The sequence below is a fragment of the Toxotes jaculatrix genome, chromosome 11 (assembly GCF_017976425.1).
Source record: "Toxotes jaculatrix isolate fToxJac2 chromosome 11, fToxJac2.pri, whole genome shotgun sequence".
NCBI classification, from domain to species: Eukaryota; Metazoa; Chordata; class Actinopteri; family Toxotidae; genus Toxotes; species Toxotes jaculatrix.
In genome coordinates, this window is record NC_054404.1 from 9,331,645 (window position 1) to 9,403,733 (window position 72,089).

The following is a 72,089-nucleotide window of genomic DNA, read 5'->3' on the forward strand; positions in this document are numbered from 1 at the left end:
ATGCACAGTGCTACAGATCTCAGCAGCTCATAGTCAGCCCTTATTAAAAACCATGGCCAGGCAAGTCTCTGCTGAATATCGTCACCCTTTATCTTTTAATATGCTGGCTGAGCATTATACAACATTTAGCTAGTCCAGCCAAAATGCAGTTATTTCGTGTCTAATTAAAGTTATTTTATTTATTTTTCCTTTATTCGAGGAACCCTTATCACCATGAAACACAGGACTGCTGAATCCTCACATTAGAAGCTATTTCATTCATTTCAAAAATACAGCTCATGAAGAGAATTGTAACAGGGTGAATAGCTAAACATTCATATTTAGATACCACCTGTGTTTTGAAATGATCTTCGCTTCTTCTGAGAGTGGAAGAGGAGTAGATTCTCTGCATAAACAGTCAGCCATTATAATTAATATCATTTCATATACCCACACAGGTGAACAAGATTAGGCAATTGTAAAGTTTAGAATATTTCACAATTTACAACAGGGATGTTGTAAACTGCAGGTATGCTAATGGCTTGTTGAAGCAATTATAACTCATCAACATCCCAGATGAAATGAGTTCCTTCATCAGTTCAATGACTTAATGTCTTTTATTGATGAGGCATCAGTGATGAACATCACTTACAAACGCAGCCTGTGGCTGTGTTCTGTTTAACTTACTCTTCCCCTTAAATCAAAACTGATATCAGCATAATATGAACTGTATGCCGTTGCAAACTCTTTATGATCTGGTTTAGACATTATCCTTCAAATGTGACATCATTTTTACTGTTATTACTATTCCAGATTCACATCTCATTTAATTTACTAGTCAAACCCACAGCAGGCTTCTTATTAACCAGTCAGGCATCACAGAGTGGAATTAACTGTCACCAACTTGATTCAAATGACATGAAAGCAGTGTTAAGTGTCTCATTGCTTTCAACCTAAAAAAAAACTACTTGAAAACCACTGGCTCGCCTGTGTCAGTGACATCTTTAAACTGCCATCAAAGCACTCAGTTCATTATAACTACCAGTTCCTCATGCCATTGTTGCAGAGGGATGATTTGGAGAGCTGCCACATATGACAAACACTTCACAAGCCTTTGGTGACTGCAGTGAATTAATAGATTGAAGCTAATGTGAAAGTCATTTGAATGTTATTGATATGGAGATTATGTTTATTCATATCAATTATGAATTACCAATATCTGGGCTAAACTTCCCCGATGTCCAAACTCACTGTCAACTTCTTTTTTCTTTTTTTTTCCTAATCAGACCATGATCCTTACTTGATCTTAACCATGTGCTGTGAGTGCTTACACATAACCATAACAAAATGTAATAATTCTGTAGTCACTACAAGTGGATATTGTAGCACCTGCCACTCAGACCAGCTCCCCATGAGTAACCTGTGGTGCAGAAACATAGCACTTCCTACAGCTGCTGCTTTTGCCTGCTATTTTGCCTTTTGTGGTGTCCACTATTCATATTTTTAGTTGACCGACCAAAGTGTCAAGGAAATAGCTAGTATACAATAAACACATTTTTTGATTATTTTCCAATGTGTGAGGATAAAAAGATTTGGAAGGCTAAACTAAATGTGCATTTGAGCAGCATTTCTACTGTTGAGCCCTGTCAGCTGAGCTGAGGTTGAAAGATGTTTATTTGAAGTCTCAATACCTGGCAGGACTTGCTAATGAAGAATAATCCCTTTACAACTTTCCCAATCCTCTGTAAATCAAAATACGGCGGGTATTTTTTTCCATCATCCAGGACATGCCCTTATAATAATAACTCAGTCACCCACTTGAGAATGAAGAATGTCATCAGAGTGCAGTACTGAAATGACAGGGAGCATCATGATCTGTTCTAATTTGGGTTTCTTAGACCTTCGGTCTCTGAGCATGGTTCTTGTCTGCATGTTTCCCTCCTCTTTCTCTCTGTTGGTAAAAGGTTTAATGTGAAAGCATCTTACAAAACAGCCAGCAAACCTAAAGCCCCCAGCTGTTTATGCAGCAGTCCTGTAAGTATTCTTCGGCTTTCTACTACATGGCCAAATCTCATACTGTACAATAATCACGCCCTGAATTCAGATGCTGACTTATGTGACCCAGTGTGTGAATAATGTTTACTGCTTTGTATAAAGTCGAACAAATCCTAAGTGTGTGTTTGTGTATGTGGGGTGGGGGTCACAACTGGCAGTTCCAGCACTGAGCCAGGCCATCTTCAATTGCGCCACTGCCTTTGTAGGGGGAGGTGCGTCTAACTGGGGCATTGTTGGTGCATTACTGTCCATTGATTCAAGATGATCCATGCTGGATGAGGACGATTGGGTCTGAATACAGATTGGAGGAAGGGTAGGCAACTGGCTGTTGATTTGTTTTTGTACCATGTCAATCGGTTGCTCTTTGAAATCAGCTTTGTATTTCCTTTTCTTTCTGCTGCAATACAAAGATGCACCCAGCGACCTTTTAGGAAAAAATCATCACTTGTTCTACTTGGAAAATACATACAGTAAATACAGTAGGAAACAGCAGCCGCTGGTGAAAATACTCAAATTATTAAAAAGGGGCGCAAAATGGCACATGAGCCAAGTATTGTAAAATGCACTTCACTGAAAAAGGAGTATCTCAGTGGAGCAAAACGTTCCATTTAAAAGCAGTGGAACAAATATAGTAGCACTGAGGCAAGAATCAATGACTTGTCTTCCTTTTAACTCTCTGGCTGCTCCCCTTTTCCCCTGCTCTTCATGATGAAGAATGGAAACAGAGGACGTGTAATGGTGTTCTCCACTATCACAGACAATCATTCATGGAGTATGAGAGTCCATTAACTGGAGGTTCGTGGTGCATTTCACACCCTCATTTTGTCTTATGGTTCACCTCACTATGTTCGCTGAACTCACACTAATAACAATGAAGTGTTATTTGATATTTTATAATAGATTTCCACCCCCTTTCCATTTCTCTGCTGGAGGTTTGGTTTAGTTTCTAATGTGTTAAACTTTGAGGTCTTTTAAAATTTGGTCTATATCAAACATTTATATTTTCTTGTCCTTGCATAGCATTCCTAAAACAAACAAACATTTCATACCTAGCATTTTGCAGAATGTCTTTTGTGCTTCTGCTCCAGAATAGCAATATGAAGCAATATATAGAGGTAAAAGTCAGTCCATTGTAATCCTGTTGTTCTCAGTGTTATTCAGGCTGCTTTTTTTTCACAGAACATGATCTCCTGCTGTTGGTTCACATTAGATCCTACTACAGAGAGAGGGTTGAAGACAGTGAGAGTGAGATAGAGCTTCCTGTATTCATGATTCCAGTTATCCTCAGTGTAGAAAATGCTACCCCATCAACAATACAATATATGTACCTTGTCCTTTGATACAGTATGATAAAATGCCCTCATGGCTTGATGTGTATTGGAAAAGCATCAAAATCCCAGAAACACAGAATTAGTGAGCATAAAAGCACTATCAGAAAAATATCCGGTTTGGTCCACTTTATTGATTTTAAGTAAGGTGCTGTATCTCTGCAATCAAGGTTTGTGGAATTGAAAATATGCACCTCTCTGAACAATATTACAATATACAATATTGTGAATGAGGAGATCTCTTTTCCAGTTATGTTGTGAGGCTGTTTAGATGTTTTCAGATTCCCATGACTGAATGATTGATGATTCTTAAAATACTACATAATGTATGTATACATAATGTCTATATTGTTTTATTTTATTATAATTATAATTATTTTTTTTTTGGATATCAACAGATTTGACATTAATTGTGATGTTGTAATCTTTGTAAGTTTATGAAGAACTGATGATCCATTCAGTGAAGACACCAAATCATTAGAATGATGTACTCATTTAATAAATGTCTTAATTGCAAGAGCAGTTGCTGTGAAATCTTTTTTTTCCCTTTGAAGAAATCCTGATGGAAAATTTACCACATATTTTTCAAATACAATTATTAGTAGAGATAATATTCTAAATAATTCATCTATGGTTTAATGTTAAGTCAGAATTATACCTTTATAGTCTGTACATAGAAGAGCGAGTGCATTCTGCACGTGTTGTTGACATTTGTGAGGCTCGTCTGCAAGCCTCTGGGACCAACGCTTACCCATAAGGCCTTTCTTTATAAAGGTCTGTGAAGACATGCATGTGTATTTTAGCATATTATCAAGAACATGATGGGACAATTATGCAAAACCACAGGTCACATTTGATGATGTTTGTCCATGTCCAGTGCTAACCTTTTCAAATTTTTTTGCTTTCTGCAATATCTTTGCATTTTAGAAATGATATGTTTACATTTAAAAACAAACAAACAAAAAACAAACCCCCAAAAAAGAAAAGTCAAATACCATGGGACAGCATACAGGCTTGGGTCTACAGCATGAAATCAGGGGTACATTGCTTCCTAGAGTGTTACTGCAAACTGGCATTGGCTGTAAGTCTTGAGGTACAGAATAATCCCATAGTAATATAATTCCAGTTGTCACTATTCTCAGTTTGATGTCAAAGGCCCAGTTTTCAGCCAAATAATGCCTTTCCTTGTCCTACCTCATTTTCATGCACCTCTCTTATTTTTCAGTCTTACTAATCTTTTGGGACTTAATAAAGTTGTCAAAATATTGTAGCGCTACTTTCTCAAGTCTTTTGACAGACACAGAAATCAAGTCCCTTCTATCCACAGAGGATTTGCTGGGAGACCCCACATACATATAGTGTAATATCAGTTTCTGAAGATATAACATTCCCACGAGATTCATAAAAATGTCCTCCCCCCAGGTGGGATGGGAACCAACAAAACATATCAGACCAACTCACTCCTCTAGCCTTTGAAAAAAGAATAGCTACTATGGGTTGCATGAATCAAATGACTTTGAAATGTCACAAAGATGACTGGAAATGCATAGGGAATAAATTTAAACACACAAGAAATACAAGAAAATGTCAAGTATCATTACACTACACACTACACATGTACGATTTACCTTGCAATCTGGACAATTGCCACTCTCTTTTGTTTTTTTTTTTTTAACCTATATTTTCTTACCTACTTTCTTTCTTTAGAGCGCTAGAGTTGTTAGAAATGCTAATGTAACATTTAGGGATTCCACATGAGTCCTGTCGCCATTCCTTTGATTTGAGCAGTAGCTGTGATTCGTGGGCAATGGTATCGGCTGAGCTTAAAAAGAAGTGGTTGCGGGTGGTGAGGCTGTGGAATTGATAGGAGTTAGCCCACTTAAGTGATGTGCCTGGGGTGCATAATGAACACATACAGTGCTGTGGGAAAGTCACACAAGCAGGAAAAATAGCCCTGACTGCTTCAATCAGTCATCATTTCAGTGGTGACCTCTGTTCAAGTTTAGCTTTGCACTGGTGTATCACTGTTGTATGGTTTCTTAGTTAACAATAGGCTAATATTGTTTAAATTTCAACATTATGTATGTGAGGTATATGTGTGCCTGGAAGAAATCTGACTTTGCAGTATCACATGCCCTTGTCATTTGCAGCTTCAAGAGAACTGAAAATGCACATGAATTAACATACAGCAAATGTCTCATGTTTTGATTCCTGTTTTTTTTTTTTGCTTGCCACCCTGGGTTGAGAAAGAGGAGCAGGATTGGCATTTGCAAATTGAGCCCTGCACATTGTGGTGTCCCACTGTGCAGGTAAAAGGGCCAGTGGTGTTCAGATGCAAAAATGTTATGCATAATGTGATTATGTGCAGCAGAGATGGAATTGGAAACGCATCTCTTGCCATTATTAGGCTCTAAACTCAAAACGCAAAGCCAGAATTGTTTGTTCACTGCATAGCAAAGTGTTTATTGTTTTCTTCTTCTCAGGATTTCCATGCTACTGAAGAGGTCTTGAGGGAGCTGCAGGTGCTTCTTGATCTGTTACTCCTGTTCCTCTCTGTGCTGCCTGTCAGATTGACACCTACCTCTGCTCCTTGTTCTCTCTACTGCAGTCTGTTTACCTGACGCTGACTTAATAAAGCCTCTCTACAATGTCTTCACACCTGCTCTGAAAGTCAGTGGTTGAGCCTGCTGTGCTTGAATTACCCCTCATGTGTTTCTCCCTCATAATAGATTTACAGTAGAGCAATTAAAATGGCCTAGGGAGAAATAAATCTAATTTATACACTCACAATTCAGGCAAATGAATCAGTGTCACAAAGTGCACAGTGGAGCATTGACTGAAACTTATACTTGCCAGCAGAAAAAAAAAGTATTGAAACATTCTAGTAAACAAGTGACCGTTTGCTAATCCCTTCCCTGAAGAGCAAGTGTCCAATAATAGCTCAGGAACAGGAGGCCTATCAAGTATTACAATTAGCATTTATTATTAAAGTACAAGAGCTATCCATTTATAAAGAGTTGGGAGGCTGGTGTCCTTGTTTTAACCTCTCTAAAACCAAGCAACTGTTAAGTGCATATTTATGACTCTTACAACATTGTAAGCTAACATTAGCCTAATTAGCTACAGCTAAAAAAGTCTGAATGCAATAGTGGTTGTTCTTGTAACCCTGCTAACCATAATGATTGAGCACCATAGGTAAGCTTTGATTAGTTAGCTGAGAAATGGACTGGTTTCTAGATTCATGGAGGTGAATGCTGTGCTGTGTTATAGTCAGAAAGGTGAAAAACAGACCCAGTGATGAACTTAAGTTGTATTACTTAGGATTAAAATTCCTTGTGGGGAAAAAAAAGTTTTATAACTTAGCAGCCAGGATCTCTAATAAAAGTAAATATATTAATTAATGCACTTGCTACCTTAACGAAGGTGGGACTTGCTTCCTTCTTCCTATGATATTTCATTGCTGTGTGATTGGACCTGTAGCAATAAAATAAACTTGACAGACATATAAGACAACCAAATAACTTCAAATAAACATTGTTTCGTGTGCCAGAAAGTGGCAAGAAAATAGAATTATAATTGAATATTAAATATAAATAAAGAAACTCTGTTTCTGCTGGATTACTTCATCCCTATAGGTGTAGTGCTAATGGAGCGCACCAGAACAACAATCCAGTTCACGTAATCCGGTTGAAATTCATATATATTTTTTAAGACCTTTAAGATCCAGTCATCACTTAAGTGTATGTCATGTAAGAGGGCCAAAAAACAACAACAAAAAAACCCCCAAAACAAATGGAGAGGTCAAAGTTGTCATGTTGAACTTTAAGGTGCATTGATTGATTCACAATATATAATTTTTGATTGTTAATAAGTGAAAATGAAAAGACAAAAAAACATTCATTCATCATTCACTTTTCTGACTGGTTGTTTGTGATGCTTTTGCAGAGAAACATTACAAAGCCAGCCTGTTAAACCTGGACAGCTTGTGCTGCATCATATAATGCCTGCTGGAAATGAAAGCTTGCTCAGCTAGGTTTTCATAGCCTGGCCTGTTAGATGAGCTTGACCTCTGTCTGAACTGCAACTCGGCAGAAGTAATGAAATCATTCAAAACACAAACTACTTGTATTCATTCACCTATTTGGCTAAATGCCACCTACTACATCCATGGTAACATCTAACACCACTTACTCAGATGTTTGGCTGACTTCCACCTAATATCCAGTGGAACAGTGGTTGTATAACTTAGCCTCAACTTAACCATGCAGGTGCAAGCATGTGCGCGAGTTAAAAGTTGAACTTAAACTTAAACTACTTAAATTAATAGCCCTTACACGTTATTTCACACCATATCATTTCTTTGCTGACTAACCCCTGACTCTAACCAAGGTGGCATTAAATGACACATGAAAAGCTAAAATACGTAGATGTGACACGCACTATTTAAACTTAACCGCACAATGACACAAATGACCATAATTTTCAAATGGTGGCTCTTATCACTGTAAACTGCATATGTGCAGCACTTGTAACTAAAGGGGGTGGGGCTAGGTAAAAGGTCAGTTGTTTCAGTGTCATTGTCAAACCTCCATCTCTGTGGATGTCAAACCTTCATGCATACTGACAGTGGCTATTTGGTGTGGGTATAGAACAAAACACGACAACACAAATCCAATTTGCTAGGATGTGTCATTGGCTAGCGTCAATATGCTTGTCATGGACTTTTTTTGCAACTCGACAATAGAGAAGCACTTCTACTTTGCAGACTTGGCAGTGGACCTGTTCATAGGTTATTTGTAGAAAATTAAACCTGACGACATCCCTCCGTTGATGGTCAGCTTTATTTAATTATTTTTGACTTGATTAAAGGAAACATGCAACATTTATCTGTGGGTTTTGTTCCTCTGACTGCACCTGACCGACCACATTCATTTCCGCTCAAAGGAGTCCAATCAATATTTCATTGCCTTTCTCTTTTGTGTAAGATGTTGTAAGTTCACCTCAAGTACAAGTTGTCTGGACATCAGTTCTCCTCACTCCAAAGCGAGCACCTAAAATATTTAGGTAGAATGGTGAGTTATTGTAATGCAAAACCCACACACAAGTGGACAATACTGTATTAAGCAAAACACAAAATAGAGTTAAAAAAAAAACAAAAAAAAGTTAAAATATTTGAAGCTTACAGCTTACAGTCTTGTCACGACTAATGTGCTTATTTCAAAGCTGCAAAGTTGTTTGTGAGGCTGCTGTGGTTGACCAAAGCAATGACATCTAACTACAACTGGCAATCCAAGTAACAGTCTTGTGATCAATAAAGCACATATTGTAGCTGAAGGGGAACAGGGGTAAAGTGAGGGTCAGGGAACCACTTTCACATCAATGGCCACATGTTTTGAAAAATGTATTGGCTTACAAGGAGAACAGAGAAAGGGATGTACGGTCGAATCTCTGCAGATTTCAGTGAATCTGAAAAAGAATCTTCTTCTCCCTCATCAGAGCACTCAAGCAGCATTATGTTGTTTTGTCTGAGAGCTCCCATGTCCATGGCTTTCAACTTTGTGACCTTCTGACCTCAAAGCTTGTTCACTTGACACTGTCTGACACAAACACTTGGCACTTGCCCTCTCGGATGTGCTTCCTAGTTTAGATACACTGTCACAGAAAGCTATTTGACACTGTTCGAAGATGACCTATTGAATTTCTTTTGCAGACAAAAAGCTGCCTGCAAATTACCTCTAACTGCACAAATGGCACATTAAAAGGACTGTGTACCTCCTCTCCCACAGGAAGTTTTTGTAGATTTCACTTTAATGTTAGGTGTTGCCTCAGGAATTTGTTAAATCTCATAAATGAAGAGGCCTTTATTTTCATGAGCTTATAAGTGACAGCTGCATCATGCAGCAGTAAAAAAGAGATTTTTTTTTTTCTCCTGGGAGACTGTAGGCTTGTCTGAGCTGTGGTAAAGCTGCAGTGGAAATCCCTGCTATGCTGATGAGGGTTTAAAAAGGAATTGCTCATATAATGGGGTGGTCCTGGGTGACTTATCCAAATCCCTCACTCATCTTCCTTTATTGCTGTTCACTTTGTCCCCTGTGGCCGCTCCACACATGGTGGGTGAGCAACGCTTGAGAAATCCTCAGTGTATTGCCTGTTAATTTGATCTGCTCAGGTTATGTCTCACTGGGATAGACAGCCTGTTATCAAGAACACATTTCTGAGTGATGATTTTGAGTTCAAGTTTATTAATAACCAAAAACTTGATGGAATCTCCAATTTGATATTTTATAGCCAGTGAAAAACATTGATTTGTTCATTCATTCTCAGTTAATCGCCTAGCCCCGTAAGCACCATTAAAAGGTATGACAGGAAATTATGTTACAACTAATTTACAGCCAATATGTCTGGAAGCACACGTTTTTTATACTGAAGAAACTTCAATCAGTGCATCTGGAAAGTCGCAAAATGTTGACACAGCTCAGCAAAATGTCCTCTGACAACAAGATTTTGTTATTCACTATAATATCTGCTCAACTTTGACTTAAAACACAAGACAAATGAAGCATGTAATCCCAACATATCTGGTTTGATTATGGTTGGGGGGGCGCTCACTCTCCTCTTGTTTCTTGTATGCCTCTAAGCTATCAGCTTTCCAATTAAGGCAAATGCCATCTTAAAAAGAAATTTCCTGCTTTTAATATGCCCATCATTGCTCTCCAAAGTGGTCCCTGTGAACATAATCCAGGTAGATGCAGTATGACTCTTTCCAGCAGAACATAACTGGGAAACCAAATTATTTTTTACAAATTGCAAAATGATTTTACAACTGACTTCATTTTTGGGATCCCAATTTAATATTTTTCAAGTCACATCTCCAAAGATTAAATATTCATTTCAGTGATAGCAAATAGTTTGAGATGACAGACACACAGACACAGTTAATGTTCTGAGCCTGATTGTTATGTTTGTGTAATTAGACTTTTACAGGCATTTATCAGCATGAGATGGTGTTTCTTTGTATCTCATTATATGCTGTAATTTCATGAATTAATCATTTTTGCAACACATCTGCCTGATCCAATTACATTGTTCTTTGCATGACCAGTATTGAATTTTTCATCGTGGCATGTCTCTTACTCAGCTTTTAAATTAGGCACACAATCTTTAATGACAATTCGGCAACTAAAAAGAGGATAATTGCAACACCTCCATAACATTAATCAAATTTGTCAGGGTTTCAAATTGCATGCAAACAGGTGCTTTTAATGTAAACACTTCATTTTTCAAAATTTAAAATGAAAAAGACAAAAGAGAAGATGGGGGACAGAGGAAGTGTTATATCTACAGGAAAAAAAACCCCATAACCTTTCCTCGTAGGTGCTATATGTAGCACATTCAAAGAGTAACTAAAATAAAAATATCAACAGACTGTGAAGAAATAGCAGGTCTATATATTATGTTGCAGAGGTATCTACTAAAGCTAGCATGCTAACCAGTTAGACCTGGCTCATCCTTACCTGTAATACCATTGTGTACCTCAAAAGGTGAGTCACTGCAGCATTCAGTCTGCTCTCAGGCCAGCATGAGGGGCTAGAGCAGGGGTCGTCAACCCGCGGCTCCAGAGCCGCATGTGGCTCTTCCATCCCTCTGCTGTGGCTCCCTGTGACTTTGGAAAATAAATTATAAGTATTTAATTTACATGTATTTTTATTTTAGCTCGTTCGTTTTTAAAATGTAATTCTAAATTTGAAGATTATTCCGATCTTGTAACATTAAAATAATACGTTTTTAATTTTTGGTCGCTCAAAATATGCGTCACAACCGCCGATGTGCGACACCCGGCGGCAACATTTTCAGGTTGACAGCTGACTGCACGCTCCGGTGCACGCGATAAAGTGATGGCGGAACACGGAAGCAGACGGCGTTTTTGGTTCGCTGCAGGTGGATAATTTAAGTTTGGATTTTTATTTCATAAATACAAGGAGGACTCAAATAGACATTGAGTATTTTATTTGAAAGTAAGCATTATCCAAGCGTTTTTTTTTTTTTGCGTTGCAACACACTGTAGTTTTTTATACATAGCATACAAGTTAACGATACAATGTTATCCTCATTTTAGATGTCAAAAGGGTTTTGTGGCTCCGGGTGTTTTCTGTGGGAGACGGTCCAAATGGCGCTTTGAGTATTTAAGGTTGCCGACCCCTGGGCTAGAGGAATGTAGCTTGCTGCAGAACTTCCAGTGTTTCTTTGAGACTGGTAAGTAAACAGCTCCTAATGCTAACATTGGCTATGTGGTGATAACAAATACTTACATATAGCAGTGTATACAGAGAAGTACAAATAGTCTAGGTTCCCATGAGACTGTGGAATGGAATTATTTTGTCTTCTTTCTAATATCAGTTTATTCATGTTTGAGTGTCTGTTGTATTTCGCATTGCTGATGATGATCTCTTATGTTTTGTTAAACATTATGCCAGACAAGATTTTACATGGTGCTGTATTGAGTTGGCTGGTTATTTGGAGGTTATTTGATTGCTGTTGCGTTCCACCACCAATCTGTCATGTAATGCGTTTCAGGCGGAAAATGTTGACCTCAGCAGCCAGGGAAATCCAAAAACAACATATATGGATATATTTGATTTGATTTTGATTTGATATATTGCATTTACTCATTTGGTCCAGGAAAGGAGAAAACAAATATTTCACTTTTGTGTTTCATGGTTGATTCAATATTTGTCATCATTTAGGGCAGCATTGTATTGTTAGCAGAAATGATGTAAACATTTTATCAGCTGTTGTCATACGGGGTAACATGATGAAAGGTCCCAATCCTATAATTGTAATTGGGTGAAAGTCAAACATCACATTTAGCAAACAACAAAAGTGAGTTCAAGAGAACCCGAACAAAAAGCATAAAAGGCTGAAACTAAAAGAACTAAAGTTTTCATTTGGGGGATTACATCAGACCGAGAGACACTGATTGTTACTTAATGACCGCTCTACAACCTTGAATATTTTCACTGGGGCTTATAAGTGAAACAGTGTTATCTTTAGCCCTGAATAAAATGCAAACGTTACTAAAGTTCTGAGAAAAATATCCCTTTGAGGAAAATTTTAATTTAAATGTAACCCCAAACTAGTTAGTTTAATTGATTCATCTTAACTCTGCCCCGTACAAATATCAAATGACTTTGCTGAATTTCTGTTTCTCCAGTGATAATGTGCATGTTTGTGTGGTGGGGCTTTGCTTGTGAATGCCAGGACATGCAAATGTAGATGTATGTGTGTGACTGTTTGTTTGTGTCAGTGGTTTGTCTTGTAAAAGAGACCTTTTGTTTATATGAGGTATTTTGGAGCTGGATCCAAAGATTTATCACAGAGTAGATGACCAACAACATTTATGATGATAGAGATGTTTGTGTGCAAAGTAAATCAGTAAAGGTCAAAATCTCCTCCAGAACTACAGATAGAGCTCGTCCTGAACTCTGGGGTCTCTTGAGTACCAGTGCAGTGTGCCTCTGACCCCCGCCCCCCTGTTTCCCACCAGTAGAGTGTCAGAAAACCAAGCAGAGAGAATATGAGTGGGAGGCAGATTCAGTGGGATGCTCTCATGCTGTTTACCATTTTTCATACAGCACAGTGGCTGACTGGGACTGATGCTGACATGTGTAGCGGGATTCTCTTCTGCTGTTAGAGTTTTGCTGACACATCCCGTATATGAGTCATGCATTGCCTCATAGTTACTTTATGGAGTTTAGCACGTACTCCACTGTTATTAGATGTGAAATCTATTCAATATTTAAAACCCTTTACAGCACACCAGGATCTAGCTGACAAATATGTTAGTAATGAATAATTTAAAGGGAACAGTTTACAAAGACTAGCCACAGCAGAGGTTATAATGCTCTCCCTTTGTGCTCCTCAGTGGCGTCCCTGTGTTACGAGAGCGAAACAGTGACCGTGGCAGAGGCTGTGCATGAGTGCTTATATGATATTGTGCGCGCACATGCTTTAAAATGTGCTTACATGTGCATTTGTGCAAGATAAATGTCTTATACCGCGCCATAGGATATAAAGCCGCTGAAGGTATTTGTTAGTTTGCTGTGAAGGCAATTCCATAATGTGCCTGTATTACACAACGGTGATGCAGTGTTTTGTTTCTGAATAAATATTGATGAAAGCTGAAAGCCGGGTGCTACTTTGTTATGAAGATACCCAACGTTTCATTTTCACTTTTTTGTATTTTTTATGAAGTGGCACGATAGGACTGCTTCACACTACGTAGTCAGTGTTTATGATACAGTGACGATGCATTATTCAAGGTGGAAAAAAAAATATTGAAAAATGTTGTTCATCACAGCAGGGAGAGAAGCTCTGCTAGATAGACTTCAGATCTGTAAAATCTAAATTTGTCTCATTGCAAGCCAAGATATCTTGCTTGTAAAAGTTTACTGTAAAGCGAATCTGAATGATGGAGGGAGTCATGGGCCAGCAGATTTATAAGAGAGAGGGGGAAAGACAGGGTGAGAAAAGAGAGAGAGATTCTCTTATCTCTTTTTATGTCATTGATTTATTCACACATGGAAATGGGGGCAAAACAGTATTTCATCAGAGTGATTAAAACTCGATAGAAAGATTGAGCCCCTGTCTATGTCTTTGCATATTCATTTTGTTCTTTCACATTCAAAGAATAATTACACATTGATTATCCATGTCCAACACCAAGGGCTAATCTTTACTTTGTGAGAGAAGAGGAGAATCTCTTGAAGCCCACTGGTGTCTCCAGACCCCAAAAGACAATTATGTCCTTATCAGAGGAAAGATGGTGTTGTGATGTATTACATGTTGAAGATGGTAATAATGATTTGATAATGAATATTCAGTGATGATTAATTCTTATGTTCAAATTCAACAAAGGGTGCCCACATAGGACATTTCTTAACCATGTAGTATTTGCCTGAAGTTCTCCATGGAGTAAATAAAATAGTCAAATAAAATGATATGGAAGAAAGGGGTGTAATGTGAAAGAAATAAAAAATAAATCAAAGAGAATATTCTATGTAAATTAATAAAGCAGCATTTAGTGTTTTGAATAGCCTGGGTATGCATTTCACCATCTGTTAAGCGAGGTAAGCCACGCTACAGTGGAAACAGCACGCTGATGTAAAATGCAAACTTCTGACACTGGTCACACTTCAGGCATTTGCAATTAAAAAGTTGTTTATCACAGCTCCCAGTCATTGTATTGAAAAGCATAGCAATGAGCTAAGGAGCTTTAATCAGACTTAGTGCTACGAATTAAACTATCCGGGTGAAAGATGATAGCCCCTGCTGCTTTTCACTTGTGGCTTTATGGCACCCGCTGAGCTCTGCTGAATAATTAAATGGTATATTAATTATTATGAAACAGTGAATTCTAGCTCACCTGTACAGGAAAGATTTCACCTAAATGATGTTATTCAGGGGGATCATCAAAGAATGATAATTTTGTGCATGCACAAGTGAGCAGATGATCAACAGAAGATAGTCAAAACTTAGACCTCCCGCCTAGACATCTTCACCTTTTTGCACTCCATCCTGTGAAGTGTCAGGATTATTCCTCTGACAGCAAACACAGCAAATGTTTACTGTCACGAAGGTGATTAGTAAGACAATTTATTCCGATCAGAGATCATAAATCACAATTGATTTACTTGTTTCTTTGCTATTGCTGCTACCTCTTAATTCTTAGGAGGAAAAGATTGTTTCAGTTGCAGTTTCCACACGCATCTGTGTAATAATGCATGCAATATCATCACTGATCTCAGAATGTTGGAAGCTGAGTCAAGGGCAGCTTGACAAGCACACTTGTCTGTAGGTAGCTGTAGCTAGTCGCCCATCAAAGATCCCAGGATTATTCACAGTGCTCATACACAAACATCCCAAACACTGGTAACAACCCAGAAAATTTCAGTCATTTGTCGTCTCTATTGCCTTTTATCGGTTTACTCCAAAGCTCTGACTTGCAGCGTACTCTGTTTCTCTCCCCTTTGTCAAGGTCACATATGCCATCTGATGTTTGTGTTTATGTTTGTATGTGTGTGTGTATTTTATTTTTTTTGGGGTGGGGGGGGGGGGGGCAAGTCACTTGATTGCTTTCATTCTGTTTATGTCCCTCCATTTGAGATCTCTATTTTTAGCTTTGTCTTTGCCGCCTCACTTTGTCATGACACTCAGCAGAGTTATCTCTCAGCCAATATTCTTCATTACTTCTCTTCTCCCCTGCTGTTTTTACCCTCCAGATACCTCTTTTTCTCTTTTTCTTCTTACCTGGCTTGCCCTGTATTCGTCACTCCATCCTCTTGCCAAACACAACTCTCGCTTCAACTCCAAGCTATAATGGAATGACAGTGCATGCAGTGATTTGCAGCTGAAGCTTGAAGTCAAAGCATCATCTGTCACTGTCTTTCATTTTAATTTAAATAACGCCATTTTGTATAATGCAGGGCGGTGAAACACCTGTGTCAGTATTCCAGCACAACATTGGGGTGGGGGGGGGGGGGGGTGCTCCGTTTTCCAGCCACGTGAGGAAGAAATCTCATGTGTCTTTCAAAAGTCTTTTAAAATGTAAATAAACCTCAGTGATAGTTGATGCTGTGGCTTGTGGTTTTCAATGTATTTCAGTAGCAAACGTCTGCACATGTGGTCATACGCCATGGTGTTAAGAAGGTGGTACCTTTCCTGTGGCGAAAACCGTAGAGATCTTTTGTGACAGTAAAAGTATGAAATGTTTGTTAAGGGTTTTGAGATGGTGTGTCACATTGGTAGCCTACAGCAGTCTTTAATTTAGCTCCCATCTATATATGTTGATTACCAAATAAATGCATTTCATTGTGTGAAGAGACAGGATAAAGGTTTACATAACAAAAGCTGCATATCCAAAAAGAATTCTGCTTTGCTTCACCTCAAGCAGCATTTGTCAGAGATGCATAACTGTCACGCTTGTTGTGCTTTTTTCTACTCGTCAGAGAAGAAAGTCAAAACTACAGTGAAATGTGATACAAAGGTTGGAATCAAGACAGAGCACTTAGCCACACATGAACGCACACACACAAACCTTTCTCTGCTATTTTTGATTCATGCTGACTGAACAAACTCTCCAAATGACACTGCACTTTGTTTATTCATGTGTCCTGCTAGGGAAAAGAAACAAAACTGGATGTGAAACAGTCACGACTCTTTCATCTACAAGCAAATAATACCAGATGTTGCAGTTTGTGGTTATGTGCCATATGTTCAGTTACAAGCAAGTTTGTTTGTTTTTTTTTATCTTTTCTACCGCATGATGCATTCATTCTGCATCAGTCCTACCGTAATACACCAGCAACTGCAGTCTGGGTGCTACTCAAAGCAGATTCAAGTTTGAAAGCAAAACACAAAGTTCTGACCCTGAGCAATAGAGCAATGTTTGTAAAGTAAATGTCAGAACATCACACCGTCATTGGAAAATCTCAGTAGCTGAGCGAGATCTTCACCATGGACAAGCTTCTTCTCACAGGCTGTTCACACTTACTTGTGTAATGGGTTTAAGCCATGCGGTGACAAGTTAGCTGATGGATGAGGTGATTATATCCCTCTTTCCCTTCACTTGAGGACTGTCCCCAGTTCCTAATTGGTAAGCGAGCAGACGACAAGAGAAGAGACGTCTCCTTCTCTTTCTTTCCTCTACCCCTCTGTCCCTCCCTCACTACTTCCCCAGTTCCCAGTCATTTAACTAATCTTGTTTTATCCCCTTGTCGACAGGCGCAGGACTCAGGCGGTAAAATGGAGTGCAGTAGAGATAACTTGCATGGCAGGGCCACAGTAATTTAATGGGAACAGATGTTTCCCCTGCTAGAGTGACAGCAGATCTTTCTCCAGCTCCCTGAAGGGAGGAGCGGACATATTACAGATGGTTGTTGTGCCTGTGGTCATCGTTACTGAAGCCCAGGTTTAGACTGGGCTCCAGTCCTGTTGAAGATATGAAAGTAATGATGGACAGAGGAACCCCTGGATAAAAATTGGCCTTTTTGGCTTAAACCTTGAAGCAGAGGCAGTGGCGCAAAAGCATGAGAGGTGGGGGAAGCACGAGCAAGAGGTGTGCAAACACTGCGTGTGTGCATGTTTTTGAGGGTGTCCTTGTGCATGTCCATGAAATAATTTTTCTCTGTTTGCACAGTACAGTATGTGTATGTGTGGGCATTCCTGTATTTGTGTTTGTTAGTCTGTGTGGGCATTTGAGACACATTCTATACGATCTCATCACAAGAGATGGCCTCCACAGACAGTGAGGCAGCAGACACTGATCGACCCGCACTGCACAACAAACAGGCAACAACAAAAAGCATTAGCACTCCCACAGTGAGAGAGAGACAGAGAGAAGTGCCTGGAATGTATTCCTCTCTGCCTTTTCTCCCTCTGTCTCTTTGCAGTCAGAAGATGAATCCCTCTCTATAACCTACTCAAATTGAATTCTTCCCTTTTGTGTCATGCAAAAATGACAAAGCATTTCGTCAAGTCTTTGCTTTTACGTCATGCTTGTAATTCGAGTTGTCAGATGCGCTCCGAAGGTCAACATCACACCAGATTTTCTGTAGCACTGCCATTCATAGTTTTCCTCGATTTCACTACATTAAGACAAATATTAAGGTTTCAAAAATTGCAGTAACAGTTTTAATTAAAGCTGCTAATAATATTTGAATTTTTTTCACAGTTGAATTTTCAGTTTCCCAATTTTTTTCAATACTGAAAATGCCTGAGAAGTGCAATTCAGGTGCAAATCAAGACTTTACATTTGAACAAATGAAAATAAGGTGTAATTTACTGGAATTGTGAGACAACACACACTAGAAAATACATGGATTAAAGCAGTTACACTGTCACTTATTCGATAAACATGACAGAAGTGGATTTTGGAAGGGCTTTGTAATGTAGCACTTATCAAGCACAAAAACAACTTTTGCTGTAAATCCTGTGGCTCCTGTTGAGGAGAATACTAGTTCCAAATCAAACATCCACTTGATATTTGAGCTTTGTGTTTTGATGGTCCTGCCAGTTCATTCTGCACTGATATTTCCCGGTGATTGCACATCCTAACAGTTCCACTGAAACGTAATCCATTCAAGTAAACAATGATTTTGGCAATCACTCCTTGTGCTTCTATCTCCAACCTCTCAGCAAAAACACATTTTATGATACAATCTAACCACACTGAACAAACAGAGACTGGGGATTTTATTGGTATGGAATGTAAAAGCAGTGTTTTGCTCTATATCTCCCATGTGCATATTTTTTTTATGTTGTGTGTTTCTCACTCTCTGTATTTAATTGTAATCAGGTCTTGATGTTGATATTTAAATCTACAATTATCATATCTTCCAAGGCAATAGTTTTCACTGGGTTTCAAAGTTTTAAGACTCTAGAGGCTCTCAGGGAAGGCTTTTGTCTTTCTGCATGCAGTTGCAATGGCACATAACATATTAATGCCACATAAAGGCTTATATGTCAGCTGTCCGTTATATAATTGCTGTCCATTATATATTGACTATAGCTATGGCCAGAGTTTATTCATTCTCCTAATGCATCTGTATTCATGAATTTAAAAAAAAAACACAACCTACAATTAATACTACATGACTTTTATTGTTATGCATTCACTACACTGGACATTAAATTAAGTCATGTTTCAGTATATGCGCAGGCATCTATAGAAATCATTTGCTAGAAGGAACCTTTTTTTTCAGAGAACTGTGAGAATGGAGCTTGAAGACAAGCACAATGGGACCAACACAAACTTACTGACAACAGACACATCGAATGTCAAAAAGCCCCGCTATGCTGATTGTACAGTATGTTCTCGCTCCAAGCTCTCCAACAGGCAAAAATGCAATTTATGTGCATATTAAATTCAAGATCACTCCTGGTTTCGGGAAAGAAAAGCTGTCATATTCGTAAGAGGATGTACCAATTGGAAAGGTCACAACTGTCTATAGAGAACAAATGAGGCCGGTAATCGTTTTTCCTGCCAGCCTTCTACGGGCACATAAAAGACCAGGTGCTTGTCTGAATCTTGATGATCCCCTCTAAGTGAAATCATTGACGCGCATCCAGCTCAATTAAGCAGCTACTATGGTGAGCAAGGAATGATCACATTCTGTGGTAGACAGCGCAAAAAGTCACACTGTGCGATGACAGCATCCTGAGGGTAAGTTAAATTACTGGTTATGATTGGCTGTAATGTAACTGACGACTCTGTGAGGAATTGCAGAGTTTAGAGAACTCTTTAAACCCTGTTTCAAAACAACTTCTTCACACATAAAATCAAGCAGCCAAAAGTGCCTCTGACATTTACTATACCTTTGCTAGAACTCAGGAGCTGTTGAAACACTGTGCACTGTTATACCTCAAGGTCGTGCATGGCATTGGGTGAGGAGGATTACAAGGGCTAATGGACAGTGCTTGACTTTAATGAAGAGCACTGATGAGGAGGCAGATTGGTCCCCATCGACTGCCATTTCCATTTTCATGGGTGCCCAGATGCATCACGGAGGGAATTTCATGGCTGATTGCTGAGGACTAAATCAGCCATACAGTATGTGTAAGTGTGCATATATACATGTTTCCACTGCACCACCACCACCCTGGTGTTTAACCGTATGTCAACTCAGACTGATCCATTTCAGATACAGTGAAGAGTTAAGCCTGAATTCTCTCATTGGGTCCTTTGATCCTGAGTCACTATTCACACTCATCCATGTCTGGAATTTCTAACATATGGCACCTATAGGATTACAATGTACTGTAAATGGATTTCAGGCTGTAAGTCAGGCAGACTTACACATACAAGGCTTATATGAAGTGTAATCAAAAAGCTGTTGAACTTCCTGATTAGAAGAAAAGCTTCTGACACAGCTGTTTTGTAGTCTGCACAGCAACCAGGGATGTGAATTGGATTGTGGTTGAGTCCATGATCCTTAATCATTTTCTTATCAGTGGTTGCTGTCAGAGCCCTGCTAAGGAATGACCCCAAAGGAAAGAAGAGAAGTGAAGGACAGAGGGCACCTCATGCTAGCCCGTCTCCTCCTTTGAGCTCGGTCACACACCTTCCTATTGACACTGGTGCTTTATTCCACCTGAAATCCCCTCCTGATACCCACACTGTGAAGGTTAATGGGGGATAAAGCATTTTGTCATAAAGCACACAGCAGCACCGCCTTTTCTCTTGGTCTGACATTAGAGCCAACAGCCAGGACAGAAAGAAAAATTTATATCACTGCCAGCGGTCACTAGTGAACAACTTGTCATCATGGCCTATTTCAGAACAATATACCCGCTAGTGCCAAGCTGTGGATGCTTCGAGTACAAGGGCACAGCTTAAGATGTGCAGTTTGCGTTTGTCATTGGTTGCAGAAGGGATCAAACAATGTGCAATGTGAAAAAAATCAGCTTTATTACATTCTAATACGCACTTGAAGTTTTCCCTCTGTCAGATGTGATAAAATGAAGTGATGAAGGTCAGATTGGTATGTTTTCCAGGACAGAAGTCTATTTGACATGCAGGTGGAAAACATTTTCCTTCCTAAAGGTCTCCTGAGCTTTGAGGAAGTGAATGTACCTACAACATAGTGCCTTGTTGTCCATCCAAGTGATGCGCTTCCCTAAAAGCCTCTGTGCTTTTTCACTGTGAATCCAGCAAGTTTTAATATTTCTGGGTGGAAAAAAAATGGTTTGAGCCGCTGAGGACCAAAGCAACCAGGTACAGCACTGATAAACCAATTTGTCAATTTGGAATTGGTGTTTGTATGTTGCACAACGCACTGATGATGATTTAGACCACAAACAATGACAATACAATGATTGTTGCTACTCTGATAAGGACAAAGATGCTGTGAAGATGCTGTATTTAAGAGATAATTTTTTTTTTTTTTTTTTTTAGCAGTCTTAAGTGTTTCTTCTATGGCAATTAACTTCAGCTGAGCAAGCAATCCACATGATTCACTCACAATGCAATTTGGTTAATTAGAACAGAGAATGATGGTTGGATCTCTTTTGACTTCAATGTGAAGTGAAACTAACATAATTAAATTATACGACGAGGTAAATTAGGTAAGTGATTGGGTCATTGTTGCACATGCACACATGAAACTTTATGAATCACTAAGCAGTGTTCAGCATAAGACAGGGTTTATGAACTATTTATAGAGCAACACTGCCCCCAGCTGAAATGTGGTGTGTGCTACTGGTGCTGCAAGTTCAGTGGAACACATGCTGCAAAGAAAATTGAGCACAAACGCAAATTGTGCATATGCAGCAGACCCAAACAAGCTACTTTAAAATGAATATTTATGCAGAAACATGGTCCAAGTAATGTTCACTTTAAATAATTTCAAAGGTACTTTACAGATGACTGGATTCTGTGCTTTCAGACTGAAAACATGCCAATACATGTGTCTGAGTGTTAACTGTTAATTAACAACCAATGAGGAAGTTATGCACTAATTGGACAACAAATTCTGCTAAACAGAATTTATGTTCAATGTTTGCAATTTTTGAAGGGGCAGACTTTTTCCACTTGCCAAACATGTTATGGAGTTACAGTACAGTACAGCTGAAACGCACTTTAAGTTTTAATGCAAACATCTGACCATCTTTGACTGTACAAGCATGTGATTGATTCATTGTGTGGGCAAATTCAGCTAACAGCGAGGTCAGGTGAATTTCACGTATTGTCAGAAAATCCCTAAAATCCTTAAAAAAAAAAGAAGAATAAAAGTACCCATGACTTCTATCAAGCATGTGTATTGGTCTGAAGCACCAATAATATTTATTCATTTAACCACAAATCACTTTTTAAATTATTATATTAACATGAGTTTAATATTCCTTCAAATGAGTGGAACTCTGTTTACTGAGATGTTACGTAATGATGGGAACTCATATTTCTGACTTATGAGTCAGACATCTAAATGCCACTTGCTGTACACAAGTATGTAATGGTAACAAAATGTGATTCTACATATTATCTGAGCAGCAGCAGCAACAGAATGAATACATGTACTGTATGCACATTAGGGATTATTTATATAATATTCCCTCATATAATTAAATTACTAAAAACTAAATCAGAACTTAGAGCAAAAATGTTTATATGCCATGCCAAAGTTACACTTGGGCCTTATTGATTTTTTTTTCTTTTCCTTTTCTGAATCGTCAACATTTCATTTCCTTTGTACTAATATACAGATCATAACAGTATTTCACCGTTTTCTGATACAATTTTTTTTGGAAGCACTTGAAGGCAGCATGACAGGTTCATCATTGCCAGCAGATGGCTCTACTCAGATGTATGGTTAAACGTATTAAAACCTTTGGCCAGTGCTTTCAACTATAAAGGTTGTCCGAATGTATTTTGAGATGTAGTGACCTTAAGCTCTATGAACTGCATCGTGTATCAATTTTTTTATAAATCAAAACAAAAGGATCTAGTTGTTAAGGAGCTCTTAGCCGAGTAACGCCAATAGGGAAAATACTAAAATAATGAAACAAGTCTGTTTGTCAAATATATGCCAACGGATATTCTACTTTGTACGGTGACATCATATGACATGAAAAAAAACCTCATAAAGTTTGATAAGGTCAATGTGAATTCGTAATGTAAACCCCAGAGGAACACTACAGGAATGTTATATCTTAAAGCTTTTCTTTATGTATTGAACAAATGTCACATGCTAAAATGTCAACCATAAAAACTACCATAGGGGAAAAAAACAAGAACAGTTTGAGCCTTTTTATGCGCAGGCCTGCCCTTTATGCCTCCAGTGATGCAGGAATGTGAAGGATGCTGAGTGTCCACCTGATACACTGCTTTGCGCCCGGGGGAGGGTCTCTAGTCTCCGCTCTGGCTGCCATAACACGGCTCAGCTCAGGCAGGCAGGCAGGCGGGGAAGCGCATCCTCAGAGAGATCTGCTGGAGACATGACCGTCAGAGGAACCTAAGCGCGTTCTTCGGATCCGGTCAGATGATTCGACAACTTCATGCGTTTTGTGTAATTCTCCAAAGGACATAAGACAAGACGCAGGCGTCGGCCCGTTCGGGAAAGGCACAAGCCGACATCACCAGCCGCTGCATATCGTATGAGGCGAGGTCACCGTCAGAGTACCGCGGTAAGATGCATAAAAAAAACAGCACTGAAAACCAACCGGGCCACTTTGCCATCTGCGTATTTATGCGTGAAAACCCGACTGTTAAGTGTCGGACATTTACTGAGGCTCATTTTTGAAAACGCTCCCCGGCACTCAGTGTAGCTTCGATAATTTACGCTCCATGCATCTTTCCCCATAATTACACCACACTTCATTTCGCTAAAAGCAAAAAATACTTATGCTACAATAAATCTCCAGAGAGGAGAGGGAATGCAGGCCACAGGGATTTGGACGTGGTATTTGTATTCCGTCCTCGCTGCCGCTTCTGAACATAGACAACACAGACTACTGTAAATATGGGTTAGTGGAGCAAATCCACACGCCCTGTGACCACCAGGACGCTCCATGGGATTATTTTTCTCTTTCACCAATAATTGTTTTTACATTAATTGTAGAGTCATCTGAGAAATTGTGGTTTTGCATGCCGATCAGATTTCATGGGGAAAGGGTGCTCTGGATATGCAGCATCCTTACGGGTGTAGACGGAAAACGCAAGGGGGCGAGTGCACGTAGTATACATGTAGTAGACAGGCCTGTAGGCTGCATCCTCAAGCATCATGCTGGATGCTGCTCTGAAGCTAATGCATCATCCAGGTTTTCGGGCATAACCTGAGATTAAAATGTGATATGTCAGTTAAAGTTTATTTGTATTTGTATGCAAGAGCATGTTTCACACCTTCAGAACCACACTTCCTTTCCACATTTTCCTAGTTTACCCTATTTGCAGCATTTTCATTTCAGCGCTAATGGCAAATACTGACCCATCAATCTGAAACAAGTGAAGCAAAAAACGGAAAGACAGGAAGATGTAAAGGAATTTCATTTTCATAGCTGTAATTGGTTAGTGCAGAGACTGATCTGAGTATGATAATTATGTGACAATGCGATGATACTCTGTCATAATTGTTGCAGTGAGGGAAAGTGATGAAAATGTCATGTGTTCATACATGAATTATAAATGTTCCTCATTCATCATAACCTCATTCACAATAACGTAACCTTCAGTTCTCTGCCTGATTAAATGACCTAATAAAAACTGATGTTAATTTTAGAATTACCTCGGATTGCTCATCTTTGGTCTGACTATTGGGCTACATAGCCCACATCTTTTTCACCTTGGGAATACATGAGCTATAGTTAGACACAAGCTAATACAAAGATTAATTTCCTGATGATGAGTTTTCAATATCCTAAGGTGAGAATGATGCTGATTATTTTAAATGCATGCACACTGGCCCGTTTTCAACCACTTTAGCATCGCTGTGAGTATTTGCCACTGCATAAGTGTAATACAGGAACAGCTGATAGACACAGGCAGTTTATATAAACTTTGATGGATGAATGGAGGACACTGATATGACAACAGCCTGCATAGAAAGACATGAGTCACTGCTGAGTCAACATGAAGTCTTTGATAATTAATGTGTGTGTATATATAAATATATACTCTGATATTGTTTGTTCAAAACTATATCCATTTGCTTGAGGGATAAGTCAGAAGTTGCCATGGATGCTCTATCAGATGACGGTTATAAAACCTAATTCAATACTTCAGGTATGAAATTGTTGTTGAACACCTGCGCTGAAAGAAGAACGGAGAGACAGCTAAGGGGAAGATGAGTGTGTGGAGGTGGAATAACAAAGATCCAGGTCTGTGTGAGTCTAATAATGTCCTCTCAACTGCAATATCTTAATTTCTATGTTGACATTGGAGGGCACTGGAATCTATTTTTCCATCTGTCTTGTATTTTAAAAAAAGTGTTTATTTTTTTATTTATCTGTAGGAGGTTTATAGATTTGTTTTATAGATTTTTGCACAGATTAAGCTATTCTGCAGTGTTTTTTTTACTTCATGCAGAGATTTGTGCATTTGTGGGAAGGCAAGTCTTTTTTCCAATCTGATTTATATTTAAATGTTTTATTGTCTTGATTCTACTCTTTAACCATGGCCAGTACATTTAGTCGTGTGGGCTAATCAGAGGTTAATTTAGCCATATACATTTTTCATTGGATGCCTGGGTAACTACCCTTCATATTTTAATGATCTGTCTGACTTTCATCACTGTTGCCCTCTTTGACTGTCAACCTTTCTACTGATTCTCATTGAAATAAGTGGTATGACCTGGCAGATAAGGATTAGAGTCAAAGCTATGGACTGTTTGTGTGCATGCACTGACTGGTGTGAGTTGTTTGGTGAAACAACTAGATCTCTTAACATCATGAGACACTGCAGTTTGTTTTGGCTTGGACTGAACTCTGAGTGTCTCTGCAGTCATGATTATGATAAAGTGTGTTGGTTGAAAATTACTGTGTTCCTTTTATATGCAGCTGGCTGTAGGCCAGGAAGGCTCTGCTCTGTAAAAATCTTCAGGCACTACATTGTCATATTTTAATAAAAAACCGCCCACTGCACTATCAAAACCCAAAAGTTTCGTGCTTGCATTTAACCTCTGACCCTAGTCTTGCTATTGATTATCATATTTCAATAATGCATAGCATCTATCTTAGCTGCAACTTAGCTGCTTGCTGTGCTAGATCAGTGTTTCATAAGTAAACCATGAATTGTAGTGTAACGTGCCGTGAGAAGAGGAAGTGCCCGTGTTGTCACTGTCTGTTTGTGAAGGAAGAAAGGGAGTGTTCATTTTAATGAGAGCTAGTGCACTTAAACACAAAAGGCTGTTCCAGGAGACACTCACGGTGAAGCAGTCACAGAAAGCAGCTGCAGCAGTTTGTTGGGTTAGGCTGAAGCCATACAGTTGTTTAGGATGTTATATTTCACACAACAATGTGTTGTTATGACTGAGTTGCATTAGTTCTGTTTGTGTGTCATAGTTCTCACACTTTAAAGCGCTTATACTGGACTCTAGTGAAAGGAGCAAACTTGTTACCCTTGGTTGAGCTCCAGTAGAACGAGTGGTGAAGCTGTAATTGCAACGCTTATTATCTCTTGTCCCCGGTTTCACCTATTCTGTGCCCCAGAAGTGTCATTTTCAGTGTCCTCAAACTTGAGGCTGGAGATTACTCTGCTCATCCTCTGATATGAAGGTATAAAAATAATACTTCCCAGCAATTTCCCTTGGCAGTAGCCACTCATTTCAAATCATTAATGTTTGAGGCTCAGGCCTCGACATGCCCAATAGACCAGTTAAAGTTCAGTCTCAAACTGGATGATCTTTACATGAGCGCTAAAGTAGAAATGTCTGTAGTATAGTATATTTTGCAAAAGACACAACTGTTTCACCGTAGTCTGAACTTGTGTGCAAGTATGAAATTTAATTTTCAAGCCTGACTGACAAAATATAGTCTCAGCTTGCTCTCCCCATCAAGCTTCATGAATGGTTACTGCATGCATCTGTGCTCTCTGAAGACCTAGTTTACCCCCATTATATATGAAACCGTGGATTCATCATCTCAGGAAACCACATGAGCCTCTGGGGTAGAAGCCATCAATATTGGATCTGTGTGTCAGGAAGGCAGCATGTGAAGAGCATGAATAGCTAACTTTAGAATCATTGAACTCATTGAATATGTGCGGTTGAATAGCACCTATCAGATTTGTGCATAGATTTCAAATATTTTGACCATGCACATCCCAAAGAAATATACTATTAATAGTATTAATAGCATATTTAATTTAATTCTTTACTGTGTAATCAAAAGAAATAACTTCATTCGTAGTGCTTAGCTACAGTACTCAGTGTTGCCTGTTTTGGTATGAATTAATGATTGAACCACCGAGTGCTGGGTGATGACTGCACTCCCATAAAACTTTAATGATCTGCATGTTTCCCCTTTTAGTCAATGGGCAGAGCAGCACAGAAAGGAAGTGCTTGTGCCTGCAGTAATCGTATGCCGTGAGCATGTCTCCTTCTTCTTTGGAGGGAATGTGCAGGGCTGAAAGGAGAACAATACTCTGTGTGAAAAGATGAAGATGGTTTCATAAAAGTCTCCCACAGGACTTTTAGGCAAGTGAAATCCAGTATAAATAACTGAGCATATTTTATGCATTTTTCATACCCTTTATCATTTAGCTCAGACTTTTTAACATTAATAATAATATATTATCTCTGCAAAAAGCCTAGCCGAGTTCTTCAAAGTGTATTATTACTTCAGTATAGCACATTACCTATTTTATCTATTATTAATACCTTTGTACCACTGCTTAGTAACTAAACTTTTCTTAAACCCACTGTGTAACAACTTTGCTCTTTTAAATAGGAGCTACAGTGCATAAGATAGCAGAGGGTTCCACCTGGGAGCTAAAACACGATCCAGAGAACAGCACTAACCATTTCTGCCTGGTTACTCTGTGATTCATTTTTGATTGACAGATCCAGTAACAAGATTTATGTTTGCGCGCCAGGTCACATGAGCAGTCCAGTGACAGTTTTTTCTCAGTATATGTTTTTAGCTTGACCTTCATGTATGATAATTATATATACACTAGATCCACAATCCACATATAGAATAAAATGAACTGGAGGGTAACTTAACTATTCTTCGTGAATCAGAGATCATGTTAGAGACCATATTAGTAACAAATTACCCTGAAGGTACACTTTACTAATTTTTTTTTTTTTTTTTTTTTTCAGTTTTGCCACCAAATTACTTCAGGCTGTAAAACAGAGATGTGAGATCCTTGTTACTGAAGGACCAAAATCACCCCGCATAGTGTGAAAGTGTGGGCGAGTCATACATTTTTTAAATCTTTGCAGTCTAATGATTATTCAGATTTTAAAATTTTGTGCTTGGGATCTTCTTAGTTGTTGCAGTGCTAAAACAAACATCATATTGTAGATGAAAACTGTAGAGACACGTATGTCTTTGAGGCTTTGAAAAGCTCAGCTGCTGTTACCGTCAGACGTATTCACAGCTGGACTTCACCACAAGCCAAGAATGTACCCTTAAAAATTAGTCACAGTAACACAGTATAAAAACACACGAATAAAGGTCTTCAAATCAAACCTAAATGAGCCTAAATGATGTGCTGTTTCAAACGTAATAACTGATCTTGTTGCCTATAATGTAGGGATGGTTAAAAATATCTCTTATTGATTAATCGCGATTATATTATGGACGATTATGAATCAATTATTTAATTTCCAAAGATCGATTTTTGAGAGGATGAGAGTTCACATGCGCTGCCATCCAGAGGAGAATGTGTGGGCTAAAGACAACCGCCTGAAACCTGTCATTCCACCGAATCAACGTACTCTTCACGAGGTGACAGCAAAATTAGCCCCAGTGAAAGACTACATCTAAAATGAGTTTAAAAAAAAAAGTGTAGTTGAGTAATTCGGCAGCTGACTGTTTTTTTTAATGGTGCAATACGTTTATGGTGTATTTTGGGTTACTGTTGTCAAATGGAAACTCAATAATCAATAGGTAATCGAATCAAGACCTCAATAATCGTAATCAAATCGAATCAGGAAATTGGACCGACCACCCCTACTATAATGATACCGAAATCTTGTCTAGCCTGTGGACTGTGGGCTTAAAACCTGGCTTTCATTTCTAGCAATGTAACTTGTCTCAGAAGTTTCCCAACTTTATGAAAGTCCAACAGTAAACCATGGTGCATATTTTAAAGACTAATTTATGAAGGATCTTTTGACCAGGCTTACAGTTCTCAGGTTAAAGGGGGTGTTTTTAATGGCAAGTTTATGTTCAAATGCCAAAGACTTTGCAACATTTGGAAAAGTTGAGCTGTGCTCTTACAGTACAGAGGGAAAAGAGGTGTTTTCCATACCTTGTTCATTCATTTTCCTCAGCACAGCTCAGACTGAGTGGGCTCCTCCAGCTGGGTCTAGTGACTAATTCACCTCTTCTCCTCTGTTTTCTGCTCGGCTGCGTCACAGCGGCCAAGTGTTAACAATATGGCTTTGTGTCTCACACCTGTGGGCAGTGGGATTCTGGGAGAGTGGGAGTGAGTGGGCAAAAGGGGCATGCTGTCTTTCTCAGACTCCAAGCTAGGCGATAGAATAACATCACAGTGATGTCTTTGTGTAAACAGCGAGGAATTAATTCCAGCATAATTTATGTGATGGTTTTTGTTGTATAGTCACATTCACGGACAGATTTACAGCTGTGTGTGGTGGTAACTTTAATTGGAAAACACTGTTTGTGAACACCACACTCATGTTTACTGTTATTAGATTTGAAGGTGATTCTTACCTACAATTTTTTAGGAAGCAAGCAGTGAATGTGTGCAAACTCCTCATGTGTACTACAAGCACTGTTTGGGAAGACTAATTTGGGGCAAATTAGTTTTGCATGGTTGGAGATAAATAGCTTGTTAATGTTTTTTTTCTTTGCAACAGTGGCTTCTCTAAGTTGCAACAGAGGTTGTGGCAGAGGAGAGAACTAAGCAGTAAACAGACATTGGGCATGCACTGTACAAATGGCTGCACATCCACACACACTAATCCACATGATTAAATGCAGCGCATAGTCATTCTCTCAGACTTGCTGTGCACAGATGCAAACTCCCACTCATTCCACCTCTCTTGTTGTTGTTGTGTATTCATGCATTTCAAGGTAGTTTTTTTTGAGTCAGCCTCAAACAGTGAGTCAGGGAAAATATGCCTCTGTTAGTGCTTAACAATATAATATTTAGAAGAGCTTTTGGGTTTGGTTGAACTCTTGTCTTTTGCTTTATTTTGCAGGTTCTTATGATCCCCTGTGCCTTGATTCCAGTCTGAACTTTGACACACCTCAAAACCACCTTAGTAACCGCCACCAACCTCGATCACCGCTTCACCCAGTACCATTATCGATACCTCAGAGAGGATGTGAATAGGAGAAGGACTGAGGGTAGAAAACCCCAATAAATCCAAGAAAGAAAGGAACTGGGACCACATGGATGCTATGGACTGACGGGTCATCTGATACCAGTTCACACCGGCTTTGCTTGGACGTGTAAGTCTTTTATTAATCCATTTCACCACAGACCAGGTCAATTCTGTATAAGGGAATCAGTTGAAATTCAGTCCATTAATGGAAGTAATCCAATAATTACAGTGTCTCCTTTCTAGATGAGACTAATTGGATTTCAAATCATTTCTTCAAATTGATTCTTTTGACCTTAACTATGCAGCAGGCAGTGATTGGAGACATGTAAATATGGTTGAGGAGATGAGATACAGATGCAGTAGAATGCCCACTGTTAGGCATAATGTCTTTTTGATAGGAAGTGTTTCAATATGATGTTTTGTAAAGTCTCTGACAGGTGTATGTTTGAAAGACAGCCTTGTTGCAAAGCCGCTCTCAGATGTGAAATACAGCAAACAGCATTTGAAGATATAGCAGTGACTTACCAGACAGTACAGCTTCATCCTTTTTACAGCCTCGTAAGGATGTCTTCCATTATGGCTGTTATCTCTGAACCCAGAATCTCGACATTTATCTCCTCCAGCTCCCCTCCTCTCTCCTCCCTTCTCATCTCATCTCCTCTCTCATCTCTCCTCTCCTCTCTGCTGCCACACTTTACTGACATGTGTTTGTGCTCTCGTTCATCCTGTTCCTTGGCATTTGACAATGGAAGCAGTGGCTCTTTCTGGTATTCTTTTTTTCCACTCGGTCTTTGTTCCTCCTCTCCTTGGAAACGAAAAAAAAAACTTTTATCTTTCTGTGTACAAGACATGCCATCTATTCTGTGCCAAGCATGAAATGTGGATCTGTCTTTGAGGATGTATTGATCTATGAAGCAACTGAGACATGATTGGATACCACTGTCTTTTTGATATATTTATATTTGACATCTATTTATATTGCACTCTTCTGCAGTATAAATGCTATCCATGTTTCCACTGACGTTTAGAAATTTGTGGTCATACACACTTAGCATTATTTCTCCTAATGTTTCAGATCAGAAATCATACTGCCGTGAGGATTATATGTGGCAGATATCCATGAATGCTTGAATACGCAGTGTCACTGATGGAACAGGCTGAATAATTTATAAATCATGCATTTTTCAAATGAGTGGTGATTTCAGTTGCAATAAGCTTTTAGCGGGGTCAGGTCAGTGAAGATCCGATTTGTTTACATGACAGACGTCATATCCCAGTTGCCGTGTAAAGGAAGAATTGTGGTTATGGTGGTGCAATTGTGCATTGTACGTTAAAGCGTTCATGGGACAGCTTTGTCGGCTGCTCGGTCCACCGCTTTGGTCCAGACTGAAATACATGACTGTAAATCATGAATATGATGTGTTTTCACATTTTTCCTTTTTTTTTCTCACTAATGTAGAAATTTTAAGACTGCCTATAAAAATCATAATGACTGCCAGCTGGTTCCCACTGGCACCTCATTGCAGTGCCTCGACAAAGGTGTACACATTTTTTCACTGCTTTTTCCATCTTTTCTTCATACACCTTTGAGAAAAAGATTTCTAAAAGGTTTGCTGAGCAAGCTGCTCATCGAGGTTCCTGGATATGAAATTGATTGGCCACTAATATAGGCCTGAAATTTATTGTGTAGCGTTAACCCAGTGCACTATGACATTACATATATTAAAAGAGCATGAGGTGGAAACAGGATGGCAGATTAGAGACCACAGAAGAAGAAAGAATAAACCATGGCTGAGTTATACAATTTTAATGTACACTGTGTTGGCCCTGGCCTCACATGAGCTTCAGCAGTCAAAGAAGACATTGAAGTGCGAGTTTTCCTGAATCTCCTGAGAGTGTCTTGGCTCCACAACGGAGTATTCAGCATGCTTTTTCCAAATCAAGCGCTTAATGTCCCATAGCCTGTCAGATTGTGACAAATTCTGCTATGAACTAGCATTAGTAGCAGGTGCTGCTTTATAATGGTATTTCAGAGTTAAATGCATATACCTAGTTTTCAAGGTTAAAAAAGGAAATGTCACCTTAATAATTCTGAGCAGCATCCTCCAACCAGAGTATCATATCGTGGCAACAGAAATAGATCCACTGAGAAGTCCAAACATCAGTATGCTTTCTTATGAATGATAGATATTACATGTTTGAGAAGACAGTGATATAATTACTTAGTTACTGTAGCTAACAGTACAGTCTGTTACATCTAATAAGACATTTAAGAGCTCTGAGACTGCTTTAAACCATACTTAAAATTATTTTGCTCTCAGTGAAGTGTGAATGTAATTTATTATTTGTATGAGGTGTTTAAAGTCAGGAGGTCAGCAGGGAGATTTTATGCTTATGCTTTATTTTAAATATTCAGTAACATTTTGTATTAATGTTGGTACTGAAATGTATTTGTGTAGTTTAATACAACTGATGCTTGATCGGTTCTTGCAGAGGAAAATCTGCCTTCAGGTCACATCTCGCTACATTTTTATGTCTCTGGTTGGAAATGGATGATAGCTTCCCCTGCGCAGTTTGGTTTGAATTAATGATAAAGATGAGTGAAGAGGGTGCAGGTTTGCCACAAGGATAAGACACATTTCTGTGGTTGGTGTTTCAATTTCTGATGTCAGTTTTCTTTGAAGCTCGTTTTCAGGTTTCCGTGTGTGAGCCAAGGTGAGGGAGATGTTAAAGTGAAGCAGAACAGATTCATTTTGGGGTGCTGTGAGTCTTGGGATTTGAGAGACGTATATCTCACTGAGGTTTTTTTTTTTTTTTTTCGCTGAGAGTTTCTATAGCTGTCTCACAGTTAATACACAGTCATGTGCTGACTTGCATCATCTCTGTTCCCAAGCAAAAAAAAAAAGCAAAGCAGATCGATGCTGAATAATGCATGTCAGTGCCCAAAATATTAACATTACCCTCAAGGTTCAACCAGCATGTTGTGCTTTCTGAATGTTAGCATTGCATCATGCATGGATGGGATGATCTCCTTTCGGCACTCGCAACTCAAGTGATGCGCTGTAATTTAATTCACTGGGAACATTTATGTCAAGCAGGTGCTGGAGGTTGAAGTCATCATGCTGTTGTTAGTATTTCATTAATCAGAAAGAAAAGCAGGGGTGTGGAATGAATGATGCAATAGCTGGTGGGGATGGTAAGACAAATTATACCACAGCAGTTTCAAATAGGTCTCTACGGCAAATCCTCTCTCATATGAGGGTCAGATGATGTCATATACTAATTAAGATATATCAATAGTGCATAGTAAGTGGCCTGAATAATGTCTCATAATGAGTTATCAAGGACTTTTAATGCCTTGTGTCTGGTGACACTTGCGACCTTTTCAGGGCCAGCAACTAAAATTGATTTGTTACCAAATGCTTTTATCTGCAACACAACAACCCGTAACAACCCTTATTCCCTCTGATCTGAAAAAAAGTGAAATGTCATATTTATCACTTATTAAAAATGCATAACATTATACCTTCTTAAATAAACTAATGATCAGTAATCACACTGCTAATGGTTAGAGCATAGTGTCCTGCCTTCAAATGCAATAAAATGTCTGCTACTGCTTGTTTTTCTTAGCATACACTTAAGCTGTGTTATCAATTCCCTCTGTTGGTCAGAGGGCCACACTGCAATACTGTATCAACAGAAAGGACTCAGTTCTGTTATATTTTTCTTTTTACCACTTCCTTCCTGTTTTTCTTTATAAATACATTCAATCCATTTGACATATTTTTACATTTCAATTCTATTTTTCCATTTCCTAGATATATGCGGTATATACTGTAGCTGCCTGTATACACTGTAGATGACAGATATGTAGTGGCCTGTGCAGTGACCCATGCGCACAGCATGCCTTGCAGCATAGTAGGATGGGTCTGTGTGAGTGATTGTGACTTGCCCAGTGGGGCAGAGGGGAAACAGGTGCCGACCCTGTCAGCTTGTTAACACTGGGGAGAGAATTGGCTCCTCCAACAGAGTGTGGCACATATGCAACACATAGCCTTTGGCTTTGGAACGTATGTGCAGGCATGCATACATGTAAAGTGAGAAAAGGCCCTGTGTGTGTATTTTGCACACAGCTATGATTATGGGACATTCAGTAAGTGAAATGAGTATTTGATTTGTATGTGTAATCCTTATTTGGGTGAAAAATAGACATCACATTGGACTGTGAACATGAAATAGATTAAATAAAGGGAATAAAAGTAGCATTTTGAGTGTGCAGATGCGTTGCACTGCAGCGAGAGACTGTGTAATGTTCAAAACACAGAGCCCCTAATTTGTTGTCTTTATAATACTTTTTAAATTTTGACATAAATTTTGTTTTCAGCACATTGTTAGAGCGTTATTATTTAGCTCCATTTTCTACAAAAGCTTTGGGAGATATAGTTATGTGAAACCCCCGAGGGTTATGTGCAAGAAATTCTCTCAAACATCACAAATTAGGCCCCTAGATGACCCATTTCTAGAAGAAATAAATTGACACAATGAATTATTCCATCCAGTCTTGTGGCCTCTATAACAAGAAGGGGACTTAGAACAGAGGATAAATTAGGACACTCAATTCTTGCTTCTCTCATTTATTCCATCAAAGCCATTTAGGCAGATCTGCCCCGTTTGCCGAATTTATTCTGTGATTTCTTACCCTCTCATTTAGAGGACGGGGGAGAAAAGAAGAAATGGATGTGAGTTTGGAGAAATTGGCTGCTACATTTTGGAGATAATAAGACACAAGGATAATGTGTCAGAATCGATTTAATTCTGCTGTAGTTGTAAGGAAGTTGACGTATTCTTTTCCTTTTGGAAAGACACTCACAGAGCTCTGCCCCAAATAAATCACTAATAGCTCCCAGCTATAAAGTAAAAGGGAAGAGTGAGAATGTGGTTTAGAGTAAAATGATGGTTCACTGCAGAGGGAGGGAAAGGGAGAGAGAGTGTAACGGAGGGAGAAAAGGGAAGAAGCTGCAGTAAAAAGAAAACAACACCATCTGGTCTTCTTCATAAAGCCAACAGTATAACCTATATACATATGCTAATTTTTACACAACGCTCTGTTTGAGCCTGTTTATCAATATCACTATTCCCCTGAAAAAACCTAGTTATATTGCCCACTATATTTAAAAACAGGTACCAACATTGTGGATCAGTGTGTATGTCTTATTGTCACTGAGCAGGATGCTTCGCCAGGCTTCACCGTGCAGTACATCAAAGACATCACAGCAAAGTGGGAAGGCTTCTAACAAATTCTGCTTGAGCTCAACTCCACTGTCAAATCCACAGGGTCCACAAGGGATGTGGTTAGTGTCACCTGTGGGTTAAAACCTCCTCCCTGGTTTGATGTCTGAATATTAGGTTATTTGATATGCTGCTGCTCTTTCAAGTCAGTCTGACAGGACAAGGCTGCAAGCAGATTTCCCATAAGGACTTTAACTGCTCTGCAGAGAGACATACAGACATCACTCTCAAGCCCCATCAAAGCCGAGCTCTCCTTTCTGCCCTCTGTGTGCTTCACCAGCCTGCAGACACATTTCATATTGGTTTGGCGCCTTCTAGTGGAATTTGTGACATATTGCAGGTTTTCATTTGGTTTTCTGTTAAAAGTGTTTTGTTGTTGTTTTTTTTCCCCCACAGTGACAATGGTGTTGTTTCTGATTGGGATCTCTATCGCTGTGAACAATTCATCACATGAGAACCAAACTGCAGGTAAGTCGTATCAATCTTCTCTACTAATTCTTGCCAAGAAAACAAATGAGCACATTTCCTAACTATTCCTTAAAATATCATATATCAAGAGTTTGTTTGAATGTATTCCTCAATAAAACTAACATGATCTACTCTGTCTTTGGTCCAGAAAACCCCACTCATCAGGGTGCTCATGTGCTACCATCAACACTGGTCATATCCCTGCTTCTTATCATCGTCGTCCTGCTGACAATCTACTGTCTGAGGTGAATAAACCTGCACGTAAACAGTCACTTACTGTGTTTGCCTGTCTTTGAGTGAACATCTCTCTCTCTCCCTCTTAGTATGTGCCTGAGCATGAGTGTGTGTTGGGTCATGGCACCGGGGTGGGGGGTGGGTTGGAAACAGGCGGTGAGCAGTGGCTTGTGGGTAAACAGCTGCACCAGTAAGACAGCAAACAAAAACAGCAAGACCAGGTCAGGCCACAAGCACTCATTCACTGACCAGCCAGCTCAGACCTCTTTCTGACGACAACATGAGGAGGAACAGCTTTGCCTCTCTCAGATGGTTGATATTGGTTTTGGTATTTGTTCTTTAACCTACCTTATGTGCTTTACAGCTCTGATATAGGGATTGGGGTCAGCTCATTTTTGCTTTTTCAGTAGAGATATCTGCCCTTTATCTTCTCTGACGGTTTTGCTTTCTTCTCTTTCTGTCATTAATGTAGGTTCAAAAACCACAGAAAAGCTCTAGTTACCTCGGTGGATAAAAAGATTCCGAATGGCTTCCTGGAGGAACAAGGTACCGTTGTGCTGTATTCAGTATAACTACCAGGGCATGAAAATGTAATGCAGTCTTTTACTTTTTATTTCTTTTTTATTTGATTTGTAGATTTACACTCTTTATGGACTAGGAAAGTTTCACGATCTGGAGTCCGAGGTAGCTGGAAAGGCTTTGGAAGGCTCTTAGCTTTCCTAGCACGTAGGGAGCCATATAAACTTTCACTTCATGTAAAAAATAAATAAATAAACGGAAAGGCCAAATTCTGAGTTAAGGCAGTTTTGTGTGGCAGGACCAGCACCATGTTTATGACTCAAGAAATCATTTCTGACATGTACCCGCAGAAGTAGGAAATCTTAATGGCCATCAGGCTTGTTTTTGCAGGTGCTATGAGAGCTTGTAATGTTCTCTTTTGGGAAACATTAGCAGCCTGACCGCCATATATTCCTTTAAACACAGGAGAGCAGACAGTGGTCCTTCTCCCCAGATCTCCCTCACCATCCAAGAGGTACTTCCCCATCCCTCTGGACTCACTGGAGGAGGAGTACCGGATACGCTCTGCAGACGACGGCAAGCTTTTCAGAGAAGAGTTCAATGTAAGCCTGAGTTTATTTGGTCGGCTATGCAATACAGTCTCTGACAAAGATCTGTGTCCCGCAAGCGTATAACAAGAAAAATAGTGATAAAATGTTATGTTAGTAGGCTGTGTACCCATGGTTTTATTTTTATCTCATGAGAATTGGGTTCTCTCTTTATAGTCGCTGCCTTGTTACTACCACCACGGGTCCTTTGAGGAGGCGAGCAGAGAGCACAACAGAGAGAAAAACAGATACCCAAACATTTTACCATGTGAGTGAGGATCTATATTCTGCAGCAGACAATATTAATATAACCTTTAGACTTGCGGTTTTATTGATCACTAAGTCTAAAGGAAAGGTGATGTGGGCTGAAATGAAAAATACGCACTTTTTATTTACAGGCTTTTGATCTTTTTTTTTTCTCTCTCTCTTCTCCTTTCCACAGATGATCATTCAAGAGTGGTCTTGAGTCATCTGGATGGACATCTGTGTTCTGATTACATAAATGCATCTTACATAGATGTGAGTTTAAATTCTTTTTCTTTCCTTGCAGATGAAGGTTCTTGAGAAATTATCATTAACACTGTGTTTTTCCACACAGGGTTTTAAAGAGAAGAACAAATTCATTGCAGCTCAAGGTAAATGTACAATTTAGCTTGGTTTAGTATTTTAAGCAAATTTGCACACGCATATAGTCAAGTTTATGATATATATTTTTAATATTTCTATTGATTCTGTTTCAGGCCCAAAGCCTGAGACAATGGCTGACTTCTGGCGGATGATTTGGGAGCAGAAAACAGCGACTATAGTAATGCTGACAAATCTTAAAGAAAGGAAAGAGGTTTGTTTCAGCGTATTCTCTGCCTCTGCACTGCATTTTTTTAATTCTACAAAGTAGGGTGTGTTATAGAATAAACCTGCACAATCTATATGGCTCCAATGCACCATTAGTAAAATCCTTTTGTATTCACATGACCCAAAGTCATGGGCAATAATTTATTTGACCCCTTTCCCAACTGAGAATCTATACAAAGTGTCACCCAGCAGATTACATAGCATCGCATTAAATTTAGCCTCAAAGGGATGATCAATTGAGAGCTCAAGAGCAGGTTTGATAGGGCAGAATGGAGGCATTGGGGATCAATGACGGAATAATTGTTGATAAGATCCTGAGAGGCTTCATGATAATTAGTCTGAGAATCTAGTTAATGAGTTGAAACGTCGCTGTGAAGATCTTATTGACTGACAGAGTCGCACAAAGTCGCTGTGATTGCCTTTGAATTGGACTGTGAAGTACACGTCAAATACACGTTTCTATATGTATACATACAAAATACACAATAGTTGAAGATTATACAACAATTTCATGCTTAAGTTACAGTGATAATGTAATGTTGCATGTGTTTTTTAGAGGCATAGATAGTCTAGTCCAACAAGAATAGCTTCTTTATTTTTGGGATCCTCTCACCAGGAAAAATGCTGCCAGTATTGGCCAGAAAAAGGCTGCTGGATGTACGGGAATGTCAGGGTGGCAACGGAGGACGTCACCGTGCTGGTGGACTACACCATCAGAAAATTCTGTGTTCAGTATGTAAGTAAAATATGTGAATCTACATACGTGTCAGAACATTATCGATATTAATGAGGGATGAGTTGAATCAGTCTCTTTTTAAAGTTTGCATTAATTTTAAACACATTACTGTGTTTGGCTCACCTCACAGCACATCAGTGAAAATGTAATTGTACTGTACAGTAGGAAACATTTATCTTAAATGACCTAAAATTAAGATAAATGTTGGATGCTGAAAATAATAGTGTGCTTTTTCAATATAGTCCTCAGTATAGTTTTTAATTGCTGTAAGCATCTGTAATGATAATAGCAAGACTGCTATTAAAAATTAAACATGAAACAAAGCTGCATTGAGATTGTGTAAAAATTAATGTTCCCCATGGGGAAGTTCTAACATTTCAGTAAACTGTAATAGGATACAAAATATAATAAATAAATGCAAACCAGAATATTAGAGGATACATGTAATAAACATAGCATGAAATTATCAATATGTTGGTATATTTAACATACAGTAAACACAGTACAAATCTGCAGTTATTCACATCAACTTGTCTTTAGATGTTTATACACATGCAGTGCCGGTATTTCTTTTCTTGTGTTTCTGACTGCTGAGTTGGGTGCCATCTCAGTGTACCGCAAAGCCCTCAGAGTGCAAAATTCACTTTGTTCCTTCCCCATTTGAAGCCAAAGAAGTGCAGATATCCTCTCTGACTCTGTGAAAACTGTGACTGTGCTGTAGCACTGCAGTACAAGCTGACAGACTGGGTGCTTTTACATTCAGCTCTCTGAACACAGAGCAGCCAAGTGTTCAAGAGAATGCGATTATGTTCTCCTGAGAGAGCATTCATGAGATATGAGAGTGAGGCAGAAGAAAACCAGTACACATGTTTAATAATTAGATCCCGCCACAAACAACAAAATGACAAAAAAATAAAAAAATAAAAAAACATTTTTCAGATTATTTTGAGGTTACTTTTCCAGTAGGTAACATTTTTAGTTGACTGGCTTTATGAAAACAGTTAGTCAGTTGAGTTATTTGTGTCTGCACAGTGAGCGTTATTCATGCACAGGTATAAACTTTGAGTGTTTCTGCTTCACAGCAGGGCAGCGATGGTCCCCGAGCTCCCCGCCTGGTCACCCAGCTCCACTTCACCAGCTGGCCAGACTTCGGGGTGCCATTCTCGCCCATAGGCATGCTGAAATTCCTGAAGAAGGTCAAGGCTGTCAATCCTTCCTATGCTGGACCCATTGTTGTGCACTGCAGGTAAAATGTGTTGCATGAAATATAAATATATAACGGCAGAAGAAGCCATATAGGTTTGAGTCTGAGTTCATTTCAGAATTGCCATGCGTCTGCAGAGCACACAGACGTGCAAAACGTTTTCTTTGTCATACTGGCTTCCATTTCTAAGAAAAAAAAAAACTCTTTTCAGATTATAAATATCCTGTTGTGCAGTAAATCTATGAGCAAAACTCAAATATGGTTTTTAAATAATCAACACTTCTAAACACCTTTAACAATACTCAAACAATAAACTCTTTTCTTTGTCTTGTTAGGTTAAAGGTTAAGGTGAGCTTCACTAAATTTAATAAATTTAAGTAATCTGTTGTAAGTAAAATGGATAAAAACTTGTTGTAGATGAATAAAAGCATCAGCAAATATAATTTCACATTCTGTAATGGCTTGTCTGGCGTGTGCATATGTTTGTCTGGCAAACCAGTGTAAAGCCTCACCAAAAGAAATCTGCAGCTGATTGTAGCAACTGCTGCAACAGGTGCTCAGGGAGAGGGACTGTTGTTCTTGAATGGGGCCCATTGAAGAGGCTTCAACACCCTGCTGTGGAATCCCAGCTCTGTGCTCCCAGAGGTGCCGTCTGCTCAAATGACTCTTGTAAATCTATTAGGAGTTTGTTTGGGCTTCAGAGGTGAAGCACTTTTACACATGCTTGGGGCTGTTCACAATTGACGTCTGTGTTCAGAATATAGTGAGAATATGGCAATGCATAACAAGACTGCGAAAACATTTTTCTATCATTATATTATATCTGTTATTCTTTATTGTGTGAGAAAAATCTATCTTCTCTGGTGTTCTTCAATTGCTGTGTATTGCGTTTGTACTATATAGAAACAGTGTCTAACAGAGTTCTTATTGGACACATTTTGTGTTTTAGCTACACTTGGCTGTTTGCTACAGAGAAGACCTTGTGTCTTCTTCTTGTTTTTGCTTCCGCAGTGCTGGGGTGGGGAGGACTGGGACATTCATTGTCATTGACAGCATGATCGACATGATGCACATGGAGCAGAGGGTGGATGTCTTTGGCTTTGTGAGCAGAATACGAGAACAGCGCTGTCAACTCATCCAGACAGATGTAAGTGTTGACCCTTTCCGACCTGTTGTGCCTGGGACTGACAGCTCAACTCGCTGCTCTAGTCGTGGCATAAACAAGCGAGGACATGGAAAACAACCATGTCTGTGATGCGAAAATAGTAGGAAATACTTTGGCACTATAGCAACTACTTCTACCCCTTCCTCTCCTTGACTTCCTCTGTCTTCCTCCTCAGATGCAGTACTCCTTTATCTACCAGGCTCTGTTGGAGTACTATCTGTATGGAGACACAGAGCTAGATGTGTGCTCTCTGGAGGGCCATCTGCAGAGGCTTCACAACACCAGGGCTCCCCACGACAGGCTGGGCCTGGAGGAGGAGTTCAGGGTACGAAGAAAGAAGCTCACTCTTAAACATTTCAGTCAGTAATGAATCGTCCCCATCACCCTGCGCCCTGCATGGGTATATTTTCATGGAAAACTTGCCCAGGGTGCCGCTCTTGGCAGTAGTAACATAAATAACAATGCTTTGTATCAGCTAAAACTTTATATGGCAGCACCATCTGCCACATTGAATTTATTGTAGCTTGGTGAAAATTTCTCATTTTTGCTGCAAAGAGTCCGTCACAATTCCCTACATACTGAATGGAATTATTCCCTGTTGCCTCTTCTTCTTTTTTCTTTTTACCAATAAGAAATGTTTTTGTCCAGCCTCTTTTTACTTGTTGTATTTAAAAAAAAAAAAAAAATCTGTCTTAGCATAACCAGCCTTAAAAATCACAGTGTTTATTAGCCTTGTACTGCCCTGCCCAGATGAAAATAAACTTTTTGATCATGTCAATCCACTCCATGTTTTTTCCCATCAGAAGCTGACCAATGTTCGCATAATGAAGGAGAACATGAGAACTGGGAACCTCCCTGCCAACATGAAGAAGAACCGTGTGCTTCAGATCATTCCTTGTAAGGATTACTCAGATACGCTGAACAGTTTCATAATACATCACATCCAAGTAACATCAAAGTATCACACTGCCGGTGGTTTTATAGATGCCGTACACAGATATCTGGCTAATCAGTTCATGTCTGTGTGATCAATGACATTTAAATAGGACTTGTATCTTGACTTAAAGTTGGGAGTTGAGAGGGAAAGCCAGGGTACAACTTTTTACAGTGAAAACTTATATAGGCTGCGGCCTTAATAACACAGCTTAAGTTTTAGTTGGCTGTTTTTTTCCCCATCAGCCTCTTCAAACTTTTATTTTATTAGGAATCACTTGTGGAAAGTTTCATTTTCTTTTTTTCTTTTTGCAGATGATTTCAACCGAGTAATACTCTCTGTGAAAAGAGGACAGGAGTTCACCGACTACATCAATGCCTCCTTTATTGATGTAAGCACTCCCTCACAACCTCCTGTATAGATTTCCCATAGAAGTATATATAAAGCTCATTGTTTCCTTTACAAACAATGCAAAATATTATGTTTGCTGCACTCTCAAGTGTTGTTTACCGGATGATCTGCCCTCCAGGGCTACAGGCAGAAGGACTATTTTATCGCAACCCAGGGCCCCCTGTCTCACACAGTGGAGGACTTCTGGAGGATGGTGTGGGAGTGGAGGTGCCATTCAATCGTTATGCTCACCGAACTCAAAGAGAGGGAGCAGGTACAGTATGGTGTTCTTGCAGAAGTGCAGGCTGGAAAGTGGAGTTGCACATTTAAAGAATCTTTTTTATTCCATTATTTCATTTTCTATTTTTTCCCTGACAGTCTGTGTATGTATTTAATGGTTTTATATTGTTTTTGTGGTGCACACTGCAAATATAAAAACAAAAATAGGGTATAAATCTTTCAAGTGTACACTAATTGTATTTCCATCTGACCCTGCCTGCCAGGAAAAGTGTTTCCAGTATTGGCCATCAGAGGGCAGTGTAACATTTGGAGATTATACTGTGGAGCTGACTGGCGATACATTGTGTGAAACCTTCACTCTCAAAGACATGGTCCTCACCTACAGACCAGTGCGTAATGTTTTATTTTGACATTTAAAAGCATAAAAATATAGATTTTAAATTAGCATATTTGCCTCCCTGTTTTCTTTCTGTTTTCGTCACATATGAAGCAGTTTGAATTTCATGGAATTTCAAAGTATCCCCCAATTTTAGCTGCAGCAAAATAATACTGTAGGTTCTCCACCTCTCCAGGAAAAGCAGTCACAACACGTCCGACACTTCCACTTCCACGGATGGCCTGAGATTGGAATACCAGCCGAGGGAAGAGGTATGATTGACATTATTGCCGCTGTGCAGAGGCAGCAGCAGCAGTCTGGAAACCGTCCCATAGTTGTGCACTGCAGGTGAGAAACTTCAGCTTCAGATGGACATTATATATACTATATTACATTATGTATGTGTCCAATCAATACAACCCCTTTCATTCTCACTTTGCTTTTATTACCTGATCACTGGAATCTCTCAAAGTGATATTGGAAGGAATTTTAGTTTTACGGATACGTTTTTCTTTCCTACAAATGTCTGTAACAATAAATTCTACATTTTGCCTCAGTAGACCTGGTGTTCTCTGCCTAAACCACTTATGTGATCCCTTATAAAGACTTAGCTGTGAAAGCTTTGATCAGAACCTAGCTTCAGGTGAAGTGATTCTAAAGCAGCATGCCCCTGTGGGATTGATCCAATCCACTGATTCACAGTCAATTAAAACCTCTCAAAGTGAAATCTCCTCTGACTCCCACTATGATTAATCTGATAAGATGAGCTAACGACAGGAAATGGTGTCATCACTCTCTTCTATTCCTTCATCACCACTTGTCTAAGAGGGGCTTTTTAAAGCTTTTTCTCTGCCCCTCGGGAATGGGGCTAACCCGTTGCAATCCCCAACGTCTCTCTACACTTCTCTTCCGAATCGCACATCGCTCTCGCTCCGCTCTCTGTCTTTCTCTCTCCATCCTACCATCATTGTAAACATTGACTCAGTCAAACACCGAGCTTCCAAACTGATTAGTGTTAGCGTTTGGATTAGCCTCTCTTTAAGTGAGGATGATTATTAGCACTATTACACAAAGGTCACCTTTTCTCTCGCAAACTTTTTCATTTAAATGGAAAAGGGATGTGCTGCTTGGATTACAAGAGATTCATTGCAGCACCATTGTTAAGAAATATAGTTAGAATTTCAAATGCAAATGCAGTTGTGTAACAAATCTCACCATTTTCGAAGGCCTTCCAGTGTGTGCAGTATGTGATGTGGTTGCTGATAGTTTTATCCCTCATGTTTCAGTGCTGGTGCGGGTCGGACTGGTACCTTCATTGCCCTCAGTAACATTCTGGAGAGGGTGAAAGCTGAAGGCCTCCTGGATGTTTTTCAGACAGTCAAGAGTTTACGCATGCAGAGACCACACATGGTTCAGACTGTGGTAGGTGGAAAACAAGATAATATCAAATCTGCTGTGCAGGAACTGTCAGCTTATTCAGGTTTGTGTTGTTTGGAACCATTTTTTGCACATATATGCACACTAACATTTCTCCTCTCGCTTTTCCTTCCAGGAGCAATATGACTTCTGCTACAGAGTGGTTCAGGATTTTGTTGACATTTTCTCAGACTACGCCAATTTTAAATAATACCTGTCAGATACTTTTCTGCATACTTTAGTCAAATAAACTTATGCAATTTTTTTCTGAATGTTGTTTTCTAAAGCAAGCTCTTTTTACATTTTACACAGATCTAGAAATTGTTGTATCATACTGTAATATACTTGAGAACATCTGTGGTCCAGGAGTCTCTTTCACTCTCTTTCAGGAATGTTTGATCTTCAAAAATCATCATGTAAAATACAGAAAATAATAATTTTATGTTGCAAATGCAACAATGCCAATAAAAGTGTTTAAGAGGAAATATTCAATATTCAATAATTCTGTAATTCTATACCAATTACATATTTATATATATATATATATATATATATATACACAGTGTGGCCCAAAAGTGTGAGACCACTTTCCCATTCAAGTGTGTGGGAAAGTGGTTGAACTGGGGAAAGATGAGTTGAAGTGGACCCCACTGTCTATAGTATGTATTACATGCAACCTGAAATGCATCACTAATGTGTTGAGAGTTTATACATTAGTTCATTGTTGCTGACCACAATGCCTTTGGTTACATTATTCTTGTATTTAATGCCCCCCATTCATTCATACATACATGTTTGATTGCTATGAGGAGAGTAAATTGTGTTTGATGCATAGGATAAAATAATTAATGCTTTTGCAAAAGAATCTCCAGTCTCTGACGTGTGTGAATATTTATGATTTACTTTTAGCTCAAATAAAAACATAAAACTAAAGATACATTTCATTCTGTTAGACGCCACAAATTACCTCACTTCTGTCTGTGAATAACTTAACAGCTGCTGCCTGTTGCAATTTTATTCAACTTCACCAACTTTCTTTTTTGCCTGTGGCAATATTACTTAGTGGATTGGCGCCTGACGCTGCAAAATGCAATTAGCCCACATTGGAACAGGCAGAAAATAATGTATTATTACATGAATCAAACTTATCATTCTTACAGTTTTTTTTGCAGTAAAGTATCACATCTTGCTTTCAAAAAAAAACAAAAAAAAAAACTTAACAAGCCAACTGCACTGCATGTTTGCATAAAGGAGTGCCATATTGATTAGAAAACAGTTCTAATCATGAAAAACTTGTCACCAAGTGACACAATTTTAATAAAGACAAGCCAGATGTTTATGTTTAATTTAGAAATAATAGATACGTTTTTAAAAGTGTATTGTTTTTGAATGGTGGTCTCACATATGGATCGTCATTTCATTGTTTGTACAAACACTTCTCAGAATATTATATAAGTTTAACAAATGTACCATAATTTTAGTTAGTTTGCAAATCAGTGTGTAAGAAATCAAGAAGAATAAATGTGTGGAAATTTGGGTTTAAATTAAGTAGTTGATAACTTATGCAGCCGAACCTTGTTCGTCCCCAGGGACTGAGATGAAAAATGTCTGGGACAGTGAAAAGCACTGATATCAAGAACCAGTGCTCAGCCAAAATATGAAATATGCATGCACAGGCATTTGGACATGTTTTTACTATGATAGTTAGTCTTAGTTTCATATTTAAACAAGGAAAATCCAACATTGCTGCAATATCAAAAGCATATATTTTTGCAAGGCTTCAGCTTACGTCTTTGTAGAACAGTAAGCTTGGAAGTCTTAAGTTTGGGTGAATAGCTTTCTACTGTGTTTATACTGCCATAATTATAAAGTCATAGGATGGGTTTATATAAGATACACTGGTCATTTTGGGTTATTTAGTGTACATAAATTCTTGTTGTGGTCATTAATTGTCACTAACATTTACTGCATTGTTGGCTTCTTTTTAATGTATTGTCATGCTGGGAGAATAAGACATAGGGATATTGACAGTGAGGCCTTGCAGCTGATGTAACATACAAGCATCTTATTTCAGTGATGTTTCTGCCTTTCGAATCTGTATGGATTTGAACTACTATTTGTTTGGTAAAAGCTAATACCAATAAATTATAGATGGAGAGAAACGCCAGATTTCATTCTTAATCTTGTCTTTTTGTCCACCTGCACACAGATGTATTCCATACAAAGATTATTTTTGACATGATGTTTCATGCTGTTTGAACCCTCATGGTGATGTCAGTATATTTGTGCACTTAGCCAGCTCCATTAGTGGCATTTTGTGTCCCATTAGTCAGTAAATGTGTCACACCTGCATTGTGGGGATTATAATCCTGACAGCAGATTTGTACACCTATAAAACCCCCCTCTGGCTAATGCACCACATGCTAACAAGGCAAATACAGAGGTGAGTCAGTCCTCAGTGAAGTTGGTTCGATATTCATTAAGTTAGAATTACTCTTCTTATTAATTACTGTCTAAAAAGTTCTTTACTAATGTTGGGTGATGCTTTGTAACCCCTGGTCTGCGAGCCGTGGAGCTGTGAGTGAGGAGACTGTGACATTACTGTTTTTATTACAAATTTGGCTTCCTCTTCAGCTCTAATGGAAGCAAGCAGCAGAGTGATGGTGCAGGTGTTGCTGTTGGCGTTGGTGGTTCAGGTCACCCTGACCCAGCACTGGTCCTATGGATGGCTACCAGGTGGAAAGAGAAGTGTGGGAGAGCTCGAGGCAACCATCAGGGTAAGTGATTTTTTATGTGGCTGAGTTTACAGTTTCAGGAAATGTGGTGTCTTTCTGAAATTCAAAACAAAATTAAACAAATACCTCTATATAAAATTGGTCAATTCAGCCTGACTTTGCCCTTCTTGATTTTTTACAGTGCTGTAAATGTAACATTGGATTCAGTTTTCATATCAGTCATGTTTCAGCTTCTAAAATCTCTTTTATTGTACTAAGATGATGGGCACAGGAGGAGTGGTGTCTCTTCCTGAAGAGGCGAGTGCCCAAACCCAAGAGAGGCTTAGACCATACAATGTAGTAAGTGCTTATTATACATAATTTATCACCAATGTCTACTTCAATTGTACAATATTAATGTACACTACACCAGTGTGTGCAACTGTTCTCCAAAGCAGCAATGACAATATACAAACTGCTCAATGACTGTTTTTATTTTGCCCCTTTTGCATGATTGAATATGTGCATGCTTAATTTTATATTTTTGAATGTTGGCAGATGTATTGCTTTGATATCATATATATGTATAAATGAAATTTTAAATAATTGTTAGATTAAATATTCAAGCGGCAGATCAAACTGTTAATTGAGATTTAATTTCCTCAGATTAATGATGATTCCAGTCATTTCGACCGGAAGAAAAGGTTCCCCAAAAATTGAAGAGCTGCAAAAATAAAATAAAAAAATAGAAAAAAAGGAAAAAGAAAAGGAAATAAACACAGACTGTATTTACATCATCATCATCAACAACAGGGATGGACTGCCCGAGTGCAGGATGCTGTCTTCAACAAATCATCACCTTTATTACACAGATATCAATTATATGTCTGTAACATTTAAATCAATGTAAAATTGTAATAAAGGTTTTGAAATCTGACGAAATTCTCAAATATTTTGTTCAGTCTGATTTTCAGAAAGCACAGTCTCCCCTTCTAAATCTGGTCATTAGAACTGAGATGATGCTTTTTAAGTGTAAAATACTTTTTAAAAGACTTTAAATAGATCAAATTGCCTTTGTAAAGCAGCCACGACCGACAAGCATGACAAACTTGTGACACAACAATCTTAGCATGACAACAGCTGGTGATTAAGCCAATTTATTAGAAATCAATGAGTTAATTGAATTTGTTACAGTTTTGGTAATTCCATTTTCTGCCACACCAGTCATAAGCATATGTGATGTGGAAAATTACACCAGCTGATTTTTGTGCTCGTACCTGAATGTTGATTAGCCCCCGAAATGAAAGACACTCATCTAAATATTTTCTGCTTGTGATGTCCACAGCAGCTTTCCGCTAATTTGGGATAACTGCAGTCATCCAAAACAGACAAAGTGCAGAACTTTTTTCCTCCCTCTCTGTACAGGAAATTGGTGTTCATTATAAAAATTGGAATTTCATATCAGGAAAGGAAAAGAATCAGCAGGGGGCATATGTTTTAAAGAGAACTCATTTTCTGGCAAAGCCCCACAGACAGAGCACCATACTAATCGCCTGGTGCATAAGGGGCTAGAATTCATGAACTGTGCTGACACCGGGGAGGCCCTGCATTGTTAGAGCGTGGTTGTAATGCACACCAATGAACCCAAACCCGCTGGCACAACTGGGAAAAGGTGAACATTATAAAAGCACATAGAATTAAAGAGAAATTAAACCACATTCCATTGCACTTCCAGAACAATGCTTGTTCATTTGTGATACTTCACATCATTGGTTTAATATTCATGGTTGTAATTTGCATAACACAATCATTTCCTTTGATGAGGAAAGACTTTTTTGAAAAGCGCTATATTCTACTTTACCTTCTTTGACAAAGTTACTGAGGAAGTTGATGTCCGGTGCATTTTCTTCTGAAAGTCACTATGCGACTTCCTTGAATTGATTTACTTGAGTTTGTACTCTTTATGGAGTTTTCAACAATTTTGTAACATGCTTACAAAAGATAATTATGGTTTTATAACATTTCCTAAAATATGGTTTTAATTCAATTTGGTATACTTGTGTGAAAATAATTAATGTTTACAGACAAAGCATAAAATCCCATAAATTCCCTTTAAATAATCCCAGAGCATTTGCTGTGAAAGCCAACTTTCTCCCTCCCAGTGTCCTCATCAAGGACCTGCCTAATTGCACATATATCAGGACAACAAAACCTGCTGGTATCTATGTTTCCAAATTTGATTTAACCTCACTTTCTCCTTCCCAGACCCCCTGGTGGATATTCACTTTGTTTACCTCAAATTAAACTTCATATTGTTTACAGCCTCCTGGTCCCTGAACATTTTATAGCATTTTAGAATTATTTCTTTATTTATTTTTTGTAATGATTGTAGAGTTGGGATTCATTTGAATGTTTCCCTCATCTGCATGAAAATTATATAATTAACTTTTGATTAACCAGCTCAGTTGAGTTGGTTCCCCCATGAACACTGGTGAATAGTACCCACCGCATTTTAATGACTGTTTTCCAATTGAGTGGCGACCTTTTCATCAAAGAGCCACAACTGGGGCTAAACAACGGTAGAAAATAATCACGGTGAAGACAATAGTAGAGGCCGACAGGCTAGGATGTCATCCTTAAATATAACAACAAAGATGAAAGCAACCTTACTGCACGTAGTGGCTGTGGCAAGAAGCCAAGTGCTTATGCTGCTGGATGCCCCATTGTTAAAGCTGTGGAGGTCACATCCATTGGCATATAGAGAGGGAAAGGACAGGAAGCTGAGAATGGCCCATTGTTACATGTCCTTGCTCAGAGGGAATTCCATTATGAAGGGCAATACATTTTTGATACTTTGATTTTTGTGCCATTCATTTGTTTGAAAAACAGAACATATTTGGATAATGGCTTCAGGAAAAGAGGGTCTCAGAGCACCTCCATCCAAGGCTACTGCGCTGCATTAACACACCTGCCAATCAAGCACATCCGAGCAGATGTGCATCCTTGCACAGCCTACCATCAAATAAGCATTCTATCATATGCATAATATAGTTTTCATTTCATCACGATTATGCTCCGTGCACCATGTGTGTGTTTCCAATGGGTCATAGGAAACTTTTATTGAAGCAGAGTGTATAATAAAGTCATTTTCCAGGTGCTTGTTGTGGCTCTTATTATGAACAGAATGATAATTTCCCCTAGAGGAATCTGGCACTGCATATCAATTGAAGTTTAGTGTGGGTCTTACTATGTTCCCGCAGGCTATAGTAGAAGGCAAAGTCATCTTCAGAGAGAGTCTAAATGTCAGGGAGGTCTTCAAACACTTTTTTTCCCAGAGCCTTACTGAAAACGGTCTTTGGAAGTGCAATGTCTTGGAATTGATATGGTGGAGGTGAGGTAAAGAGGGTGGCTGAGAGCCTAATGTAAAGCAGTTGACATGAAGTTTAATTGGTGGAAATATTTTTATTTTTTTTTTTAAATAAGAAAGAGGGTCAGAGAAGAAATGAAAATATGACTGCTCTTACTGAGCTGCGTTCTGAGGTAAGGTACTTTCTCTTAAGTGCTGCTCAGTTACTGTTTTGCCATATCCACTTGTCTCCACATGGTGACACTCTTGAGCTGTGTGTTTTGAATCCTGGCTGTCGGTCTTTCAGCAATTCCATCACTTAAGTTGCAGAAACTGTTATTCCTCTAAATCTAACAAAGACTTCAGTCAACTCAAACTCTGCAAAAATTAATTTTTCTGCACGCTGACTGATGAAGTTTGTGTTGATAACAAAAAGTATTTTGTTCAGTTTTGCATCAGAGCCATACATGGCCTGAAACCAAGCTTATTAAAAAATGTTAAAATTCATGCGAAAGCATTTCATCTGTGGAAAGTTATGCGTTTCTCAAATCTTCTCAGTTTTGCATTTGAATGGCATTAATTTATCTTATTCTAATTTTTTTCCCCTTTTTTTTCTGTGAGCGAAGTTGAAGTACAGCAAGCTATACGGTAGCATGAACAGTGAATTGGCCTTCCTTCTCCTTCTTGGCTGGCAGGGAACCTTCCTGTTGTGATCCGACTTCTCTCCTTTGATCAAAGAACAGTGTTAAAGCACTGGGAGAAGGAGGAGGTATGAAATATGAATGAATACAGCTGTGTTTTGATGGATATGTCTCAAAGTATCCCAGTAAGAGACTGCTAAAGGCCAGGAAATCTGTTTGTGTTGTGGAAATAGGCTCTTCCTCGCTTGTTTCTTTACCAGCTTCATCTTGGGTAGCTTTTCACTTCATATTTTAGAGATCCTTTGTTAGGAAAGAGATCAACCCCTTATCCATGCATTTGTAGGAAGCTGTTCTAAGAGGCTCTAGTTCATAATATATATCATTAATGACACCATTTCCTTTGTTTGGTCTTGAAACCACCTTTTGAACAAAACGAGCACCAGCCATGAGAGGAGGATATTTATTATTTTTCTAGGGTAGACCCAAAGTTCTCACAGATGGAATGAGATCTTATGTGAGGTGATGGAGGCTTTGTCACTAGTTATGTCTGTGATTCCATTTCCTCTTCTAAAACCCCATTGGGGAGCTGTGACTCATTTTGAAGTTGGAAGTTGATACTGTGGTGTAAAACTAACATTCCCAACTGAATTAAGAAACTATCAGAGCTCACACAAATCTCAGATTTTCAGAGTTAGATGAACTCATCTCTCACATTACACTTCTTTAATAAACAAAGATAATAAAAAGATATGCTCATTAAAACACAGTTATTAGGAGAGTTTGTAAAATGAAAATCGGTGCCTATAGATGCCTTCTACACCGCACCACAGTTTCACTGTCTTATTAACAAGCATTTAAAGACTCCCTTCAGTCATTCAGGACTATATTAACTAAGACCCAGCCTTTGGACCTGTGGCAGGACAGGGTCTCTGGACTACCGGAGGTTCAAAACTTTCTGCCCGGGCTTTATTAGCCTCACTAATAGCTGGGTTCCCCAAATGCCAGGGTCCACCTCTGCAGGGAGTAAGGGCTCAGATCCTGTCAGAGAGGGGTCGCACTAACCAACTGTAATCTTTAGGGCACTCCACTCCCACTGACCTACATCTAACGTCGGTTTCATCCCCCGTGCTTACCCCCAACCACTACCCTTTCCCTGCCCAATCTGGTGTACCCATCCCACCTCAGTTATGCCACCCTTGGCTCTCCCTCCCACGTCTTACCACCCTTGTGTGATAGTATCCCCCCACCCAACCTGCACCAGGCTTGTTCCAGCCTCGTCCGGCTGGCCACAGCGAGGAGCACGCCTTATCCTGTGGTAACGGCAATTAGCAGTGTAAAGCAAGCTGTGGAGAAGACTGGATCCCTGTCCACGTTTCAACCCCAGATCACGAGTCTCCAGCACGACTTCAAGGCAAACCATGCAATTAGCTACAATAATGATAATGTGTTGTAGGGGAACAAAGAGAGGGTAAAACAGACTACTGGTGTGAGGGAGAGTGGGGTGCTAATAGTAGGGGGGTTATTTGAATGCCCTAGTGCAGATAGGAGACCAAATCAGACTGATTATCAAACGTATGATGAATTACATTATTCCTCTAATTATCCATGCCTTTTATGTGTGAACCAACTGAGTGAATTTTGCATTCTAGACATCTACGGTCAGTGGTCTTTGGGCATCACACTGGGGTTACATCTTTTATTTCCTCTAAGAAACATACAAGGAGTTACTCATGTGGCTAAGCTGATGGGAAGAAGAGAGTGATGTACTGACAATTTTCTTAGTTGACTTAATTAGATACTTTCAGAAATATTTGGCAGCAGTACAGGAATGGAAAAAGGGGAAGTATGTGGTTTGATGTTTGACTATCGCAGATGTGTTGACACAGAGTCAAAACACGCTGGAAACAAACCACAAAACCCAGACCGCAAATAACAGCATTTCAAGTCAAGGTTGTGAGTAGATACAGTGGAGAAGCAGACTCACTGCCTTGGTTGGAACACAAAAGTACAGCGCCTATTCTCTCCGCTGTGAGCAGAGACCATTCCTACAGTCTTACATCCAGAGGTTTATAGAGGATATTTTGCTGGGTGTTGTGCAAAACGAACCGTGTCCCCAGAGCAGCAGCAACTTCACCTTGGCGGAGTAATGCTGTGATATTCTGTTTATTCTTCACTCACTTCATTTTACTCAGAGGAAATCCTCTGGAGATGGCTTATCTTGGAGCTGGAACAGGTGCACTCTAATTTACTCCTATTGCTTGGGGAGCCCAGGGGCCCCTGTAGAGAAGAAAGTAGCGATGTAGCACACTCCACTGTAAAGCACAAACAGCCAGAGAAAGAGCATTTAATCGAAAGAGAAGAAAACTGTGAGCTTTGAGTGCAGCCGTATCATTTGGATGCAGAAAATCTTTTTCTCTCTCCTTTTTTTTTTTTTTGTTTTCCTGAGGAAAAGGACCCGTCATTTCATTTAACTTTCATTTGTTCAACACTGTTTACTTTGCTTGAAACTGTCATGCTACACTTGGCAAAGCACCAGATGACGTGGGGGACCTGCTGTATTACCTCTGCATAATAAAACATTTCCTCACCAGTCATTCCTGAAATATCTATAGCATTTACTGCTTTAAAAATGGTTTATAGTATCTCTGATATGTACCACTTAAGTTAAAGTGTACGTAAATGCGTGTGCTATGGCCTATTTGTTTTGGTAATGCTGCACATTTTCAGCCAGGAAAAAGTTTGTTTCATCTTTCACCCTCATCCCTGCATTCAGTGCAAAAGAGCTAAGCTTTCAACTTTGAATTTACTCTCCAATTCCTTTTCTTTAGAGGACTATGGTTTTGAAGAGTGGGGCTGGTATGTTATTTGTTCGGTATATTATAAGTCTGAATTCAGTCAGTATTTTTGTTTTGTGTTGTTCGTCTCTTGGGAATTATGCAATCAAAGCAGATGCCTCAAGCAGTCTAGAAAGCGCCCCTTGTGAATAAGAGAAAATCTTGTACACAGCATTTTTTGTATGTGTGTATGAGGAAGGGGGGCATGACAACAAAGCAAATATATGGCATTGTTCTCTGTATACTATACCCGTATGCTGCACCTTTAAAAAAAAAAAAAAAAAAAAAAAAAGAATATAATCATCACACCTGTATTCATTTTTTTAAATAATGTCAGACCATTTGACCTCATTCAAATGACAATTCTACACCACTGATGAAGTGCATAACTACAGTATGTGCACCTCTTTGACTGATGCAATGGAGGTTCAACCGTCAATACACTGGATCTCTCTTATGGAAAATGAGGTTTGAAGACTGTGTTGCTGGTAGAATTTCACAACATATAAGACATTTTTCACTCAGGAAGACTGACAAAAACAAACAAACACCAGAGAGACAAAGGCTTTGGCAGAAAAAAGGAGTAAACACAAAGAGGAGAGAGCAACACAAGGACAACAAGAAAAATATCATATACACTTTTAATGAGTGTGCCTGCCCCAAGCTTCTGTTTTTAATCACCTTTCCATGTGACATAATTTGCTGCAAGATTGTATATGCTTGAGGGACTTTCAGTTCTTGTCAACTCAAGAGCATTTGAACCAATCAATACCTGTCTATCCTGTGGCACACTCATAGTTGGCCATTAGGAAAGAGCTGCTTAAAGTAAGCTCAGCCAATACCATTAGCCCTAGCCTAAGGGCAGTTCCGTGCCTTAGTCAGGGTAGGCACCTGCCCCCGTCACCCCCACCTCACCCCCTTAACCCTCCTCCACCCCTCCCCCCACCATTAAGAACCTCCCCTGAGACATCATTTGGACACATCGGCCAAAGAGCACTTCTTTATTCCCTCTCTTTTCTTTCCCTGGCTCCACCAAAAATCAATACATCTCCCCTTTTTCTTATTTTCACAATTTTGCCTCAATATTATTCTCTCCTCTGCCAGAAACCAATGGACTATCCTTTTTTTGTCTTTTCATCTACAATTTCCTGTGACTAATGTCTCTGCACCTCATGTTTCGGAGGGAAAGAATTGGAAAATAATTAAATTATCTTGTCAAGGTGATATCAAGAGGTCCCATGGTGCACTGAAACATTTTAAAAACAGTGTGGTCATTCTGCATTTAGTTCCTCCCATTTTGACCCTATAGATTTCAACATTTCTTCTACGTACCACATTTTATGGTGTCTACAGAGTTGCTTTGCAAACTCAGCAAATTTTGTAGTTGTGCTTAAACGTATTCATACTTTGTTTTTGACACTCAATGAGGGAGACATCAGTGCTCAGATATCTTTGCAATAATGAGTGAACTTCCTCTGTGTCAGTGTTTTTCTCCTCCGACCATGTCATAACACCAAACCCTGGAGGACAGAGCAGCGTACACAGTAATGCTTCCTGACTGCTTCTAATTTTATTGCGAGGCAATGACTCCACACAGCACAAAGTTTCGGAACAAGTGATACAATATAATGTCCTAAGAAGGGTCAGTCGGTCAGTTATTGCACTTCCAACCCTCTATTTCCAATAGAAACAGCAAAATTGGGGTACTGCCCTAAATCTTGGCCAGTGCTGTTTACGATAATAACTCTGAAGAGTGATAGCTGGTTCCGCAGCACTGGCGATTTCTGTGGCCGCCTGTATCGATCGGGGGTCCTAATGAGCAGCAGCGGAGCTGTGGCTAATGGTGTTGTGTCTGGTGTCCGTGGTAAACGCCCACGTTGAGATTATCATTCCCAGGGGGGACTGAGAAAGGTTTTGCCAGCCCAAGCCCTCAGGGTGCGAGCGACACACTTCAGGGGTCAAGGTAAACTATCAAATGAACAGTCAGGCCTTTCCCTCCCTTGCTTTAAGGACTATACCATACTACACTACAGTAAAGCTTCAATCTCCTATGTGATGCAAAGACAGAACACCAGACGTACTTTGATATTTTTCTTATTTCAGTGCGCATACTAGAGCGGATTATAACTGGAGAAACTCACCACCCTGTTGCAACCTGACTTTATCACTTCAGTTCTTTGTCCAATTTCTCCACAGTAGTTGTAAAAAGCTATTACCAGGGCATTGATAGAGACTTCACCAAACTGCCTAACTGTTATTAAGAGACCTCAAATGAGACCTGACTTGACAGACTGATAATGGCTTATTTGACTTCAGAGATCGCCCTGGCACAAACACTCTAACCCCCTTCACATACCCATGGCAGTCATTGTCCTTTGCTAGCACGGCCATTCTGGCAGTCTTGAGTGACATCCAACAAGTTCAGCAGATTCAGAATGTAAGTGCACACCAGACAGTGCATAGTATCTTCAAAGAAGGAGCTGAAACAGTCTCATTGTAATGAAGGGAGTTGTTGCTCCCTTCATGAACCTGGCTAGGAAATGAAACCTGCTGTCAACTCACATGTGGGAAGGGAAACTCTTTAAGCTATGTGGACAATTAAGTCTCGATGAAACCACAGCAAAAACGGGTATTTATTGCCACAACTACCTCTCTGTTTCAACAGACAATCCCTCCACGGATTATGCTCGATGGTATTCAGCTCAGGGTGCGCACGGAGCATTAGTAGGGCACATTCTAATGAAGTCAACCCAACGCACAGCACCTCTCGGAGTCATGCCCTGTTTGGAGTCACACTTCCATGTCCTGGCAAATGCTGAGCATGTAAAACAGAACTGTCAATTATTCAACATGAACAGGAGGATGTATGGAGTGACATGGGGGGTGGACAGGGGCCGACTAAGCCTCGGGCAGATAGGGGGTACCACTTTGATGTGAGTGTGTGGGCCTGCAGAGTTGAGCAAGGTGCACTGGGTAATCTGCTAGAATACCCCCACCCCACCTCCAACCCCACCACTCCTTCGTTTTTCTTTCCCTCCCTCCCAGTGCTGAGCCTCTCTGCACCCTTTATGTCCTGCCTCGTTTTTTCCCCTCTGACACACACGCCCTCTCTTGCTTCATCTGTGCTTCACACATTCATAAACAAACCCACATACAGATGCACATACGCACACACACATACACTACATGCACATGTGCATTCACACACAATGACATGACAGCAAGCTTCCTTTGTCCGTTAACCAAACAAGAGCAGGCAGCACTTGTTACAGATAATAAAGTTGTGAATGGTTGATTTTAGAGAAATAGGGTTGTTGCAGTGTCACAGGAATGGCATTACTCATTTATACAATGAATACTAAAAGTTCCTCTCTCTAGAGTCTCCTCTCGTAGTCATACAATAGCAAGCTTAATTACATTAAGTTCTGAGAAGAGGGAAGTTAATGGATGACATTTTGCTACACCATGAGTGCTCCTTCCAATAACAATAGAAACCCAAATAAGACCTAATTAATATGCATAGCAGAGCCAATGAACTTAATTGTCAAGTTGCTTTTATCAACCTGTCAAAGGATTGACAATTAAAACAGCCTCCGTTAAAACTTTAATGAGAAGCAAGTAGGAGAGAGGGATGATGAGGGAACAAAAAGACGCAAGCTTCATCCGTCATGAAAGACGCTACAAGACAACTATCCATTATTATTTCCTATCAGGATAAAACTATGCAAATCATATTATGCATTTTTAAATAATGAGTCAATGAATAATATTTAATTTATTACCTATACTCTTAGAATGAATATTTAACGCTGTTTTTAAGTTGATGAATTCATTAGATAATTTAGTGTTGAGCTGTAACAGCAAGTTCTTTTTTTTTTTTCTACTCAGAATGTCCTTCAGTTTCTCTCCTGAAATCCAGCTCAAGTATGTGTCAGTTTTCAAGTTCAACAAGTAAACTTCCTCAAGTCTTCACTCAAGGAGGCCAGAGCACCTCATCATTTTTGGTGGAGCCTGAGCAGAGCTGAGGTCCATACCTGGACCTGAACTGAGGGAATAGCAGCATTTTGACTTGAGTTTTTACCCCAACATTGACACCAGCATGTCTATGTTCCAGAGGGGAGTTGAAACTGCTGACTCACTCCCAGTGCGCTGGTTGTTGTTCTCCCTTACAGATGTGACCGTTAATAGGCCTGCATCCATAATCATTAGTGTGTCTCAGTGCACAGGTACCCGATGGGCCCCGTGCGTCTGCCATTTGGTCTCGGTTCACTGTGCTTGCCTGCAGATGTGAGCGAGACACACACCTGCTCAGGGGCTCTCAAACAGACCGGCGCCATCCGTCACAGCTCACGCTACACTCGCTCTGTCGGAACAAGGCCTTGGTTCCGGTCCAACGGCCCTCAGACTGTAGGTCAGCGGCCGTCTCTCGTGATGAACCCACCCTACCATGAATCATACCCTCTCGTCCCTTTATACCCACTCCACTCCATCCAACCCCAAACCTCATCGCCCCTGTTCATGGTTTGCGCTTCCCTCAAACAAGCACTCAAGTGCACTGAGGTATCTCAGGTGAGCCAGGTAAAGACAGCACCTTAAAGAGAGACATAAACTAATGATCATGTTTTCCCACATCATACAGTTTTCCCCTCTGCCCATAAGCCACAGTGCATTCAGTAAAAAAAAGAAAAAAAAAAGAAGAAAAAAAAACTTTCGTGTGGGTCTTTCACGGGCATCAGGCCACGCTTCACACTACATTTGTTGATGTGTGCATGCATGTGCACGTCTCATGCCAACCCGCCTCCCATCAAGTCCTAATGAGGCCAGCTGGCTCTGTGCTCGGACCAAACCAAACTGGAGAGACGGCACAGTCCTGGCTCTCTCCGCCTTGTACACCCCACCTCCCCGAAGCCTCCCACCCACCCTCCCTCTTCTCCAGATATCTTGGAGAACCACGGACGGCTGAGCACACACGGCAGATTTGGAAATGGCCAGTGTGTTTGTTAAAATCTTCTATGTCTCCCAGATCCCTTGGCCAGGGCCTGAATTAGAAAGTCCACGGCTGTAGCCCCAGACCTGCCTCCCTAGTTGCTTACCACTACGGTGTTTTCTGCATCTACAACAGTAGCGGTGATGTTGAGGTCTGCTGTAGAACAGCGGAAAGGAGGAGATATACCCCGAGGCGCAGTCAAGGGAATATTGTTCCTGACTATGGAAACAGAAACATAGCCAATGTTACATATACCAACAGTAACTACCATAAAAACTGAGACAGATAAAACAGATCCTAGACAACATGCCATAATAAAGTTTTTTCTAAAAATTAAAAAAAAATCCAACAGCAAGCTTTAGCAGCCATTTTTCAACTTAAGTGTCCATTATCTCTGAGCCGCTGTCTTTTTAAAAATTGTATTATCAGGAAGCTTGTTTCTTATTAGGCTACAGCAGTTAATTTCACTGCAGACTAATTAGAGCCATTTCACATTATTAACAAGCATTATTGTTGATAAGGACCAAAGAGGTCTGCAGAGAGACTTGTATTGTCCAGGCTGTTACTTGGCATGCAGTTATGTCCATGTGGGTGAGTAATTCCAGCTCCCTTGCAATATCTCCTTGACAACTAACAATAATATACTTCCTCTTAGCAACACAAGAAACCATGCACAACATTTGTTCATGCAGAGAAGACCAACATGTGTGTGCATTGGCAGAAACGCACACACAAGTGGTTGTGCTCCCACATATATAATGGGCCCATGCATGCATAAGCATGTGCACATCAACATCAATTTGCGAACAAATGCAAATAAACAATACACAAGCACAATTCCTATCCCCTTTATCCAATCAGAAACCAGATCATGTTCACTGTGGTCTGGAGACAGCAGACTGCATGTAAGTTTTTTGCCCAGGAAGAGAGACTGGACCAGGGGGAACACCTTAACAGGTAGCCCTGGGGTGCTTACCAGAGTTCGGGCAGCCAGGGGGAGAGAGTGGCTCTGGGAAGCTGTACCACCACTATCCTCTCTGTCCACTGATTATGAAGCAGGTCCCAGACGGGTGCCTTTAGGAACCCCCCAGGCTACTCACAGCCTCCCTATCCTCTGTTACAGGATCTGTCGCTGGGGGATTCGACTGAAGTGTGAAGAGGGGTGCATGTGGGAGACGTGCAGAGAATTCTAAAAAGGTACGTGCTGATTTCATTTGTTGTTTCTCTGTTAAGTTTTGTTCTGGTTACCGATTTGATAAAATAAAATCACAATGTTCATTGTCTGCGCGAAATTGATTTCAGATCATTTTGTTTTGACGTGTGTATTCCCCAGATAACTCAGCAAGTCTCAGTTGTTGAAATAGTCAAACTCCAAACCAAAAATGTCCTGCTTTGTATGTGCTACAAGAGCTGAGAGGAAAAGGTCTCAACACTTGGGCTCAACTATAACCCTGTCTTGAGTTATGATGACGTCCCAAGTTTGCAAAAGCCCTCTGGCTTCAACTATCTCTGACATGGTGTGCGTGTGCATGTGTGTGTTTGTGTGTGTGTAAAACTCCTTGCAAAGTCCAAAAAAAGAATGAAAAAAATCATAACTAATGAGCCCATTTAGCGCCCAGCACCTGACTTTGGCCCGTGATCTCCGGGAGACATTAGAGGCAATTTGCCATCGACTTCAGGGCTCGTGTCCCAAACGTTATCAATGAGCTTGTCAGGTAGAGACCTAACCTCCCTTTGTTTCCTCCTCCACCCCCCTCTCTGCTCCGGTCTCCCAGCCCGCTCCCCGGGCCCCTGAAGAGGAACCAGCGGCATGATGTCACACACCTGTTTGGCTGGAGGCTGCGGCCCGGCGATGCTTGCAGCCGTGGGTGTCGCGTTGGCACCCCTCGCTCCCCCCTTGTCGCTGCCTGCTACGCCCCGTGGATGTGTCAAAATGGCAGATGATGGTTGGGGTGTGTGCAGCTGCTTGGGAAGAGGAGTGCCAAGGGCGCTCATTTCCTGCGGTGAGTTTTAATTTGCTCTACTCGCGTCTTCTGAAGAACCCTACCCCCCCAACACACACACACACACATTCATCTACTCCTATAAACACAAATCTTACCTCGACATACACACACTTGCAATAAACATACACACTGTATACAAATCTGCCACCACCTAAGGGGGCAAAAACCCCACATGCCCAAATAGAGGTGAGTGCAGAGAAGGGGGGGAGCAGGATGGTGCCAGACTTTAGTTTTGGAGCCACACTTTTCTTGAAACTTGAATAAAACTCTTAACAAAAATGTGTACTCAAATGATCTAACTGGTGCATGTACAAATCACTTCTCAGAGGTGTTCAGCTGGGTAAAAAGAGACAAGTCACATAACCTGCTGATAGAATATGCGGCTAGCATTGCTGCGGTATGCGAGGGGTCTATGTCTCTTGACATCTGCTATGCAGTTGTCACTGGTAACTTAAATCCCCATTGATCAGACAGCTAGAGTGAATTTGTGTTGCTGTTTTTTTTCTAACTCCCACTTTGCGAACAAACCCATTTTCACACGGGGCACACGCATATACCTGACAGTTACACCCAAACAAGCCTTGCTGTTTACTCGAGAACAAACACATAGACGCCAACCAGCAAATCTATTCTCAATACACACATCACCCCAGACGTAAAGAGATTCAATTTTCGCCTACCGGGAGTGTTTCCATTTTTTTACGCAACAATTTTTTTCTTTCTCTCCTGTGTCAAGACAGCTGCCTTTGATGTTAGCATCTAATATACAGGGCTAAAAAACTATAGTTTGCTGTGAGCTGACAGATAAAACAGTGCAAGACGCCATTACCCTGCAAAGCGGAATAATGAGGAGACCTGAACACACAGAAGACAGGAGCCCAGTTGAATTACCGTGGTCTCTCATCCAAGGTGGGAGCTTTTTGACAGCTTTCCAGGCAGCACAACACATTACCATACTGACGCTGCTCTGTAGTGCCAAAGAAAAGCTTTGATGAAAACATAACTGGGAAACTGGGAAATCTTTATATGTGTGTGAGAGCGTTTGTGTGTGTGAATACGTGTGCATGCGTGTGTGCGCCTCTGCATGTGTGTTTGTGTGTGCACATGCATGTTGCGTGTGGGCACTTTCATGCGTGCGTGTGTGTGTGTGTGTGTGTGTACGTGTGTGTGTACGTATGTGTGTCTTCATTGAGTGTGTTTGTGCATGTCTGTAAGTGTTTATGTGCGTGTAACAACAAAGACAGGACAACAATGGGAAACCAAGCAGTGTCAAGCTGCAACTTTATGTTCTCTAATTACTAAGTGGATACTGTATTCTTGAGTGTGCTCCTATTGGCTGAGATACAAGGGCTTATTTTTTGATTTATATTCATGTTGATGATTCAGTCAAATTATCAAAGTGTCAAACCCAACTGACAATATGTCTAAAAGAAATTCTTCAAGTGGAGAGTAATGCTGCCAAATTTATTCTGCCATTTCATTAATGTGGTTAGCTAGTTAGTTATCCATATTCTAACAGAGTAGGCTTGATGTTAGATCTTTGGCAAGGACACCCTGTACTGAGTTTTGGCACGGTACTGTGCCGCAGTATGCTGCTGACTCTGGGTCTTAACGACAGGCTAAACGAAGCGGGCGTTACGGCCCCCTGGATAGGTCATTACTCGTCCGTGGCCAAGAGCTAAACTGGAGCAGGGCTTTTTAAAGAGGGGAGCAGGTGTGTTTCACCATAGGGGCTGGAGCCGGCCCAAGACCAAACAGCCTTAACGGTCTTTATCTCCTTCATAATGAGGCCACGCTCTCCACACACCCGAACTCTGCCCACATGGGCTAATGCTGGAGGTATGGAGACCCAACCCTCCCCCCAGTTAAATGGTGACACTTTCAAAATGACCCATGCCCCAAGCAATGGAGGAACAGTGGCATGTCATGAATGTCTATAGACACAAATTGGCAGGACGCTATGTGTGTTTCTTAAGAATCTCACCCAGTTAATTATCAAAAACTAGGTTCTAAAATGAAATAAAATACCTTTGAGTATACAAGTGATGTGTCAACCTTTTCTTGTTTAAAGATAAAATGTTTAAATAACTCTGTGCACTGAATGAGGGTTCCTCAGTGTGTGTGCATGTGTGTGTGTGGTTTGTGTGTGTTTGTATGTGTGAGTGGCTGCGTACGAGAGTGTGTCTGAGTGGTATTGTCCCTCTCCTCTTTCACCTGTCTGAGTAGGTTCTCTAGTACGGTCCCTGTGCTCCCCACAGTCTTCTCAGTCCTGTCAGCCGAGTTGAACTTGATCAACATCAAACGGCATAGCATTCAAAAGTATTAGTGTTCTCTGTTGATGGGCCCTCTTGCTATCACAAATCAGTCCCCAAGCTGCTTTATTATTTATCTCTAATTCATCAGTGTTGTCTCCTCGCACACGGGCAGTAATGCACACACATATACTGAACACACACACACACACACACACACACACAGGACACACTCCACATCAGCACATTAATCTCTGCTTACCTTTAACAGAGCTTTTGTTTTTGTGATACTCCATGTCATCACAGTTTAGCAGAAAAATAAAAAAGCAATGTTTTTTTTCTCTGTTTTTTTTTTTTTTTCAGTCCTTCCTTTTCCCCGGGTCAGTGCAACGGAAAAATATTCCTGAGGAGTGATTAGGCTTATGCTTGTACTTTCAAAATGCTGATTATTGCGTGGACCCGACAGGCCTTGTGTTTTTCTCCGAGCATTCTGGGGATGTGAGTCCGAAAGTAGCCCCATGGTGCCATGACCCCTGACCTAGCGTGGGCGATCCCACCAGATGTGGAGTGTGTGCTGGGACAGTGGCGAGGGGCAGCTCGGTCTCACGCGGGGAGGCCCTGTCTCCCCAAACTGCCACAGAGAGCATGGCCAGAGGGGTTCTGTCAGCACCGTTATCAATCATACTCCCTCCCTGTCTCTCTCTCTCTCTTTCTCTCCCACTTTTCCTTTCTCTCAATCTCTCTTTCACACTGTTTCCTTTTTGCACTGTCTCTCACTTAGCCTCATTCTCTCTCGTTGCATGTTCTACTCTCTGCTTTTGTTTTCCTCTCACTTTTTATTTTTGCTCTCTCAGATATCCTCTTTTCTACCAGCTCTTTCTTTTTCACGCACACACTGCACACACCTTCAGCTTCCCCCCTCCCTCACATATACACACTTTAACCTTCCTGGTGTGACTTTTTCTCTTTCTTTCACTCTCTAATCTATCTCACCCCTGCCTTTCTTCTGTCTTAGCACACTCACTTTTAGTCTAAAAATGTTTTTACTTGTCCTTTAGATTGACAAAGCAGATGCGCTGGAAGGACACAACGTTGTCCTAACTCCAAAAGGCATACATAGATCATGATTTATCATACTCAGGGAATCGGATTAAAGTGAAGAGGAAATGGAGAAGTGGACAAAAGAGCAAATAAAAAGGACAAAAATCAGCATCAGCAAAAAATATATAGAGGACACCCAGAGGAAACATTCACAAAGATTAAGCTTGAAAATAGCTTCTTTTTTTTGTGCACGAATAGTGATGCAGTGTAATGGGAGATGGAGGCAGGGGTCATGGTTTGAGGAATAGATGCCAGTTGTCCCTGCCATCCGGTGTGAGGTGTTCTCTGACACATGGCACTTTGAAGGGCCTAGTCCCTCCTTTTGCTGCGATCCTTTACATCTGCAATCAGGGCAAATGGGTTACAGCCAGCACAACAGACAACAACTAAATAAACAACATACCTGGGGTGGATCCCCTCCAATTCCGGACTGCCAGTCTGGCTTTGGTGCATTTTTAAAACATCACTAGGTAATTGAACTCGAACGTTCACACTGACACATTTGCATGGGGTAAAGGGGGGTTGGTGTAAGCAATGGAGCAGCTGGTACGCACCAGTACGACTCCGGCTCAACCAGTCCTTCTGACTTCATATGTAGCACTTAATTGGTTCCCAAGGCAAGAATGAAATATTTAGCTCGCACGTCCTTTAAAATGCGATTGATTTTGATCTGACAGCTGTGCCTGTCCCGCGCGAGGGAGTGAGAGAGAGAGAGAGAGGAGAGGGTGAGGGCTGTCTGGGCTCGTTGCCTGAGAATAGCGCGACAACACCCACTCAACCGCACACAAACACCAGATATGGCCACTGAATGTAAAGGATCACTCATGGATGCCATATGCTTTCAACTAAAGCCTCCTTTTAAACCCCCCTATTTAACCTCTAAGATACAACAAGCTTTGAGCTTTGGACGATCATGAGTGAAAGCTGTTTTTATCTGTACAAGTTCAAAGTACAAATGCACAGTGTATAGTGTGTATGTGCAGTCTCATACACACAACAGAAGTCTCATTTAATTTCACGTTTAAAGTCAAAATCATAAGGTATAATATGGCACACAAAATAAAAATGAAATGTAAATTTTAAATAGCACTTCACTGAAACTTCAATGGACTTGATCACACTTAGCAGGGACCTTGTCTATGTAGGTTCAGATTCCACTCAAAAGTAATGCTCTAGTCAAAGTGAGGCAGATATCCAATCAAATTGGATTAATGTCACTAATTATATGACAGAAATGAGCAGTGCAAGGCAATGGTGTGGTCACGCCATAACATGATAGAAATGCATTAAATGGAAACCTGCACGGGATCCATGGCAGGGAACCTCCCCTCTGTCAAATTGACTAAGCTGCAAATTACATACAAACGGATATATCCTTTATATAACAGCAGTGATTTTCTCCACTTTATCCTACCTGTCAAGCTCAGAACATCACAGGCTAATTCTTTATTAAGTGAAAGGGCATCGGGGACCAGATGATCCAATTTAAGTACATTGGGCAGAATAGAAGACTAATTAAAACCCATATTTTTACATTATTAATTTTGGAACTTCACTTTTAATGAATGTGAAATGACAGGCCTTCCATTTATACACACATACTCTTTGGGCTGCTCAACAAGGGAATAAGAGTTACGGGTATACTGTAGGGGCTAAGAAGAATTTTTAAGCATCCATGACAGGCTTAATATCAAAGTTTAGACAAAGGTGTGCATAGCTAACTTCTGCATCGTAAACACAACTGTTAATTGAGTGTATAGGTTTAGAGCCTTTGGTTTATTTGGGGCTGCTGTGAGGCTTGAGACAAAAAGTAATCAGGACGTCTGTTGCCGGGGGTGCAACCTTGTCATTTAGCCCTCATTCTTCCTCTCAGTACCTGGAGAAAGAGAGTGAGGAAAAGAGAGAGGCACCTACATGCCGTTTAATAATGTGCCCCATTTCCAGTCACCTCTGCTCAAAACCGCTTTGCTTTTTTAGCAACGTCACCCTTAATTGTCCATCATGCCCTCTAATCAGACCATGACCCCGTTTTAGTGCTAAGTTTAATTATCTTAGTGACTTGGAATGAAAAGGCTGCTTCCAACTGCTTTCTGCTTTCTGCACGGTCTCTATTAGAACGGTTAAATATTGAAGGCATCCTGTCCCAAACACAAAGATAAAAATAAAATTATTTACAATGCATGTTACGAGTTAAAAAAATAACTAAAATGAATGAGTAGCTATTGTCTGGAAAAAAAATTGTATGGAAAATGAGGAAGGTGGGTCTTGTGTTTACCCTTCGTAAAAACAATTCTCTCTATGCACTTTTCATTCCCCACAGGCTAACGCATCCTCACATCCACAAATAGGCACAAGTCAAAGGGCAGCGAGTTTGTAAAATTGAGTCAAATATACAAAACAGCAATATTTAATGGCTTTTCTTTTTTCACACCAAGTGACCCCTGCATGGAAACCGATCTTTTTTTTTTCCTCCGGTTTCAGGAAACTCTTGGAAGGCAAAAGCAACATCCTGAGTTGGTGAGGAGACAGGAGAGGTGCTGACATGCCGACAGGCAGGGGATCCTGGGAAAAGCCACAGACAGGAAGAGCCTGACTGACTTTGACCCCTGAGGTCAAGGCTGGGGGCTCGGCAACTGAAAGATGTTTCCAAGCCACACTCAGACTATCATAGTGTTTTACAGGAAATAGCTTAGAAATACTGTATGCTGTGAGATGTGGGAGATCTTTTTATTGCTTGCTCTTTTGTTTTGCTCTCTGTGATATAAAATGCATTTTGGCCCTGAGCTATATTTGACTTATTTGTTTGAGGGTTACTGTATGTAATTGAGTTGAGCTCAAGTCCATTCCTCATCTCTATAATGTGAAAAACTATTTTTTCTGTCTGTTGATGTGCTGTGACTAATAGAATTATAGATGATGGGAAATGTGGAGATTTGTGTGACAGAATTTAGACTGGGACAAAAGCATAGTGTTACTCTGGTGCTCCAGTTTCTGACATGTGTTTTGAATAGAGTGAAGTTTCCTTCTTTTTTAGGCTTTGTGTGGTGGGTCTCCAAAGGCCCTTTACAGTTAAACCAAATTGGGTGAGAGAAGATTGTCCTTTCCCCAGTCTCGCAGAAGGACCCATAAATCAAGGCATCCATCGTTTGTCACACCTCTGTCTCCCAGCTTGTGGCTCAGGCCCACCGCGTTCCAACTCTGAGTTTTTACGGCACAAATGTATCCATCAACCCCGCCGAGTGGCCGCCAGCCGCCAAGCCTCCTCAGCGATCGATGGGTGCGATGTACCCTCCCTCTCGGCCTGTGTGCTGCTCTCTCTGCGTGGGAAGGGGTAAGAGGAACCTCATTTTAGCTGGTTTTAGCCTCAGGCCACTACTGTGATTTTACTCCATGCTCCTGGCCTGACGTCATTAAAGATGCATGATGATGGATACCATGAAGTCAACCTCTCCGAGGGGGTTTTGAGGTGGAAAAAAAAACCTTGCTTGTTTTTCAGATCACACTAAGAATAAATCAAGACTGTTTAAATGTAGAGGTTGCAACTGGATGCATGTGACTAATCTTTCAATGCACATCAGAGGAGCAAGGAGTCAGGTATTTAATGGTGAGGAGGCATGTTTTGACCAGTTGGTGGTGCTCCTGTCACAGTGAATTCACAAGCTGGCTCTCTCTGTGATTCAGATAAATACACTCTTGGCTGTTTCCAAACTGGGCTGGAGAAAGAGAAGACAATGATGCAAATTTAGATTTCATATCAAGACATGCTTGAGAAATTGTTTCTTTTTCTTCTATTTTGCAATAGAAATGTGTATTTGCTGTTACTAATTTTAGATTCTTTCACTCCCACTTTTCATAATCTGATCCCCATCTTCTCCTCCCACAACATGTACATGTTTATAAAATGATGGAGGATATTCATGAGGCCCTACAACACCACATTCTGAAGAATTAAGAGGAAATGAATCCATATTCATACGTATGTTCAGTTATTTTAATCTTGGAATTTCTGTAAAGCTTTAAAAAGTTGTTAATATTTCTCCATATGTATCATAGATACCGGAACGTGTAACCTTGAATTTGTTACGTGAGGTGTGAGAGTATCTTAGCTCTAGTGCAACAAATGTGGTGAAAGTGTGTGTGTGTGTGTGTGTGTGTGTGGATTCGTGGTCACTGAGTGTGTGTGTGGTGTCGTGTGAAGAATCAGTGCGTCTCCAAAGGGAATGACAGGGGAGACATTTGACAGCTGTGCTCCTCAAGTTCAAAGGTCATGTCAAGTCCTGGATGAGCCCAAGGTAAAATGCTTCACAGGGCCCGTACCGGTCAATGGGTATCGTTTGCCTCAATAGCAAACAGGGTTGGCGGTAATGGGACCTCAGTCATATGTCAGCGGCTGGAAGAAAAGTCAAATACCATGAGGCTACATTTATAGGCTCCCAAAACAAAGGGGAAAGTGAAAAGACTGAACTTTTAAACTCCCCAATTTATAGCTTAAAGGTGTCATATGCATGGTAAACTCTCTAGGTACCATCCATTATCAGTCAACACCTCTCTTGTTCACTCACCCTCTTCTCTCAATCTGTTCTCCCACTTTCTCCTTTACTTTCTCCATCCCACCCTCCCCTCTCAGTGTTTCAGCTCTAACTGCAGTTTCTAGCATCTGCTTTAACCGGCGCAGTCCATGCCGTCCCTGCTGGGGAGTAGAATCCAACCCCTCACTGGAAGACCCTGAAATAAGGCCTTTATCAGCCAACCCCACACAGTATCAGGGGGCCCCCCGCTCCTCCAGCAGCCTCTGATGTGAAGGAGAGATGGACAGAGCTCTGTGGTCCTCTGGTCGAGCACCAGAACAGGATTCAGCCCATTGTACCATTCAAATTAAGCAGGCATCAAAAGGGAAGAGGAAGCTGTTGTTGATGTATTGTCTCGTGTTATTTTAACCGGCTTAACTCAAGCCTCTTCATGGTGGAGTGTTGTGGTGCTGGATGCCGATGATGATAAGTGGTGGATTCTCTGTTAAGACTGCTAAGCTGCTGTGCTGGCTGAACGGGGGGCTCTGGCTCCATTGGCTGTCGTGGCTGATTTTGGCTGTGGTTGAACCATTTCAATAGGTTACCATGGATTTATCCACTCAAAACCGCTGACTTGGCTGTCCGTGTACAGCCTCTTCATGTCACCGGTGGGACCCCTGTTTATTTCATCATGCTGACATTTTTTGAGGAGATTTGATGAAAAATTAAAGTTCAACACAACAACACACAAAGAGAAACTTTTCAGTTATTGGCGCAGTTGTAAAACTGCAGACTCTAAAATCTCTGTCTTCATGTTCCACGTTCCATAAAGTTATTATTTTTTTAGTATTAAATTAAAAACTATTTAGGTTTTAAAGTTTCCGTATCATTTACAGTGTTGTAAAATCCAACCAATAATCTGGGCCTGCAAATTCAAAACAAACACAGGCCTCTTTTTAATAATGACACCAATAACATGTAAATAGGTGCTATAAACATACATGTGAGAGGAAATATGTTTTCCATAGACTTAAATTGCAGCGTTTTATTTACTGGCCTGGTAAATAATCACCCTGTAAAGACAGTTCAGTCAGCTTTGAGTACTTGTGAATAGCTCTCTCCATTCTCCGCTGAAAGCTGTCTATTTAATTTCTCTCTTCTGTCCTCAGAGCAGTAGCTATTAAGTGCCTTCATATGTCAAGCCAGTGACACCTCCTCCATTCTCTTCAGCTTGTTTAAGCGTGCCCCTGTATTGTTGCCTGCCGTGCTTGACGTGTTAATAGCTTAATAACGTAATCTGGCAAATAATGACACCTCATCACAAAGACCGAGGCCAAATGTTTACAAGGGAAGCTGTAATGTATGATGACAGTAATCTGAATAAAAATGAATTTACGGGCATCATCTCATTTGCAGTAAATTTTCACTTCTTCCATGCACAACTGATGCTCCGCGGACACCTTCCTTTGCTCTCTAGCTGTCTCATTACCCTGCCTTTCAAGTGGTGGGAGAAAGGGAGAGACGGAGAGAAAAGAGAAGGGGTGAGAGTGTGAGAGAAAAAGAGAACGGGGGGGAGAGAAAGGGGTAAAGGAAGAAAGACAGAGAGGGCAAGGAGGAGATAGGCACTGATAGAGCTTGTTATTTTCAAAGCCATTTTCTTCTCCATTGTTTGCTGTGGAACAGGAATAAGGAAAAAAGAAGAAGTTCACACCGATTTCAAAAAGTCTCACTTCCTTTTTGACAGATGTGGTGTCAGCTTTGCTGTTTAATTAAAAGGAAATGGAGGTGATGATTGCAACACAGACGTGATCTGATATGATAATGTATTTACAATCATCAAGATGATCGTCATTAAGGATGTGTCAAGGACGAATTCATTGTGGGATTTGGGGTCCTGAGCTGTCAAGTGTATTTTTCTGAGGCAGTTGTGAGATTGTCAGGAGGATGCTGTGACTATGACAGTCACAATTAATAATTTGCTAAAAGAATTTGATTGAGTTTTATACACTGTTTTGTCATGGCGACTTCCAAAGCCCAGAACATTTATACCGACAGTGTGAGCGAGAGAAAAGAAAAAAAGAGAAAGAAGGCCCAGGCAAGGCTGAAACAAGAGACAAAAACACCCTTGATACATATGCTATGTGGGATTCTATTATTAAATGACTTTGAATTATTTTATGCACGCCGGCTTGAATTTTTCATAAGAGGTGCATATGGAAGGTTCATCAAAACAAATTGTTCGATTTTGACAATTACTACTACAATCACACCCTTCTTTGACTGCACCTGTTTGAAAATGAATAATTTGAAGTAATTTTAATTGCTTATGTGACAGCTAATCATCAAGGCATTAATTTATTTATCGAGCTTCATTTGAACTTCCTCCTTAGTGATAACATATCCAGCTTTAGTCTCTAGAGTAACAAGATACTGATTAAACTGTAGCAACCTCCTTCAGTATTATGCAGATGCCAAGGAGTGAGCCCTAGAGTGACTGCAATAATAAGATGCATGATCCGCACTAGGTCGCGATGAGCCATGTATTGGTCATATGACTGAAACGCAGGGAAAAAAACAACTTGTTGATCTAATCATAAGGTTGGGAACTAAAATTGCTATTTGCAGGAGGCTGCTGTCTACTTTGATTGTGAATATCGTCAGTATAAAGATTTCAAATGTGCTTTTAATCGTGTTCCCGTTTTCATTAGGTGAACCAAAAATTAAAAAAAAAAAAAAAATCTGTGAACATGGTATACGCTAAATCAAAAGACAAATTTGACAGTGTTGAGTTATGTGACGAAACAGGGAAAGTGAGGAACATCTGCCCCAAACTCTCAGAGAAGCGGAGCATTAGCCTGAATGTTTCTAGCTGCTGGTGGCTCATCTGCAGTTGGTGGTGTGCCGGGATTGGTGCGATGGC

At 40.1% G+C, this 72,089-nt stretch overlaps 2 protein-coding genes across 5 annotated transcripts; both read left to right on the plus strand.

Annotated features, from left to right (window-relative positions):
- Window positions 1–11,498: 11,498 nt before the first annotated feature.
- LOC121189818 (receptor-type tyrosine-protein phosphatase epsilon-like) lies at window positions 11,499–47,046 on the plus strand. Of its 3 annotated transcripts, none has more exons than XM_041050283.1 (21): window positions 11,499–11,615; window positions 30,245–30,497; window positions 36,056–36,127; window positions 36,276–36,372; window positions 36,834–36,907; window positions 37,346–37,482; window positions 37,645–37,735; window positions 37,910–37,986; window positions 38,066–38,102; window positions 38,208–38,305; window positions 38,936–39,055; window positions 40,138–40,301; window positions 41,271–41,406; window positions 41,600–41,749; window positions 42,228–42,321; window positions 42,673–42,749; window positions 42,888–43,022; window positions 43,252–43,377; window positions 43,561–43,712; window positions 44,651–44,786; window positions 44,917–47,046. In XM_041050283.1, exons 3-21 carry the CDS (start codon window positions 36,061–36,063, stop codon window positions 44,989–44,991), a joined length of 2,043 nt encoding a protein of 680 aa, XP_040906217.1. In that variant the 5' UTR covers window positions 11,499–11,615; window positions 30,245–30,497; window positions 36,056–36,060; the 3' UTR covers window positions 44,992–47,046. The 3 variants fall into 3 exon arrangements, with proteins under 3 accessions (XP_040906217.1, XP_040906216.1, XP_040906218.1); XM_041050282.1 differs by lacking the exon at window positions 11,499–11,615 and adding an exon at window positions 23,307–23,540; XM_041050284.1 differs by lacking the exon at window positions 11,499–11,615 and adding an exon at window positions 23,307–23,540 and having other exon boundaries at window positions 41,624–41,749.
- gnrh3 (gonadotropin-releasing hormone 3) lies at window positions 45,404–48,301 on the plus strand. Of its 2 annotated transcripts, XM_041050285.1 has the most exons (4): window positions 45,404–45,439; window positions 47,415–47,557; window positions 47,774–47,854; window positions 48,161–48,301. In XM_041050285.1, the coding sequence occupies exons 2-4, from the start codon at window positions 47,420–47,422 to the stop codon at window positions 48,212–48,214; spliced, it is 273 nt and encodes a 90-aa protein (XP_040906219.1). In that variant the 5' UTR covers window positions 45,404–45,439; window positions 47,415–47,419; the 3' UTR covers window positions 48,215–48,301. The 2 variants fall into 2 exon arrangements, with proteins under 2 accessions (XP_040906219.1, XP_040906220.1); XM_041050286.1 differs by lacking the exon at window positions 45,404–45,439 and having other exon boundaries at window positions 47,381–47,557.
- The last annotated feature ends 23,788 nt before the right edge of the window (window positions 48,302–72,089 follow it).

What these genes read in the sequence shown, in the direction of transcription:
- gnrh3 (XM_041050285.1), top strand. Translation starts at nt 47,420, where the DNA reads ATGGAAGCAAGCAGCAGAGTGATGGTGCAGGTGTTGCTGTTGGCGTTG. An exon ending in AGCTCGAGGCAACCATCAGG is followed by an intron (nt 47,558 to 47,773) that starts GTAAGTGATTTT and finishes TATTGTACTAAG; the next exon opens with ATGATGGGCACAGGAGGAGT. An exon ending in GGCTTAGACCATACAATGTA is followed by an intron (nt 47,855 to 48,160) that starts GTAAGTGCTTAT and finishes TAATTTCCTCAG; the next exon opens with ATTAATGATGATTCCAGTCA.
- LOC121189818 (XM_041050283.1), top strand. Translation starts at nt 36,061, where the DNA reads ATGGTGTTGTTTCTGATTGGGATCTCTATCGCTGTGAACAATTCATCA. An exon ending in AACTCAAAGAGAGGGAGCAG is followed by an intron (nt 43,023 to 43,251) that starts GTACAGTATGGT and finishes CCTGCCTGCCAG; the next exon opens with GAAAAGTGTTTCCAGTATTG. An exon ending in TGGTCCTCACCTACAGACCA is followed by an intron (nt 43,378 to 43,560) that starts GTGCGTAATGTT and finishes CCACCTCTCCAG; the next exon opens with GAAAAGCAGTCACAACACGT.